The sequence below is a fragment of the Strongylocentrotus purpuratus genome, unplaced genomic scaffold (assembly GCF_000002235.5).
Source record: "Strongylocentrotus purpuratus isolate Spur 01 unplaced genomic scaffold, Spur_5.0 spur5_scaffold_8, whole genome shotgun sequence".
Taxonomy (NCBI): Eukaryota; Metazoa; Echinodermata; class Echinoidea; order Camarodonta; family Strongylocentrotidae; genus Strongylocentrotus; species Strongylocentrotus purpuratus.
Window position 1 is genome coordinate 10,238,382 of NW_022145614.1, and position 56,962 is coordinate 10,295,343.

The 56,962-nt window shown below is 37.4% G+C and overlaps 3 protein-coding genes and 2 long non-coding RNA genes across 6 annotated transcripts in view; 4 read left to right on the top strand and 1 right to left on the bottom strand.

Annotated features, from left to right (window-relative positions):
* Positions 1-1,715, top strand: part of LOC115920317 — a 1,948-nt gene extending 233 nt beyond the window's left edge. Inside the window, exons 2-3 of the long non-coding RNA XR_004062333.1 lie at positions 667-814; positions 1,520-1,715. This is a non-coding gene — a long non-coding RNA (uncharacterized LOC115920317). The remainder of the gene's footprint in view (positions 1-666; positions 815-1,519) is intronic.
* Positions 1,716-1,736: 21 nt separating this feature from the next.
* LOC105446302 lies at positions 1,737-3,453 on the top strand. Its single transcript, XR_004062334.1, has 3 exons — positions 1,737-1,821; positions 2,708-2,866; positions 3,295-3,453. It is a non-coding gene; the product is annotated as an uncharacterized LOC105446302 (long non-coding RNA).
* A 10,916-nt stretch (positions 3,454-14,369) lies between these two features.
* Positions 14,370-33,693, top strand: LOC592875 (tRNA (cytosine(34)-C(5))-methyltransferase). The gene is made up of 19 exons (XM_030975945.1): positions 14,370-14,549; positions 16,491-16,616; positions 17,219-17,313; positions 17,854-17,958; positions 18,322-18,427; positions 18,704-18,860; positions 19,971-20,166; positions 21,082-21,156; positions 21,768-21,898; positions 22,272-22,345; positions 23,284-23,423; positions 24,068-24,186; positions 24,697-24,895; positions 25,989-26,078; positions 27,100-27,235; positions 27,837-27,914; positions 28,590-28,728; positions 29,842-29,884; positions 30,622-33,693. The coding sequence occupies exons 1-19, from the start codon at positions 14,394-14,396 to the stop codon at positions 31,007-31,009; spliced, it is 2,553 nt and encodes an 850-aa protein (XP_030831805.1). The 5' UTR covers positions 14,370-14,393; the 3' UTR covers positions 31,010-33,693.
* A 2,951-nt stretch (positions 33,694-36,644) lies between these two features.
* On the bottom strand, positions 36,645-41,188 carry LOC575225 (ADP/ATP translocase 3). Its single transcript, XM_775642.5, has 3 exons — positions 41,024-41,188; positions 39,068-39,211; positions 36,645-38,300 (listed from the first exon to the last, which is right to left on the bottom strand). The coding sequence occupies exons 1-3, from the start codon at positions 41,141-41,143 to the stop codon at positions 37,656-37,658; spliced, it is 909 nt and encodes a 302-aa protein (XP_780735.1). The 5' UTR covers positions 41,144-41,188; the 3' UTR covers positions 36,645-37,655.
* A 2,755-nt stretch (positions 41,189-43,943) lies between these two features.
* On the top strand, positions 43,944-53,190 carry LOC752769 (pectin acetylesterase 5). 2 transcript variants are annotated; one of them, XM_030975965.1, is made up of 6 exons: positions 43,944-44,175; positions 48,287-48,778; positions 49,495-49,722; positions 50,221-50,364; positions 51,689-51,862; positions 52,366-53,190. In XM_030975965.1, exons 2-6 carry the CDS (start codon positions 48,304-48,306, stop codon positions 53,040-53,042), a joined length of 1,698 nt encoding a protein of 565 aa, XP_030831825.1. In that variant the 5' UTR covers positions 43,944-44,175; positions 48,287-48,303; the 3' UTR covers positions 53,043-53,190. The 2 variants fall into 2 exon arrangements, with proteins under 2 accessions (XP_030831825.1, XP_030831824.1); XM_030975964.1 differs by lacking the exon at positions 43,944-44,175 and adding an exon at positions 46,373-46,468.
* Positions 53,191-56,962: the final 3,772 nt, after the last annotated feature.

Sequence of the window (56,962 nt, forward strand, 5' to 3'; positions counted from 1 at the left end):
TGGAGTTGGGCCTAGCCGGGCCTACAGTAGGCTATATCTGAGTATGTCAGTATGACTGTCATGTTTAATTTCGTCTTGTTGTCAGCAATGCCATGACACATGCCTATTAGAATAGGCCTAGACCTACACTATTATTACAAATTCATGATAATGATAATAATACCAGGCTCTAGCCTAGTAAAGTAGTATAGGCCTGGCAATGATGTCCATCACTTGACTTGTTTCACTGACACTGGTACCTAAATAATAGAAATTAAAATGGCATCAGCAATGCCAATGTTCCCCAAAATGAATCACACTGACAGGCATGGACCAAAAGCTTCAGTCTCTCTATATCGCCGGTTGTTCACTGAGACTACGCCTGGCTCCACTAGACCTCCGATTATAGAATGTCAACAAATGTCAGTTTTAATATTATTTTTATTAAAGAAATGACCCATATCACTCAGACAGTTATTTCTGTCTATGACTAGATCTAGACTAGTATGAGTCGTGACAAGCAAAGCTTAGTTTTATTAAATTTAGATCTGGTTCTGATTGTCTTAATTAACTGGCTTAGTCTCCAGAGCAAGGATCACCCACAAAGACACACACAAGTAATAACATTTCTTTAATTTAAAAACATTGTTTAAACATTTGTTTAATTTTATCTTCACTCTAATAAAGATGGTAGAAATGCAGCTGATTCAGCATAATGAGCTGGTGTACCTGAAGGAGGAGCTGGAGCAATATATAGCAGCACAACCGGGCAGAGGCCTCTGAGTCTGAGATTGGAAAAACCCGCTGGATGATGAGCCTTTTGTTTTAGATTGAGGTAGGCTACTTTGAATTCAAATTCTGTATTGGGAAAGTTGCTGAAAACATGGCCAAACTACTTGATGAATATTGTAACATAGCTATAACAAAAAGGGCTTCTGTTGTAAAATCCAACCCTAGACTATAGTGTCGTTATTAAATGCAGAAATATTTCAATTCATGTTGACCGCCTAATTTCACTGTTCGTTTGCCCCGCTTCGCTGGTCTGCCTACGACCGTGCAAGCCCCCAATGCAATACACATGTGCATTTACATAAATTTATTCAATTTCTAAGCATTTTCTGTCATATTCGATACATTGATAGATTAGTTATGATATTTATTCTTTTACATGGTACTGTAGGTGATGGGAGCATTAATGTTCATAATTTGTGTGTGGGGGCATTTCCCAATACTGTTATTTGGCTTTAATACATGAGGAAATTATTCAGATTATGTGTTGGAAACAGGTTTGTGATTTCTTGTTTTGTGTAAAACTACTTACTACTTAAACTTATTTTTCAAAAGGTGAAGCCGTGAAGGAGATTAGAAAAGGCATAGACAATTTTGTCTTTTACGTTAATTGATTCACACCACATCTAGAAATCAGGATTTTTTTTTTGTAAAGTGACAGTGACAGTTGGGGATGCTGTAAAAATATAATAGCATAAACCAGCAAAAAAATGATTTATTTGAATGCTTGTTTTTTTAATTTTTTAAAAAGGTAATTCGATCTAAAGGATGCACCGTGAGGAGGTGGCATGCCGTGTCATATTCATCTGTTTGCCGAATGGAGAGTAGTGAGTGAGGGATGTTTCCGAAGCTGTTGTCAGAAGAAAGGGACAAGTCATGAAGTTTCCTACAAGTTACAAGGCAATAGTGACTACTATTCAGAAGCAGTTTTTCCAGTACTGCAGATTTCCAGGTTGCTGTTGATGGGAGACACATGTTTACATCAGGAGCCCTGGTGGGGCAAGAGCCAGGTACTACTTCAATAGGAAGAACAGGTACTCCATCGATGTTCAGGTGAAATAAATGAATACATCATGACTGGATCCAGCACGGCTTTCCCTTTAGACCTTTTTTTTTGTACCTTGCAAAATTTTCACATTAGATATATACACTCTCCAGTCTTGTGTGTTGTACATCCATGCTAATTCATTGGTGACCAATGCAAGATTTCTAGTGGCCAAATGGATATTAAAGTAATATTCGCGTACAGGTACTCATTTCACTGCCTTTGTACACAGTTAAGGATATCCAATGGATAGTTAAACTTAAAAATCCTAACACTCGTTAATATCTTTTTAACGAAAGGGAAATTTGAAAAATCAAAACTTGTTCCATCCTTCTATTGGCAATACGGATATGACCTCTAGATTTCTGATATTTTGTTGATGGCCATGGCAATTGGGCCACTGTTTTTGCCATTGATCAATGAAAGAAAAAACAACAAAGAGAAGCATGTAAATTGATCAATGGCAATTACCACTATATATTTTAACTATAGAAAAACAAACGGGTTCATTTCCAATAAAAAGATGCGAGAGTGGGTACCCCCAACCCCCCCCCCCCCCCCCACACACAAACAAAGCATTTGTTGTTTTAGGCTCGAAATGTTTTGTTAAAAGTGAGATTATTTTTGTTTACATTGTTACAAGATAAACAATGAAAACATGAGTTAAAAATGAAGAAATACTTCATCAGTCAATAAATATAGGGTAATTAGAATTTTCTTCCAATTTTTGTTGTATGAATAGATATTGAAAAGCAATTATCACATATTCAACTGCATTTGCATTAATTACCATAAATAACAAGTGAAATTTATACATTTCACGGCCTATCTGAAGTGTGAAATGAGTGAGTTTTCATAACTAATGAATGCCAACATGTTATTTCATATTGACAGGTTGTCTGTGATTATGCTGGGAAAATAACTAGTATCGTTGCAAGGTGGCCTGGACTGGTAGCAGCCACGATGCCAGGATCTTTTCTGAGTGTGCACTGAATTGACAGCTTGATGCTAGGGCATATGAATAACAGTTGATTCTTGGAGATAGACTATAGGGTAGGTACTGTAGATTATTTCTTTATATGAAAACATTTGTTTATTCTTTTTCTTAATCAATCTTGTTTCCTTTTTTGTATTTGGCCAACATGTGACATGTTAGGAATGTTCATTTGGTAATATAGTAACAACTCGCATTAAGTAATTAATTCAAACGAGCTCATGTGCTTTTAAATTCAGTTCACAAATCACAATTAATGTTTTTGATATCTGGATGCAACTTGATTAGTTTGTTGTCAAGTGGAACCTCATAGTTTTTGTATTAGTGACACAGGATTGAATAATTCCTGATTATGTGTACAATACATTGTATCCTTTCTATAGTATTACCCCCCCCCCCCCACCCCCCCTCCAAGAAAAAAAATGAACAAGTCGAAATTAAAAATATTGTTTATGATATTGTTTATTTTGTTCATTCAATTTTGCAGGTATCCATGCCTTCTCTGCCTCATCAGAAGCCATTTCTTCATTCAGAGGGTCGACCACAGATGTGCTTTAAAGGCCATCTGTACTAGTTCAGCCAAAGAGGATTAGACAACCCAGCAAGGTCACTGACGGGAGGCTATCTCATCAATTCAGTTCTCAATTAACATAAGAAAAAGAGGATCATGGGGGATTAACAGGCACAGATTGGGGAAGTTTTCTATATAGAGGGAGCAAGTAGCTAAAAGTAGTACAGTGGGGCTTTAACACTTCACACACAAAAAGGGAGATGTGTGATTGAGCGCATATTTATTAAATGCAAGGATGAGGACGTTCCATGCCTCATCAATACTAAGAGTATTTCAAAATACGGCCCCTCCTTGGTGTTCCCACAATACTTCGTAGTTATGCAGCATTACATCAAGAACCTGGGTGTTGAATATTTTTGATGTTATGTTTAGTTGATAAGTATTTGTTGTCACTCTGACGGTATTTGTAATTAAGTGTTCTCTATAGATTAAATGCACCCGATTTAACTATAATTAGCATTGTACTGCTGAGTTGAGGGTGGGTCAATATAAATTATTTGGTTGGCAGCTAGGGGAGAGTATTCGAACAAATATTATTTACTGTACTAAGCGAAGTCAGAATTAAAGAACTTTTATGTGCAAATTTGAATTTTCGTCACCCATTTTGTTGTATTTCTGATTTTCTTTCTGCTAATAGCGCTACAGTGAGACTTTTAATTGGCCTTCCAGAGCCTCTCTTAACCTCTAGTGGGCTATATTTCATATAAGCATGCTACAAAATTTACAAATGTGAACTGCATTGTTTGAACAAACGGTAGATTACTATTGTGTTGTATGCTCAATTATTTATGTAAAACATGAAAATACAAATACAATATTCTTGCTTTCATATATTTACAAAGATAACTGAAATAGATATGTGTCAGATTATCTCTCTCTCTCTTTCTCCCTTTTTTTTTGGGGGGGGGTGCAGATGTGTGTGTTTGCAGTTTGCATGGTTTTGCATTATGTGTTTCATTGCAAAAAAGAAGAAGAAGAGAGAGAGAGAGAAAGTTGAATAGAGAGAGAGAGGGGACAAAGAAAAAAATTAATAGAGAGAGAAAGGGAGGGAGAGAGAGAGAGAGAGAGAGGGGAGAAAGAAAAAGAATTAATAGAGAGAGAAAAGGAGAGAGAGAGAGAACAAAAATGGGTATAGAAAGAGAGGAGGGACGGGGACAGAGAAAGAGACAGGGAGGGAGAGAGAAAGGAAAGATGGCCATAGAGGAATTTTTAAAAATTAATATTATATGGAAACAAATCATTTACCAGTTGCAATTTTGATGTGAAAAAAATAGCCAGTTGGGGAAACAAACGGGGAACTAGTTAAAATAATAATTGATTGACCATTCTAACAAAATAACTATATAGATGTATAGTAATTAACAATTGCAATCAAATGAATTAATATATTAATCACAATAAAAACTTAACTCATATTAAATCATTATTATTATTATTATTAGGTGATTTTATTGATAAGAATGTGTAACCCCAAAACAATAAGACTCTTACAGTTAATTTAAAAGAGCCCTTGACAACCTTAGATGTATTTATCTAACGAAGGTTTTCAGGTGCCAATGTCAATTTGTTCTGGGTCAGATTGAGTGCTTCACCAGCACCACACAAATGTGAGTACGTGGGGCACTTTCTGCATCGGCGCGCCAGTTTGGTTCGATTAATTCATGAAAATACAATTCAAAAGTTTATTTCAGAGATGTTCTAACCATCATCTTTTCAAGATTGCTCATTAAGATGTCCGGATCGTACTAAGAATGCTTAGTTTAACAGTTTTTTTCAATTCTTAACATTTAAACCCTAGCCCATAAAAATTATGTTAGAAACCCTATGGCTGAGACTAGTTTTACAAACCTTGGTCGGAGGTTTGGGAATTACAGACCAAGGTTTATACAAACCTTCCTTTGTGGAATGGGTTTGAAAATAAACCAGGTTTGAGCTCAGACCGAGGTTTGTACAAACCTTGGTCTGATCAAACCGGGTCTGTCCTCAGACCTCCGTTGTGAATTCGGGCCATCATGTTCATCATGCCAATATCAGTGAAACCAAAAAGGACAATGACCAAATCCTGCTGTCGATAAAGCCAGGTGAAGCCACATCGGAAATGTCCTCAGGAAATGATGGCATGTAGCCTTGCTTTTTTTAATCCTTTCTAGGGACGTGGCGTATACAGATATTGTACACATAGGGGGTGGGTGGAGTGGGGGGGGGGGGGTAGCAGTATCTACTATCTACGTTGCCCAAGACAGTTCGTTCAAACAATTTTGATATATATCTGCAATAATAAATTAGTCCTTTTCTGATACTAAACTTTCTTCGGCCCCTGCAAACGGCGGGGGGGGGGGGGGGTGTGTACCCGATTCCGAATCTTTGATAGTAGCTACATTTTGGTACAAGTCACGAAGATTTCTAACCTATCGCATCGCTCTATTTTACTGTAGGCCTTATCAATATTGTTATCATAGCACATATGGGTGGAGATAGTAGTAACAGAAGTAGTGGTGATATCATTGTTATACCAGGGAGATGTGACTTTTTGTCACATCCCTCTGGTTATACAATCCTACTACACATCCTCTCAAACCGGCGCTATAGTTCTGTTTAGAACTATAAGCTCAAGAACGATTACCAACAGTCCTTTTCAGGACTACACACACACTCAAGAAAGAGAGATTACTGACAGTCCTTTTCAGGATTCCCAATCCTCTCCCTCTCTCACATGGTGCAACCGTAAGCCTACTGTATATTGTTATATATGTTTATAGTATATAGGCATACATGGGGACAAATTCCAGAACATTTTTATCCTATACGTTACAATGTGTTATCATAAATTATATTTATTTAACAACATTTCGCCAGGCTAAAGACCATTCAACAAAGGTTAATATGCCTGATGATTCTACGAAGTCGATAGCCCTGATCTAGCTTAGATCAGACAAAATACGACTGAGAATAATTATTGTAGCTTTTACGTTTGTTGACAGGGAAGCTGTCTTGACAAATACACTGTATATCATGTTTATGTCATTCAAATGTATACGGTATAGCATGTTTCTTATAATTAATGTTTTATACAATGATGGAAGTGAATAAAGTGAATTAAATTGAATTGAATTGTTTGTTTCACAAATTAATGTACTTGGTAACGGAGGCCTCTATCAACATAACGACCAAAGTACCTTGAACTTGCCAAGTGCAATAGAGATGCAGATACCCCTGCACCCCGCCCGCTCCCCCCCCCCCCCCCCCATCCTCACCTCTCCATCTATCATGAGTATGATGGCGATAATTAGGGAATGACTGGCTGCCAGCATCTCCTATTAATGAGGAAATTTAATCCTGGCAATGTGACTTAAAAGCGCAACAAGGTCATAACATTAAGTATGACCTTGTCCTTGAGACAATCGTGCGGCCGTCCTGTAAAAAGAAAGATCGTGACAGAAAAGTTTGATCTGTCGGCGGCGTTGATGCATCATAGGTTATATCATGGTTATATGCATGGGGCGGGGTAAAATGGGGCCCCTTGGATGTTCCCTGAGGTGCATGTGAAAAAGAAGAATTTATCATATCTCGGGGTTTCCTTCCTTCCTTCCTTCCTGATCTTTGCACTCTCAAAAAGCGAAAATGGACCCCACCGACAATCGCCGGTAAGCATAACTGAAACCACTGTTTTCAAGACTTGCTTGCATAAATTATATGCCAGGAGCGTCACTATTTATGGAGCCTTTGGAGGGAGACAGTGGGCGAGGGTGGATAAACTTTACCCATAATCAGCCAAAAAATATCCAACATCTTCTGAAATACCTATAGTTGGTCTGTCCCAATATAAATTATAGGTCCCCATGCTAAATGGGGAGAAGCATACAGAACCAAAGGTGTCACAACAACATTTTCTTTTGGAAAGCATGACGGGGCCGATGGGGGGGGGGGGGACGGGGCACCCGGCCGGTTGGATGAAATTTGCCAAAATGGTATAATCTGCTCGCTAATAGCATAGGCCTCGTACAAGGTCCATGCTTAGTTTGCCAACATAATTTTGCTATATCCTATGTATACATGTAAGTGTGTGTGTGGGAAAGGAGTATGATTCTAAATTGATTGGCTCGAGATGTCACCCTCTCAGGCTCAGTGTAGACCTAAGCTTATGCGTGTCGGGTATACCTTGACCAAGGAGGATATCTCTTTGCCTTGACCAAACAGAGTATTGTAGTAGGCCACAATTTTAAAACTGTAGATGGGTATGTTTCTGGGAAGGGGCTTTTTGAATTATATACCTTTACCATACACCGTTGCCCGTATATAATAAAAATCACTCGACACGTAATACCATACACTAAAATACATGTACATGCACCAGCATATTTATCTGATTATCATGACCTGCGCGACCTTTTCATCCAGTCACCATATCATTATTATAATAGTGAACTCGAGACAAAACAAAATGGTAGACAATTTTTTTTTCCATATTTTTTCCCTCCACAGGGATTTTATTGATTTTCATTTGAACATAAATAAAATTGGCTTTTCAAGATACAAGTATTGATGAACTGTTGAGTTAACACAAAATAACAAATCAATAATTCAATTCTGACACTCATTGAAAGAAAAACAAATACGGAAAAAATATCATTTTAAGTAAACAAATTCCTGAATTGAAACAATGGAAGACAAATCATGGCAATTTCAAGCCTTCTGCACGGTTGGATCTAGGATTGTGAGGGAACAGAATGTTCCCAGAATTCATTTTTGTCCTAGATTAAAATGTCTTTCTAGCCCTTACCATATTACTTAGCAGAAGGAAGTGGGTCAGGAGAGGGGTGACATTAGGCCGACTCCTTTTTTTGTTGTTGGGGGGGGGCACCTTTGTTTCGATGGATTAGTGGGCAGTCCAAAACAGAAAAGTAAGCGAAACAGAGTAATGGCATAAACCAGCCCAAGAATAAGAAAGTAATAAGTGCTTAAAACATAAAAACATTATCTATGCCAATCTCAAAATGGCAATTTAACAGTGGATTGTAGCGAATTAGGTTTGTCGTATACAAAAATATCATAATCTCTGGGTTTTGTCTTCTTTCTCCTAAGCGGTTTCTCTCTTCGGACACTATTCTAAAAACATTATGGATATATTATCATTGCAGGTCCTCTATAATGAAAAAGGCCTTCCTGAATTATACATTTTGAAGAAGAAAAAAATATTTTAGCCATGTTGTGTGTTGGTACTTATGGGAAAGTTGTCCGCCACTATACGCAACATTGATATTACCGATCCGGCCAATTTGAAATCCCCAAACCTATATGTATTAGCCTATTGCAATTTTCAAAAATTCATGACTTTCTTATCTTATCCGTTTCCTCAGAGTGTGCTCCTCTGATTTCGTTTCCTGTTTTGTATTAGATTGGTTCGCTATGCGGAGAATCGGATTCGGAAATGGTTAGTTCATAGAATGAAGGATATTTCAACATAATTTTACTTATCATCTATGAGAGGTGCCTTGGGCGGTAGGGAGTATCAGCTAATTTTTTTTATATTTTTTTTTTAAATCTCTCTCAAAAATGGCAAGCGTCCGTCTACTTTTTTTTTAACCTGTAACTCAAATGGCGGCCATTTTTGATTTGACCAATATTACCAGTATGACTGCCCCAAGGACATCTCAAATCAATGAAAGAACATTAGAATCAGATTCTCTGACCCCCAAAACCCCATAAATATATAAACTATTATCATACAAGCGCTTTTCCTTTTGGAACTACGCTTGACCTTTAAGTCAGATGGCGGCCATTTTGGATTTGCCCATTATGGCATACCCAGAGGGCGCCCTTCTTGGCGTCCGACAGAAATCGTAATAGTATTGTATAATCTACCTCTGGGCCAAATTTGGTGCTTTTAGAAGAATCTGCACCAAACAACCCCCTATTTAGCCCTAACAGCCCCCACCATAGTTACAATATTTGGAATCGAGCGCATGGATTACAATGATGAATGGAGAATGATTTTTTTTTGGTTATAAATACTCAATATCTCATCAAACTGTACTCAGTAGTCAATAACTCACAATATGGGTCCATGTTCACAAAAGTGGCACCTTCATAAGTATAAGACGGGGGGGGGGGGGGGTGTATTCATAATGGCGACCTGCATCTGTGGTATGGTATATCAAATGCAGTGCAAACTGACTATCACTGATTATGTAGGGATTTCAAAAACGTTTTTCTACACCTTAGACCTACACACCCATTCATCAAATATTCAAAGGGCTTATTTACATTTTGTATGGCAATTGACAAAATGCACATTAACACGGTGTCATTTTCTCTTAATTCCGTCCAAAACATATATGATATTTCACAGAGTCTGATTAAATGAATGTATATGGATTATTATACTCCTGTGATATTAGAATATGCTGGTCGGTTGGGATCATCATCGCGGTAGGAGGACTGTCTTATCTCTTGCAGATCTAATGCAAAGGTTTTCAGCTGGTATGTTTTTCTTCTTACACTGGTGTGCAAAGATGAAAATACAATGTACAATAAAACCACGCAATAAAGACGTTTTTGTGGAAAGCAATTAAGTGAAGATTAACGAGTCGGATTATACAAATGCGGTACTCTCTCTTCTCTCGCTCTTTCAAAACCCCGTGACTGTGCCAGATTCAAGGGCTATACATTTTGTTCACACTTCCCTTAGATCCTTATGGCAAATAGATTAAGGGTAAACTTAATAAGAGGCAAGGGTAAATAGTTTCTGTAAGCCAACAAAGGCGTTACTACAGCCATAGATCATGAATATTCATCTGAGTTGGCCCTGTTGCATAAAACTTTGCCATAATAACTTCCATGGATACCTTGATTTGATTGGCTTGCTGAGTGATGTTGCCATGGTAGTTAATATTGATGGCAAAGTCACCATCAGTGTTTTTTTTCCTCCTCTTAACGTTACACTGTTGTACATATGGATGAACACTTTCTAAATGTTCAGAAGTGGACATCTTTGGGGAGTTATATACGAATCTCATCGTTTTAGTTTGGAGATAATTATCCCCCTTAAAGACCGTCAACACTACCGGGCCAGAAGGGATTAGACCACACAGCGAGGTCACTGACAGGTGGCTATCTCATTAACTCAGCTCTCAACTAACATAAGAAAAAGAGGATCATGGGGGACCAACAGGCACCGATTGGGGAAGTTTTCTATATAGAGGGAGCAAGTAGCTACAAGTAGGACAGTGGGGCTTTAAATAATGGAATCCACTCTCAACAAAGTAAATTAACCACTGCGTGAGAGTGGAATGGACTTTATCATAATTTATAGTGAGTGGATTCGACTCCCATGCTAGTCCAGATTTTATCCGTTTAAAAAAAAAGATGTTTGTTGTATCCTTCAATCATCTTTGTCCTCCATGCACATAATTATCATATGTTTTTAAGAAAAAAATTATCATGACGTGACCGGACACATTGGCTTGAATATGTGCTGCGTGTGGGATGAAAAATAAAACTGTAACATACCCGTCGTCGAGGTTTAAAGATAAACTTGAGTTCTGGTACATATGGAAAAAAAGATTCTCACGGAATCCATCGAAACTTACACACAATGTTCTTGATTACAAATAGATGACACACACAATTTTGGTAGAAAATGTATATAGTGGCTGGAAAAAAAGAGCATAGAAAAATAAGGAAATCCGGGTAAGTAAGCCCGACACCATGTACTTTTATAACACAGGTCACTATTATGTGCAAATGGGAGTTGTGGTTTTTGTCCGGAAGGCGATGCCCAGTGAGGTTGTGTACGTTTGTTTTTTATTTCAGTGGTTCAAAAAACCAATCTACTGCAGGATACAATCTAGAATAAATCGTGGCAATTTCCCCTCGAAATACGATTCCTATACGAGAGCTCAAGATTAGCGTTGAGGGTTTGTTATTTTCGCAGTGGATTGAATTGAGCGGAAACAGTGGACTACTTCCCATGCAAGAAACTGATTTCGTATAAGATTTTTTTTACAGCTACTTCAAATCAAAGCCTGAATATGATTTACTGTATTTGTTCTTGTACACGCCAAACAAGGTCATGATCTTTCTCTGTGACAAAGTTTTATTGTTATAGCTACACCGAATATAGCCATGACATTGAGTCTATTTGCTTTTTTTAAATTTTATTTGCCCGTTGGACCACATCTAATAAGCGTTCATTTTTTCCCTTCCAAAGTAAAGAAACAAGGTCATTATTGAATTTATGGAGCGCATATAATTATTTTATAGCTCGCTATACAGGACCGGTCGAGGCATGCTCGTTGCATAATTATATCTCATGTTTTTTGAGAATTTGTGTTTGTTATCATGTCATCGGACTCATTGGTTCAAACATGGTTTGAGAATTGTAAAGAATATTAAACACATAATAGCGAACATGCGGTGCCCTTGTATCTTTTGAAATTATGTTGTATTGCATGACGTCCGTGCATTGTTATCTTGCCATCTGTTACTCCTTGTTGAATGCTTTTGAAAATTCTATTATCCATGCACGAATGATAGAAAGATATGATGCATGTGCAACGTGCAATGTAGGCCTACAGGGCTACAGTGTATATCTTCAACGAGTCCATGCAGAGTGGAACACATTGTTGATTCATGCTTTAATTTTAGATTGAGTTTGGTTAATTTGGTTTGGTTTGATTTAAGTTTCCATATACAAATATATGTACATACATAATGAACCTAAAGAAACTGTAATTTTAGCAAAATAAGACTGAAAAATGGCACTGTTCTTCCTAGAGGTTGAAATGAAAATGTGACAATGTTTAATCAATGTGAACAGTAGGCCCACATAGCTAGGATAGTGCTTAGTGGAGATACAGGGGTATACATTTCAAATCTTGAGTTGGTTTGAGGGGGTTTGAGGCCTCCTCACATGTAAAATGCTATTCCAGATTCTGTTTTATTATGTTTTTTCTGTACTCAATCTCTTTCTCCATTTACTACCTCATCTAGAACAAAATAATCGCATGTTTACTTCACATAGTGACTGTCTCAGTTTTAGCGTTGAGGGCTTATTTTCTCAGCGGATTGGGCGACAAGGAATCAGTCCAGGCAGTCAGGCCTCGGCTGCGTCTCACGAAACCGTCATAAGTACAAGTTTAGCGACATCCTATTGAAATGCGTGCATCGGGTGGTATTCCGGTAGCGCGTACTAAGTTAGCGCGTACTTAGTTAGTTCACACTTTTATGGAGTGCCTGTTGCAAACTAATTTACCCTGTACAGATTATTTTAATCCTTCAATGAAAAGTGTCCAAAAAAATAGTTTTGCAATGAAATGGGAAGAAAAAGATGATGTGTGGTATTCTCATAAGTTAAGCCGGGACTAAGTCCAGACTAAACAATAATTTTAGTTCACACTTCTATGGAATGCTAGGTTTCATCTTCCTCCTTCAATATTCATGACAAAGATAATCTACCAAAGACTTTGTTAAAATTCAGTTCATACTCATATTATCTTTTTCTTCCCATTTCATTGCAAAACTATTTTTTTGGACACTTTTCATTGAAGGATTAAAATAATCTGTACAGGGTAAATTAGTTTGCAACAGGCACTCCATAAAAGTGTGAACTAACTAAGTACGCGCTAACTTAGTACGCGCTACCGGAATACCACCCAATATGAGTATGAACTGAATTTTAACAAAGTCTTTGGTAGATTATCTTTGTCATGAATATTGAAGGAGGAAGATGAAACCTAGCATTCCATAGAAGTGTGAACTAAAATTATTGTTTAGTATGGACTTAGTCCCGGCTTAACTTATGAGAATACCACCCATCAAGTTTAACACATTTCAATGGGATGTCGCTCAACTTGTAATATGACGGTTTCGTGAGACGCAGCCCCGAGGTTACCATTATGAATAATATTTGAGCCTATTTTTGTTTCTTTCTTAAACCCACCGATACATAAATGGATAAACAAACAAAAAATCACATAACCCCCCCTGCCCCCCTGCCCCCCTGCCCCCTGCCCCCCCCCCCCCCCCCAAGGATCTCGGTCGCTTCACTCTCTCAATAAAATGTTGAGGGAGAGCGGGGCTATAGGCCGCCCTCGGGGTAAGTCCGCCCACTACGTGATTCTCAACCTTACGGTGATTGGATAAAACCGAGTCGCTGCTAATGACAAACTAGCCTTCTGCACGACATAGGCTACATGCTGCTTGAAAAACAAAATCACGCTAAAATTTCCATTTCAAGGCAACGTAATTAGCAAAACATGTTGCCATTACATTTCTTGTATTTTAATAACTACTTATTTTCTTCTCTTTTACATTTCTTTATCTCTCTTTTCTCCTTTTTCTTCCGTCGCTTTCTCTTTTCCCCCTTTCCCTTTTCAAAGGCCGCAAAAAGGGGGAGGGCAGCGGCAGACCGCCCCCCCCCCCCCCCACTGATACATTTATGAACGCAGCTCGGCCTCGTACGTGTGGGGTGAGATGGAAAAAAGATTTCCATCTCTCTCCTTTTCATTGTTAACTTTCTTTCTCATCTTATTTTTTCCCCTGACTGTCGCTGAGTTCCTCTTTGTTTGGCTGCCAGGGGGGGGGGGGGGGGAGGAGGAGGGGGCACGGCCGATTCGGCTCCACCTGGGTCCGCCACTGGTTATATTATTTTTTTAAATCCTTTTACAAAGTATGAAGTTCGCGCTTCTGCATAATATAAAGCCTGTTATAATTATGTTCGAAAATATCAACTTCAAATTGATTTTGTTTATCTGCGTTATCTGTATCATGAGCAAGAGGTAGTCTTATATCAGTCTCACTTTGATGTACAGCGACAAGTGCTGAACTTTTTTGGAATCGAATGCTTTACTCCATTCCTAAAATAAAAAAAATAATGTATGATCAAAGGACCTAAAATTTGGTATATGTTATCCTAATTTTGTGCAGTGATCAAAGAAAGAAAAAAAAATTGATAATCAAAAGATAAGACCAAAGACCTCTTATTAGCTATAAATATAACAACTCGTGTTAAGACTATGAGTGCCACCGCATGTGTTGTGCGTAAAATCAGTAGCTCTTTGATCCCCAAAGTTAGACATTTTAGTTCATTATATTCCATTACTTTGTCATCTGGTACCAAAGAGACGATGGGAAGGAAAAAGAGACGTATAAGGAATCAGCAGAAGAAGGAGGTAATGAAAATTGAACGATGTTTTATGTACACCTGATCCTCTTTGTAATTTATTCAATTATTGTAGTCCGAGATATTGGAATTCACGTTGGTCAGTTAGTATAGGGTCCAGCGCGCAGCGCCCACTCAACTCGGCTCAAGCTCATTGGACTTGGAGCATTAGCATACTTTTTGTGTGGGATAAAAAGTAAGGATACCCTGTATTGATTCTCAAAATGTACAAGTAGGGTGTCTGAACGATTTTTCAATTATCAATTTGGGATCGTTTTTCACCATTTTTGTTGGATATTGGAATAAAAAATGTAGGGCCTAAAATACTAATCAGAATTAGCCTTTAATAAGGGCTCCCTTGAAATGTTTTTATGATATTATTCAAGGGAGCCTTAACCGGCTCCCATACCACTGCACGGAGAGGTAGGTAAACAACATCTCAAATGTGTCCAAAATCACACTTTGTCGCACCCGACCAATATTGGACAGTGGCTTTGATGAATTTTATGTTAGTTGAAATCGTAACTACATCCTGAATTTAAAAATCGGAGGTAAAAATAAGGAAATAATAGCTATTTTCTTACCAGACCGTTACAGCTTAGCTCCCTTTTCACATGTAGCGTGTGAATTCACGATCTCTACACAATGGAAAACACGTGAAAAGGGAGCTAAGCTGTAACATGAACATCCAAATATATATCAAAATTTAAAAAATCACTATCCACCCAATTTTTCAAAATTTCCCAAAACTTTGTATTACCTTTAACCAGTAGGGGCGCTGGTCCAAGAATAAAGATCGTCCGCTTAAACGAGGATATCCTCGTACAGTCGTAAACGCGGACAAATTGCGTCCTAAAAAATAACGATCGTCTGCATTTTCGCGAACGTTTTTTTCAAGGTGCTTGGCAGGTGTAAGGTTTCCGATCCGCATGCTGGCAATGCCAAAAATGGATTCCGTTTAATAAAATACCCCCAGTTCACTGTCTTTTTTTACAGGTTGTCCATCTTCTAAAGGATTTATAGTTCATAACGTGAAAGTCTCTGTGCAAAGTATGTGTGAAATGCATCAAGGAGCATCATCGCAGAATCCTCTTTTTTGCATTGCCAATGCCGGATCAGATATAAGAATCATTCGCGAAAATATGGACGCTTTTATGTGCGTTTTTTGAAGGCGATCCTCGTTTATGCGGACGATCCTTATTTTTTAGGACGCTTCTATCTGCGTTTACGAAGATGATCCTCGTTTATGCGGACGATCCTTATTCTCGTACCAGCGCCCCTACTGTTAACTGGCCCTCATAGACCTGCACAAAGAGGCAGGCAAACAATATCTAAAATGCGTCTGAAATCACCCCTTCCCGATCAATATTGCAGTGACTCTTCTTTCTTCTCATAAAAAGCATTTTAAAATCGGTCAAATAATTAATAAGAAATGTCATGTGTTCCTGATGTCATGTAATTCTTATTCTATTTCTAATTAAAAGATACTAAATAAATAAAACTGCACATCTTATTTTTGCACATATATTGTATTTCGTATTTTGTTTAGTTTTGTAATGACGGCATGTCTTATTTTAAGCCATGTTCAATGATCTAAACCTAATAATTACCAGCTGTTATTTTAGGGACGTTGCACTTCAAACATTTTTTGTTTATGCACTGTTCCTACTATGTATTATATGTCGATGTAACCCATTGAATTTTATCATCTGAACAATTAGTTTACATGGCAAATAAATAAAACAAACAAACATTAAAAAAACTCAAACTTCAGCATGTACCTTGTATGATTTTCCATGAATCATCTTGCCCCGCCCCCCCCCCAAAAAAAAAGCCAGTTTGCAGCTCACTAATTTGAGGAAGCCTTGAGATTATTAAAGCAAAGATACAGAAAGCGAGAGTGAAGAACCAGATATTTTGCTTTTATTTCAATACCAATTCTAAATTTTAGGGAGGCGATGGTAAAGACGGTGCTAAAGACAATGGCAAATGGCGTTACTCTAACAACAGCGGTCAAGCAGGAGCTGGATACGCTAGCGTCGTCATGAATAACCCAGCCTTTGAAAAATATTACAAGGTGAGGTCAGGTTTTGAATAGAATAGATGACTGCAAATTTAATGTTTTTTAACAGAGAATCGAAAAATTTGATGCAGAAAAGTTAATTTTTATTTGTGTTGATAAAGTTCCCTAAACATTAAAAGTGATGTAACAAAGTGTTAATCCTAATTGAATGAAAAAGTGTCATATGACACAAAGATTTTTTTTTGTGAGAATAGAGACGCATTTATTGTGATATAGAATTTCTCTCATTAAATTTGTTTTCATTGTAATGTTTTGTATCTCTTTGATTTCTTTTGTCCTGCCCTTTCCACTCTCATGTTTTTTTTAAATCTCCCCTTTTCCCAACGCCATGATCTAACCCTCTCTCTTTCTTTCTCTCTTCTCTCTCTCTCTCTCTCTCTCTCTTTCTCTTTTTCTCTCTCTCTCTCTCTCTATTTCTCTTTCTCTTTCTCTTTATCTCTTTCTCTTTCTTTTTATCTCTCTTTTTCTTTTTCTTTCTTTCTCTCTCTCTCGCTCTCTCTCTCTCTCTCTCTCTCTCTCTTACTCACTCTCTTTCTCTTTCCGTCCCCTCATCCTAACCTTCCACCCCATCCCCTTTATCTCATTGTTTCTCACAGGAGCAAAATATAGTGCCTGAGGGGGAGTGGGACCAGTTCATGACTTGTCTAAAAGCACATCTACCTGCAACCTTCAGGATCACAGGATTTAGAGGGTAAGGGACTAAGGGTACTACCCCATCCATCCTTCCCCGTAATCCCTCTGACGCTCAATTCACATTAAGAGGTCCATGTGCATTGATTCTAGATGTAAAACATGAGTTTTAAAAATTACCTCTGTAAAGAGAGTTAGCAAGTATAAATGCACTAAAGGCTGTGCATAAGTGTGTATTTTGGTAGTCGTGTACTGTGTACACATCCAGACATATGGCCAGATACACGTGAACATAATCGCTATGTTTTTTGTTTTTTTAATGCACTGTCAGTTAACATAAAAGCAATTTGTAAGTAGAGTACTCAAAGCACCTTTTGACCTCTTTGGATTCCATATGCTCAGTTATAAGTTATTCTTTATTTTCTTTGTACACCAATATTTGTCAGCCAATAGAAAGCCAGGTGAAGAGTACTGAGATGGATCTTATAAATTCTAGTTGTGCACAAACAATTTTTTGAGGTGATTGGTACACTTTTAATGAGAGATGGCCACTAAAAATCATTTTTACTGTAAGCATTTTCCCTTTCACTCACTCTTGCAGTCAAGCAGCCCAGGTGCTGAGGTACCTTAAAGGAGAATGTTTCAATGAGCTGCTGAAGTCTGAAGCAGAAGACGCAAAGGAAACAAGACCATCGGCAATACCATGGTAGGTATGCATATTTAAATCTGTTAGTGGACACTTTTTATTGCTCCAAGTTGTCGTATACACCGTCAATAAGATATGATAAAATGAAAATCAAATTAAAGGAGGATTATTACTCTACCAACATCAATTTTTCTAATATTTGAATTCGCATTCAGGTTCATGAAGGCATTTGAAGAGCCATGCTTTTCTGGAAACATGTTTTCTCTGATGCTCTTCCACATTTGCATAAAAACAATGAAAATCCTCACAAATTCTTGTTCATCTCTCCCCAGAACTCAACCTTCTTTTTTACATGTTTTACCACTCTCTTTTATATGGAATCATTATAACCCTAGTTTCATTTGTCTCATTGTGTGTGTTTAGGTATCCTGATGACTTGGCCTGGCAGATCGGCCTAAGCAGGAAGAACATCCGTAAGATGCCAACCTTGGAGAAACTTCATCTATTCCTCATCTCTGAGACTGAGAGTGTGAGTACCAATATGATGAAATGTTGACTCTTTGATTAGCAGAAGACAGTCCTTTTCAAGACTCCTCAATCCTCCCCATCTCTCTCACATGGTGCGACCGTAAGCTTACATATCAATTTTTTTCTTCAGAGGTTGATTCTGTATTCTATATTTGTCGTCCTTATTTCATCAGTTAATGAGTTTTACAAAATTATCCTTAGCCCTTATCAATTTGAATATTGATGCACACATGCACTCTTCATGTAGTGATTTAAATTCTTTGTTGCCAATTCGCAGGGTAACATAAGTCGTCAGGAGAGCGTGAGCATGATTCCGCCTCTCTTACTCCAGGTCAAACCTCACCACAAGGTCCTGGACATGTGTGCCGCTCCGGGGTCTAAGACGGCTCAGCTCATTGAGATGCTTCATGCTGAACAGACCTTTGGATGGCCAGGTAATGCTTGTACGAAGTATGGTTAGCCATGGAGGACTATATTGAGAGGTCAGTGACACAAAGACGTAACTCCATTTTGAGAAAAAGTTGTATATGTGTCACTGAGCACTTGGGCCTTAAGTCTATGTTTCACTAGCCATTGACTTCAATGGGGTGTTGGTAGGAGTTAAGTCTTTGTGTTTCCTGGAAAGCCCACATGTTTTCTTCAAATACTCATTTTGGCGAAATATGGAGTAACGTCTTTGTGTCACTGAATCCTCGATATCTGAAAGGACGATTACACCCTACTGGTAGGTAGGGAAAGTTTCTAGATAAGGTCATAGACATGTGTGCTACTCCTGTGTTTAGGATGGCTCGGCTGAGTGAGATGGTCCATGCTGAACAATAAATGAGGATGGCCAGATGCTATTTAGTGCTCTAATATCTCAATTATTTCTGTTTGACCATTGTTAACAGTTGGGTGGTTAACATACCAAATACAGTGTACAAACAAAGTCTAATCATATAGGACAGAAGGCACAATGGCATGCTGTTGTGAAGAAAAACTGCTTAAATTTGACATTTTACAGCAATAATTTGCTATGTCATGAACTGGACAACAATTTTAAGACCTAGATAGAATCATTTAAGATGGATTTTTGTGTTTTGAAGTCTTTTCTTACCTTCAAACCTTGATTTTCTGAATGTTTTTTCTAACTTGTCCTGGAACAGTCAGCAGTCAGAGAAGATGGCATTATAATGATCACAATCATGATCACCAGGGGGGTGTTTCACGAAGACTGAGATCGCCTTTAAGTTGGACTTAACTATGGCACCCCGTTCATGCCACTGATTGCTCTCACCATTTACTGGCATTGGTCTCTCAAGGGACGTACAAATCATGGTCATAAATCTACAAAATTATCTAGTAATTATTGAAGGAAAAAATATTATCTAAACATCGTAATGGTGAAGGACACAGTGGCATGAACAGCCTGCCATAGTTAAGTCCAACTTAAAGTCGATCTTAGTCTTTGTGAAACATTCCCCTGGAGTAATAGCGCCATCTCCTGTGAATGATGACTGTTGCTAAATGCAAGATATTTGATTATGATCATTCTTTACCCCCAGAGGGCTTCGTGATTGGTAACGACGATGACAACAAACGCTGCTACATCATGGTACACCAGGCCAAGCGACTCAACAGTCCCTGCTGTATGGTCGTTAACCATGATGCATCAGTGTTTCCGCGGTTACAGGTTCCGGGACCAAACGGAGAGATGACCAACATTGAATATGATAGGATACTGTGTGACGTTCCCTGCGGGTAAGTGTTTCCATATCATTAGAGTCATTTCAATTAAATAATACCAAGGGTTTGTTATACAACAACAGAAATTGAAATTGCTGACTTGTGCATTATTGTGCAGAACTTATTGTAAAAGATTAGCTTTCGGATCAATGGGTTCTAATCCATTGTAAATGGGACCAATTTTCAAAACAAAACCTAAATTTTCAGAAATATGTAATCATCTCCCAAGGTCTATAGGAGATGTTCAAACGGTTCAGGATTACATTTTATGCTTGTGCATTGATTTGGCTACTCACAAGTCACTTTGTTCAGAATGCAATTTCAGTATTTTCTTTTCTTTTAAAGGAGTCGTATGTAAAGCTGATAAGCCATAACTCATTCTATCACATTTTGAACCAGAGCACCAGTGCTCTAAATTGAAATAGAGCATCCATCTCTCTTTCTTCTAAATTTGAAGTCATGACTGTAGTGCTACTATCATCGTTCAGTTACAGCTTATGTCCTGTATATTATGTTAGATTTGATGTAATAATAATAATAATAGAAAAGTTCTTACATATTGTATTATATCTTTGTAAAAGTTCTCAAAGAGCTTAGGAAAAAGTAAGAAAAAAAGTGAAACTAATAGAAAAGCTGCAGGAAAATGTCTTTGACTAATGAGTATAAATATGAATTAGATAAATATGTTTTAAGAGCACTTTTGAATTGTTGAATTATCTTAACTAGCCTCACATTATGGAGGATACCATTCCATAGCTTAGGGGCAGCATGCTAAAAACCCTGTTCACCATTTGACTTTGTTTTGATCACAGATATTTCTATAGTCTCTCAAAGTGCTCAGTAAGGAAGTAATGAAACAAATAGAAAAGGTGTATTGGAAGCCATTCTAATTATGCATTCTACTTTCATATTCTTGTATTTCCTTTGCAGGGGAGATGGTACAATGAGAAAGAACTGTGCCATTTGGAAGAAATGGACACCCCTTAGTGGTATCAACCTTCACCCGTAAGTAAACCATCCGCTGCCTGATGACACCATTAACACTCCCCTTATGAGGGAGCTTTCAACATATCTGCATTGTTAAACATTTCCCATCTATCAGGGAATATTAACTACAATTTATTTATCATTAAATTTCAAATGTCAGTCAGTGATATCTCTGGAATATCTTTATAGGTGGCATCGTTGAGTTAACCTTATCACAGATAAAAGGGCAACAACAATTTTTGAAGTGTTGAGATCATATTTCTGAACTCTTATATTTTGACCTCTCAATGTAAATTAACAGTACACAAACCTCTTGCACATGCAGCTATTTTATCATAGAGGGGACTTCCATCTGTAATAGCAAGTGCACTATAAAAAGATAACATGCTCATGGTGTACAGACAAATAAAGTGATGAAAACAATAAAAAAAATAATAAAAACGTTGCAACTGTAGTAAAGATATTTCCTTTAGGTTGATACATGGATATTTATGTATACTTTCTATTTCATAACTTTAAACCATGTGAAATATATTATATTATTGAATGTTGAATTGTATATCTGATTTCTTGTCTGTTGGAAATGAAAAATAAAACTGAAACTGAATGTCAATATATTCCTTTCCTAGGCTCCAGCGAAGGATCCTCCTAAGAGGGATAGAGCTCTTAGCTGTCGGCGGACGCCTGGTCTACTCGACGTGTTCATTCAATCCTGTTGAGAATGAAGCCGTCATTGCTAGTGTCCTCAAACAAAGTGAAGGTAAGTAAACCAAAAAAAGATGAGGGTTGAGAGCAAGGTTTGAAACCAGGGCCCCATTTCACAAAACTTGTCATCAGTAACAAATTACAGTTTTTGTTACAAGCTAGTGAAATCCTTGCTTCTGATTGGTTATCAGCGGATTTGTCACTGATTTTTGTCATTTGTCATTGAAAAAAGGCTGAAACGGGTCCCTGTCTGTCACATGTTGTCTGGAGAAAGCCATTTAGTACTTCATTAATTCCTCTGTCATCCTGTTGAGGATGCAGCAAGTGTGCAATTAGTTTACTTGCAAAACTTGGGCAATTTGAATATACTGTTGTCTTCCTGATTTTACCTCAAAAAGTTCACTGTTCACTTTATTCTGTACCTGCAGGAGCTGTGGAGTTAGTGGATGTATCAAATGAGCTTCCTGGACTGAAACGTCAGCCAGGAAGAACATCATGGAAGGTAATTTGATATATTATATTGTGCCTTCTCATGCTTATCTCCTTTCTAAAGCATGTTTCTCTTTCCTAATCTTCTTCTCAACCCCACATGCAGCTCATCATTTTGTATTATTTTCTGTACCCCTGAACTCTCACTTCTTTTTTTGGCATTGTCTACTCCTTGTATTATGAATGTGTTCTTCTATCTTTGTCATGTAAAGTATTGTCTTGTCTCGTTCTCGTCTCTGTTGGCATCCCCCTCTTTTCCCCCTATTTTGTAGCTCCTTTTGTAGTTACAGACTTGTTAATTATATTACTCATTATTCTGAAGTATCATTTGAGGTGTTCACACTTGTACAAGCATTGCTTTTAGTGGACCCTTCTGTTTCCAACATGTATTTCTACATTTGTTGTAAATGCTTATGATTGATTTGTAATGTTTTGTTGTAAACATGAATAATTAAAATTGAAATTGATTGAGCTCTTGTCAAGTACTTATTTATTTCATATTACACAATACCACGATACATTGGCCAAGTAAACATAGTTTTTATAGCTTTTCTTGTGCTTCTTATGATATTTTTTTCTGTTGATGGTTTCTGTCTGTCAAATGATGATAGTTTTAGACCAAAATCATCTATATTTGGGATGCAGATGTGATGACAAATTTTTTGCCATTCCTCTTCTATAGTTAACAGCAGCATAATGAACAGGATATGAATTGACTTGACCTGGGCATCATTTCACAAAACTGTAATAAGTATAAGTTCACCAACATCCCATCCCATTGGAACACATGATAATTGCAGTACTTGCATTTCAATGGGATATTGATGATCTTGTACAGATGACGGTATCGTGAAAAGCTCCCCAGATTTGTTTCTTTCCACTTGGGGGGTGTAAATTGTAAATGCATGATATGTTTGCTTCATTCTTTGCTGGTTATCGTTTGAAATATAGGTGATAGACGACAAGGGTGAGATCTTCACTTCAATGGAGGATGTTGAAGAGAGAGAACAGCCGGATAAGAGCAGGAGATATAAACCTTCTTTCTGGCCTCCATCTGAAGAGGACGCAAAGAATATCAATCTAACTAGGTGGTGAGTTAAAAAGTTGTCAAGCTTTTGAACAAGCAGGAAAAAAATATTTTGAGACATGATTTTTATTGATGGTATAGTTCCTGAAATCATTGTTCATTATGATACAAACTTTATTCCATTAAATCTGCATGTAACTAATTTAAATGCTTCATGAACCTGCTTTGAATTGTGTTCCTTGTATGTGTGGAGAAAGTGGAGGATACTGGACTGCCAGGGGTGTCAAGTGTGGCAGACAAAAGAACCTACTTACCATTGATTTATTGATATTTGTAAACCAACCATAGATATTCATAAATAACAATTGTGTTAATAATGTGGCACCAGTTTTGAGTTGTGAATATCAGTGAGAGGGACATGGGTGTCCTGCTACAGCACACTCATTCATTCAGACGATGCTCTGGGGGGAAATCCCGGTGTAGTGGTCCACCTGCACACCCCAATCAGTTATACCAAGAGGAGAGACCAGAAGGTTACAGTGAATCAGTTCGCTTTTCGCCTCTCGGGCACAGGTGACGCCAAATACCTAATGATAATAATGCTCAACAGTCTTAATTGGATAGTAAGCTTTGTGCATAGGTAAATCACATGATAAGTGATAAATTTTATTCTAAAACAAAATATTTTCCTTTTTATTGTTACTGCAGTGTTCGCATCCTTCCCCACGACCAAGATACCGGAGGCTTCTTTGTGGCTGTCCTCCAAAAGACGCGGCCGTTACCATGGATGAAACAAGGCAAGGACAGTAGCCAAGAAAGCGCACAAGGTACATAATAGGACATAATGGAGAATAGTTCAGAAACTCCACAAAATTTCTATTTTATTTTTTTCTGAGGAAGTTTATCACATCCTGTGTGAGCGATGATTTAAAAGGAATTTGATGTGTCTTAAATTTCAAAATGACAAATTAGGCTGTAACTTAAAAAAAAAAAAATTGACTGGCTGGAATGCTCTTGAAGGGAGTGGATAGTTCAAAACCAATGGCATGGGTGCTAATACTCTAAGCCCTTTAGTCGGTTACGTTGTAACCGGTAAAGTACTTTATAAGATATAGCTACAGTAAAACCTGTTTTAGCGACCACCAGTACAGAAAGTCCATTTATGTTTATACAGACTATACTTTTTGTATCCCTTGAAAATGGTTTCTCATTGAAACATGTCCTAAACAAACCTGCCCAAAACGACAAATTTTCTTGTCTCCCTTTAACAGTCTTTATATACAGGTTTCATTGCATTTTTATTATCATTATTATTATTTCTAATATTGTTATTGCAGAAGACACCACTTCTGACCAATCATCTGCAGTGGAGACCAGTGAAACCAACAAACCAGGTGCATCAACTCATGATACAAGCCAAGAGAGTACAACCAGCCAAGAGACTACAACCAGCCAAGAGACTACAACCAGCCAAGAGAGTACAACGACAGAAAACTCAGAACAAAAATCATCAGATGCAAATGGATCACAATCAGGGTATTTCTTTGCTTTTACCTACATGTATTGTACATCTCTGTTGACTAAAGGCGAATATAAGCATCTTGGGTAATAGAAACACACAAACCCAATATTTATTGAGTGCTTTTGAAAATGGGCATGGTGAAAACACATTGTATCAAATTTAAAGAGGGAGGAAGGATGCTTGGGAAGAAAAACAAAAGCTAGCATTTCAAAGGTGCAGATGATGTATGATGGAATCCATGTGAATATGAATAGAGATTTTTTTACAGTAATGTTTGTTTTGTTACATGGTCTGCATGGCTTGGGGAGGGGGGGGGGGGAGTATTTGCATTCAAATTTGGCAGTAAGCCTCTGTTAGCTATTGTTTTGATGAATAGTATACATTGACACAATACTAACTATGGTTTATACCATTTTAAGAAAAGAATGTCACTTAAATGTATATTGACCACAGTTGCAGTGGCATAGAATATTCTATTTTGCATGATAGAATGTTTTATTACAGTTAAACAATGTTCATTATTCACTATATCAAATTGGCAGCATAATTCCACCCCCTCCCCAACCAAGAAGACATTCGGAAGAGTATAGATTATGCACTATTAGGAAAAGTATTCATTGTCATTTACTTTGTATCAAATTGGTTACAAACACCCAGCCAAGAAGCCCCGGTTTTCAAGTTGGAAGAAATACTCGTTCTGTGCATGAATGAATATCTTTGAATAGTTCTAAAAGTGTTAATTACTCACTGTCATCTGCTTCGTTTTAAATTTGTAACAGACTGCCAGCCAAAAAACCAAGGTTATAAAGTTACAAGTACAAGGAAAACTCCTTGTATACATGATTGATATCTCTAAGTGGTTCCAACAATGTTTCTTAGCCATTGTCCTTTTCTTGTTTTTTTTCTATCAAATTGGCAAAAGACCCCAAGTCAAGAAGTTAAGACCAGCAAGTTGAAAGGAAGACCACTTGATTGATTGCATGTTAAGTATACATTGAGTTAAAATAGCCCAGGTACTTCAAAGGAAGAAATAAACTTTTGAAAAGTTCAATATAACGTCCTTTATTCAGTGTCATGCACTTTTTTTTTGTATCTTATTTGCAACAGACCTCCAGCCAAGAAGCCAAGGTTTTCGAACTTCAAGGAAGATCCCTTTGTGTACTTCAAGGAGAGTGAGGAGATCTGGCCTCCCATCAAGTAAGCTCATACCACTCTCCCTCTCTCTCATAGGGATTAACTATTCAATACCATCATATGGATTCGTTAATACCATAAGATGGCTTAGTTAATCATCATGTAAGCTCTTACCACTCTCTCTCTCCCTTATATAGGGATCAACTAATCAATTACATCATATGGATTAGTTAATACCATAAGATGGCTTATTTAATCAATACCAGACTATGGCTTCGTTAATCAATATCACGTTCAAACATAGGGGCAAGGTCAGACAAGGTGAAACTCACAACTTAAAGCCAATTGTTGTACCATTGATTTTACTGACCTGGGGGAACGATCAGTGAGATGAATAGCAGTCCTTGACAAAATGACAAGAACGTTACAAGAAAGAAAGAGATTATCTTAAAAGGCTGAATACCAACATGGCATACTAAATGGATCCTAATCCTAAATCCTTAATCCATGCTGGGTTATCTTGGTGCTCTCTTGGCCATGCTAAGCTCTATGATTGGGATTACAAGGTTCATGCTAATATCATTTGATAGATGTAAATGTAGCAATATATTTGTGATAAGCATGGTGCAACTCAAAACATTAGTAGCGAAGTAATGTTTTAGGAAGATGGGCCAAGGTGTTTAAGGATAGAAACCACATTTTACTTAGGACACTGTAAAAATATGACAAATTCTTGGAGTCAGAAAAATGTAGGAACCAAAGGAATTTTTTATTGAAAAAGTTCTCATACATAATCATAACATGTTCGTATAGACAAAGAATATATATGAAATATATTGTACTACCGTAGTTAACTCATCAACAAAAATTACTTAACAAAATATCTGCCATTTCTTATTATGGAGATCAAGACTGATTTTTTTTAAAGCGATTATATGTTTCATAGTTTCTAAATGCTTGAGAGCTCGTAGAAAAGAAGGAAATAGAGGAATAATGTTTTGCATTTCACTACTTAAAAGACAAGTGAACTAAGATTATACCAAACATAACTTCTATATTTCTTTTCCTCTTTCATTTTTCACAGGAAGTTCTACGATGTGGAAGACTCCTTCCCCATCACTCAACTCCTGACCCGATGCCACGTCGGCAAGAAACGTAACCTCTACCTTACCAACAAACTCATCAAGGGCATCTTGGAACACAATATAGATAGGCTCAAGGTACGATGACCCGGGACATGTTTCACAAAGCCTTTTTTCAATGACAAATGACAAAAGTCAGTGACAAATCTGCTGATAGCCAATCAGAAGCAAGGATTTCAGTAGCTTTTAGCAAAGACTGTCATTTGTTACTGATGACAAGTTTTGTAAAATGGGTCCCTAATGTTTGCTCCTGCGACAATTTATGCAGGGGAGTGTTTCACAGAGACTAAGATCGACTTAAGTTGGACTTGAACTATGGCAGGCCATTCTTGCTACCGATGGCTCTCACCATTATGATCTTTAGATACTATTGTTTCATTCAATAATGAATTATCAACAAATATAAATTCTGTAGATTTTATAGGGCATCATAATAATAATAATAATAGTTCATTCTTTTATAGCGCATTTCAGGACCGAAGGCCCTCTCAAAGCGCTTTACAATGTACAACGTACCCTGATTATTTGCCTATGCTTGAGTCTATTTACCTACGCTTGAGTTTATTGGACCAATCAATAGACTTAGTTTGTTCGTCACATTTACTATGTGTCATGTATTGTAATTTGTCCCCATAAATTTTCTTTAAAATATCTTTTTAACCTCATTATATTTTCTCAGGTCATCAACTCTGGGGTGCGTGTCTTGGCAAGGAGCGATGCCCGCGAGGTGGCCTGTGATTTTAGGCTTTCACAAGAGGTTTGTTTGGCATTCATTGCATGACATTCATCGTGAAAGGCTTGTGTAGTCCTAGAAAATTGGAGGAGTGATTTCCAAATGTTATGAAGCCTAGATGTCTCTCTTTCTTCTACAAACTTCTGAATGCAAGCGTACAGAATCCAGTTTTATCCTATTTTGCTCTGAGAGATTTCTGTTTTTTGTTGTTGAGGGTTAGCAGTAATGGATATAGCCATTGGACTGTTGCCCTTTTATAGCCAGCCATTCATATTGGGATGTGTTGAGTACTCAACCTAAGATTCTGGGGCCAGAGTCTTTGGAAAATGTGTAATATACCATATATAATATTGAAAGCCTGTGAAGGTAGGTGGTGTCCAAATATTTGATACAAAGCTTCCATCATTTATATCGGAGGTAATATTTCATGACAATTTTGTAACTTAATAAAGGAGGATACACAGTGTGCAAACTTTCATGTGCACGCATCCAGCTAGTCACTTCCAAATATCTTCATATCTACTATAGCAATTGGTCAATGAAATATTCAAGCATTTCTTATATGACTACTAGTTTGGCAATCGTAAAGCAATTTGTTCAGTAATTCTTGGAGTTCTGAAATAGGGTTACTAATCACCTTTTAAATGTAAATCAGTGCTGGAAGATGTGAGAATGTGACCATTTCTTACACCTTACCAGGGCATCAATGTACTGTACCCTTACCTGAGAATGAGGAAGCTTACCATTACAAGGGAGGATGTGATCACTCTCTTCTCCGAGGAAGCACCCTTCACCAAACACTTCTCAGAAGGCATCAGGGATATACTGGAGGAAACACGTAAGTCAACTATTATATTGATAATAATAATAATAATATTTTGTTCTTCTATTGCGCATTTCAGGACCAAAGGCCCTCTCAAAGCGCTTTACAGATATATGAGTACCCTGGTCATCAGATTCAGGCTTACCTGCACACAATGTATGCACATTCTCCACTCCCTAGGGAGCATTCCAGCTAGGCGTCATTTTACTAGCACACACTTGCTCATCTCATCACGTTAACTTTCGCATCCTACTGGGTACCCATTTAACACCTGGGTGGAGAGTGGCAAATGTAGATCAATGTCTTGCCAAAGGACATTATCTCTGTGTCCTTCACAAGATACTCAAATTCTACATTGTGCAATAATCCAAGTTCAATTTAGTGATGCTTGGTAGTCACGATGAGGATGCCTTCGTGTGTGCTTTTCGGGTCAAAATTAAGGTATGGGAAAAAGCTCCCTTAGTTGAAAACTTCCCAGAAGGAATCAGGGAAACCCTGAAGAAATACGCAATGTTGTTAGGTAGGACAAGCCATAATGTTTGGCCTACGATAAATCAATGTATGCAATCAACATTCTGACTATTGAAATACAATTATCCTTAACAGGTGAATCAAACTTTTTGTAACCAGGCACTTTAACAAAGATTTGTGCATTGACTTTGATTACATTACGAAAATGGCCTTTTTTTATTACTGCCCGTGATGTTGCAGACTTACTGCACCTCAGATCACATGACAGAGAGTTAAGATTGTTTAGATTTGAGAAACTTGTCATGGGGAGTGTTTCACAAAGGCTAAAATCGACTTTAAGTTGGACTTAAGTATGGCAGGCCATTCAAGCCACTGTTTGCTCTCACCATCATGATCTTTAGATAATATTTTTTCCTTCAATAATGAATTATCGAAAAATGTAAATTCTGTAGATTTGTACGTCCCTTGAGAGACCAGAGCCAGTAAATGGTGAGAGCAAGCAGTGGCATGAAAGGCCTGTCATAGTTAAGCCAAACTTAAAGTCGATCTTAGTCTTTGTGAAACACCCTCAGGTGTTGTTATGATTGTTGCATGTACTGTACTTGGCATGTAATATAAATTGTTTCATTTATTTTCCCTTTTCATTGTGTCATGCAGCCATGGGAGCAGTCATTCTCACCTACTACCCTAAAACAGAGAAGTAAGTACTTTTTTAGAATCATGTAAAAGTGGAAAGTTTGACCTAGTTTAATCATCAAATCATTTTATTAATTTGAATGATGAATAGCTTTTCTTAACAGACCAGTTCACAGTTAGCACATGTCCCAAATAGCCCTGAATATCCACAGATCTTCAAAACATGAAGAGGTCCCACTTTGCACTTTTTGAAATAATCACTCTTACAGAGATGGAAGTGCTACATAAATAGCCTTTGTTTCGCCTTTTCAAAAAAATACTTCCACCTGTGTATCATGGAGTGCACTGCTTGTGCAAAAAAGAATAATGATTATATAACTTTCATGAGTACATATCCAGTATTTTGTCTCTGTGTATTTCACAATTTGGTCTGCAATGACCTTTATCTGCTCATACTCGGACTGCAACTATGAACTGTCTTATACAGGATAGGGAGTTAATAGTATGACTCCATTGATGATGTCCAATCACAACAACAGGGCACACTTTCTTGTTGCAAAGGGTACCAGTCACTCAGAAATGCTTTGCTCTCTTTTTGAGGGTTTTCAATGTCACTATATTATAGTGAAGCATCATACACTCTCAATAGATATAAATACAATATATATCACTTGTGAGTAGACTTGTCAAGCTCATGTACACGCTCAAATTTAATGAGGCCATGTGTTTGTCCTGGTGCAAAAGGTGCAGAGAAGTTTATATTTAGTAGTTAACTTGATGATGGTTGTTTGTTATCTGCAGTGGAGCGGAACCGGAGTCGCCGTTCATCGTGGTAGCATGGAGAGGGAAGACGTCCCTGCGCTCTTACGTCGCTAAGAACGACCGGCAGCACATCCTCCGGATGGTGGGAGGACCGGTCGAGGCCTACAAGAAACCAGCGAGGACTTATACAGGAGAGAGCTCCTCTAACCCTTCTGAAAGCGCAGAAGGGAAGACGGAGGGTAGAGAGGGAGGTGACGGTGATGCGGTTGTAGAGGATGCAGTTGTTGTCGAGGAGGACGGGGCCGAGGGAGAAGATGAAGGGAAGGAAGGAGAGGATGGAGGGAAGGAGGAACAGGAGAAAGATGATGTGATGGTAGTGGGCGAGGATGGAAATAAAGAAGAAGAGGAGAAGAATGGAGACAAGTAGAGGAGCATGTTGTTAGACCATGCAGGTGTTGTCACAAAGGACGGGGATGCGGGAGAGGATGGAGGGAACGAGGAACAAGATGAAGATGACAAGATGGAAATAGGCGCGGATTGAAGAAAGAGGAAGAGTACAATGAGAAGAATGGAAATGAGTAGAAGAAAATGATCCTAATGATTACTGGGAGAGGATGGCAGAAAGCAAACCTTTATGCAGAGGGTAGCCTAGTCAGCAAAAAGGATACATTTGGAAATTAAGATGATATAATGAAAGGACTAATACAGAGAGACCAGTAAATGGGCATCTGAAACTGAAAAAGGGAAGACAAAGATGGTTTGGTGACATAGAAAGCACACAAAGGTCGAAAGATCCATTATGGTAAAAATTGGTGGAAAGAATACTGATTTATGTGAAGGAATACTGTGTATTAATGAATACTGATGTATGTGAAAGAAAGGAAATAATCTAGGTGCGGAGATCTCACTAGCACATTGTCCAAAATTGTAAACGAGTAGCCTCAAGTAAACAGATATTGTTTCATGATCAAAAGCACTTTTTAACCTTCTATAGTATACATTACATTACAGGAAACTGTTTGCCCTTTGTTGAATTTAGTGAATTATGGCTCTTAAAAGCCTTCTGATGATAGTGAAAGAATACTGATATATGTGAAGGAATATGAATAAATGTGCAAGAAGGTAATAAACATACCTAGAAATAGTATCTTGCTGTGGAAAGCGTACAGGTATGAGGAACAGACAAATACAAGATAAAATACAATATCAAGATAATGGATATTGTTTCCTAAACCAAAGCTCTAGTGTTAATAACCATGGATAGTGGTTTGAATTCACGGTTTATAAATGTGTTTTTCCTGGGGACCTAGTGACGAGTTATTCCATTAACATATTATTGAAGAATGAACTACAATACTTGGAATCCAGTCTGCATACATTACTTGTTGCTATGTCAGACATCCCTTCAAGTTGTTAAGAACAACAATTGTTTTTAAAAATTGTGTAAAATTTGAATATGTTAATTAATAACCTCTCTGTAGAGTACCAAAGGACTAACTGGCTGGAGCTGGGCAAATTCAATGTTTGGCGCTGATGTGATCATCACGCCATTGTTTAGCACAAATTGTTTGGAAGTTTGGAACCAGCAACCTTGACAACTTGGCTAATATGACTATTTATGGTCCAGATTAACTAAACATAGCTTTGCAGCACCCCAGGGGATAGTTTAGAAAAGCCAAAGTATTTTGTGCAGCTTCTCCTTCAAAGTATGCATTGACATGTTCTTTACCCTTGCCTGTATTCTTGTCAAGAGAATATGCACCTAGCCCTAGGTAGTTTTTTTATCTATGAAAAATCCCCCACGCTTGGTATTAGTACCAAGGGTGTTCCGCATAAACGCGGTCTCTGCATGTAGTATCTATTTTTTTTAAGAAGATTTAGACACATATTATACTAAGACGAGATCGTGTTTGTGCTACAGGATTGCATGACACGAGCTCCTGCAACAGTTGCTTCACCAACAATCTCCTACACTAAATGAATTCCTAACTAAGAGAGCCAAGATTGTGTAATAAAGAAAATATCACAAATATTGCTTGTAAATGAGCCTTTCTTGAATCTGAGTTGACAATACATTGTCATATTTTCTTTTAAAGTGCACAACATTATTTTGAACCAGTAAGCAATTGCATTAACAATGGGTAAGGTTTTTGACACATATTCATTGCTTCAGCCCAAATTTGGGTCAAGAGGATTTTCTCAATACTTTTTGTGGCAGCATGGTTAGGAATAAGTATATTAGTTACTCTTTAAAATGGAATATATTTCTTTGTCAAACAGGTTATAACTTTTAAATGGGAATCTTCCAAACCTGGGTATCCTTTTTTCTACATGCACTGCACATGACAAAAGTGAGCGTTAACTGTGAATATGTCACATTCCACTGACCAAATTGCCAATCTAAAACTTCGCATAGATATGGTGATCCCATTTTCCGAACATTCAAAACTTTCTCATTAAGCCTGGGTCACAAATGCCTTTATGAACTGTTACGAACGCCGTATAAACGATTTTCAGACAATGGAAAAACAGGGAGATTCGTACAAACCTTTGTGACCGTAGCATTATTTGCCTGATTGAATTCAAACATTTGCCATTCTGTTTCAAAGGTTGGAGTGTCCATTAAAGTGGCCACGCACTGTTCAGGCAGATATTCGAAGGTATCTTATTTATTATCTAATTTTCATGAGCAAAGGGCGTCAGATTTAGTGAAGTTGCACAGCTTTGTCTAGTAGCATTCAGGGCCCCGTTGAACAAAACTTACCATTGATGATAACTTTGCCACCAATGGCAACTGCCATGGAAACCTTGATTTTGATTGGCTGTTGAGCCCCGTTTTACCATTGTATTTGCCATTGATGGCAAAGTTACCATCAATGGTAAGTTTCATGCAACGAGCCCTGGTATTTTTTAATAAAATTTAATTTCTCGATACTGCTTTGTTTTTTAATAATTTTTATGAGACCATCTACTTTTTCTGTCTTTATCATGTTACATGTATTTTCTTCTTTTTTGAAAAACTACTAAGCCATCTGATGTAGTGATCACATAATCTGTATAATCAAAATGATGTTAATAAAAGTATGCTATTGATGAATTTTTAACATAAAATACCAGTACATCCAATATTGTTCATGAATCAACTTGTGTCAGTATTGTGATTTGGGAATTGATAGCATGTTGCATTGTGCCAACTACAAAAAAAGAGAGAGAAAAAAGTGTGTCCAGTGCTAAAAATAAAACAATCTGAATCATCACATACATGTCCATACACCTGTGGTTTCAAATATAAAGGAAGAGAGTTTTTACAAGTACCTATATAAATTAAGAAAGAAACAAAATTGTAATTTCATTATATTTCTTCAACCCCCCTCCCCAACCCCCCTCCCCACCCCCCCCCCCCCCTTCTTGTTGCCTACAATCTTGCCTACTTCTTGGCTCAATTAACTCTGCATAAGTCGAATCTGTTGGGACTGCAAACAAAACTTATGAACAATTATGACAAATTTTACTCAAAGTGCAAATAACAACAGATTTGCTAAGTTTGATACAAAAAATATATACATATTTGAAAATTTGAGTTGTGCGACTTCTGAGTTATGCAGAGTCAACTGTATTCCATGGTTTCAGTTCTCCCTTAAATCACATATTTACAGAATCCCCAATATTCGCCGTTATTGTTCCCGGGCTGTAAAGGGCCACGAGAACAAAGATAAATCGTACAATACACGATTCAACATGAATACGGAAACATTCCAATGAAGATAGTGACTATGTAGGACTAATCAGGGAGTTGAAACCAACAAGACTTTAGACTTTGTTCATGTACTTCATGTAGTTTGTGATGTAGATACAGGTTCAACTTAAAATTGTTACTTCTTTGGATGTGCATGACTTGATAAAGAGATATCCAGCTGCATTTTTGATCATTTTCGTAATACGAGAGGGTGCAATGGTGTTAAGTATGTCTGTATGTGTACATGTTTGTCATTGTGGGGTATGAATGTCAGTGGTTTCATGGGTATCAAAGTTAATTCATGTACTTACAAGATCTTTCCTGGAATAAATTCAAAGTCCATCCTGATACAAAGATATTTATAATATATGCATATCCCTCTCCCTGAGGACTGCTTCCTATAAAGTCAAGTCAAAATTAATTGAAGTCAAAATTTTTTTTTAAATGTCTAATTATTGTCATAGGAGCACTATGGGGGTGCTGCCCCAAGCCCCCTAGTGCTGTGGGGCACATAGCCTATTTGAAGGGGAAAAAATATGGTTATTTTGGTTATTCCTGGATATTTTGAGGGTTTTCAAGAAGAAGAAAATGTGCAATTTCTGCCCTGAGGAACTTTGGGGTACATACCCCATTTCTCTCTTGGCTAAGGATAATTTTTATCAAGATTTCTGCATCATTGAAAATGTAAACCAGACTACATTTTTGGTTGTTGGGGGGGGGGGGGGGGGGTGCTACTCTCAAGCTTCTTCTGGAGGAGTTAGTAGCCCTTCAGAACAATTTCTTATACCCCTGCCTGAGGAATGCTTCCTATCAATAAGTACAAATCTATACATGAATTTTAAAGAAAAGGTAAAGAAATGCTAAATTATCGCCATAGGGTCGCTTTGAGGGATGCTGTACCAGGCCCACTAAGGGGCTTTAGATCTACCTTCCCTACAAATTTTGGTTAGCATACAACCTTGGGTTTTCAAGAAGAAGAAAATGTGCAATTACTTTGTTCAAGGGAAATTGGGGGCCCTGCCCCTAGGCCCCCTAAAGCAATCGCAATAGCTCACTTGAGCATTTGGCTTCAAGTGAGCTAAATGAAGAAGACGAAAAAAAGGCAAGATAGGTAGAGAGAAAGATAAGAGATTAGTCAGATAAGAATTGACAGATAGAGGGGGTAGGAGAGAGCTATATACAGAAAGATTCAGACTACCGAGGCAAGAGAGAATGATGAAGGGAGGCAGGGAGCAAGGAAGAGAGTGAGGGGAGGGGGGGGGGGGGGCAAGCCACAGAGGGTGAAAGTGGGACAATGATGGAAAGATCAAGAGACATTACCAGAGAAAAGGAAAAGATCATGGGAAAGTGTTACAATCATAAAGAAATACAGCATAAACGACAAAGGGGGGAAGGAGCTGGAACCAAAGGTGAGGAAGAACGATGAAGAACGATGAATAGATACATGTAAAGGGGCAAGATAGAGATGGAACAGTGACCAAGAGATTGAAAAGGAAGCAAGAGCAGCAGGAGCTAGGTTAGGAGAGACAAAAAGAGGTGCAAGAAAAAAGGAAATGATCAAGTGTGGTCAAGAAATTCTAGGATTGGCTGAATAAGAGAAAATGGCTAGGTTCAGAAAGAGGAAGAGTTTGAGAGACTACCCCTATAATGAACAGGGGGTAATTTTCCTTAGTTGTCCTAGAGACTATTCTGGGGGTAATTGTCCTGATACCGAGTACCCTTAAGAGAGATATATAAAACCAAACACCCAATTTTTTACAGGCTGGATCCTTTCAATTTCACCTTCATGTTCAAGTGGTTTGTATGAGCAAATTGAAGGAAAACTCACATAGGGCATAGAGAGACAGAAAAGAATACAGAAGGGAGTAGAATTAACCGATAACAGACAGTTTAGAATAATCAATGAATAATTTAATATTGACTCATTATTTGCTCACTTGTAAGATAATTTGGTATTCATTTGCTCACTAAGTTGTAAGACAATTTTAATTTAATTTGGTATACAAGTTCAAATGTACATATAGTTTGTGGATTGCATAAATCTGTCGATACTCTCTCATTTTCCTATTTTTCTCAATTTAACAAGCACACAGGCACACACACTAATCATAAATGTTACAATGTATCACATACTTATTACAAGGCTACAGCAGCAACCTGGTACATGTAAATGTACATCCACTGCACAAAAGCCCTCAATTATGGATAGCATCCTAAAAACAAATGTCTTTCATAACAAGTGACGGAAAAAAAACAGTTTCATTGCCCCAATTGTGTTCAACTAAAATACTTGCACTAGAAATGACGAGACAGCATAGTTTCAAGGTTAATTTTATAGCTTTTTATTAGACTTTCCTTTTCCACACATAAATCCAAGTCCATAATATTCACAACACATTGTGCATATTCATCATTATACCACACAAAGAAATGAAAAGCACTAGGCAGTTCAAAATGTGTGAAATTGCTCCGCCATCATCGATACCAGTTTGTGATGCCTCAGAATGGTGATATTATCGGCCAGCCATTCAAGGTGTGATAATAGGTTAAGAATCGGATACAATTTTGTTTAAATCTGATGTGGATAAGGGTTACACATTCATTTCACAAAAGTAAAATACAAACAAACTTCAAATCATACTGTAATGAACCTATTACCACGATTAGGATTTTTTTTTCTTTTCTTCAATTTTATGGTTATCATTGCGCATTCATCTTGGAAGTGTAATGTATCACTACACTGTAAAAGCAAAATCACACAACCTGAATGGATTGGTCTATCCCTATAATTACTTTTCATTATTCTAATATGAATACTTCATATAAATATCTTTCCATAAATTTGCATATATGCAGTCTAACCATGATGTGTTTAATGTTTGGAGTTTGGTCGATACACTGAGAACCGATAGAAAATACCTATGCATTTTGGTGGAGCATTAACCTCATAGAGGTCTGACTTTTGAATAAGATCTTGAGGATTTTTTTATTGGTATCAATGGTGCTATGATATATCCTCGTTTCAAAAATGTCTTGAGAGAAGACATTTCTGAAACCAAAGCAACCAAAATAAGAAAATCCCATTTCATAGGAAAATCCTATTTCATCCTCACCCTCTCAAGCAGAATTACCCAAAACACTGTACTTGAAGCGCAGATGTGAAACAAGATTTCCAGAATTAAATTAAATGATTATGAAGAAAAGGTATTTCGCTTGCCAAGAGATGGAACATTGGGAGGTGGATGTTGCCATCCACAATGTTGTAAAAAGTGATTTGGGCAATTCTGCTCACATGATGTTAGCTACACCAGACTAAAACTTTTTGTTGGTGATGTTCTTAAAATACAAGGAGATTCTTGATTTCATCGTACATTACGAGTACGAGGGCACCGCCGGTACCACGTAGGACATTGGAGAGTGCACCCTTGAAGAAGGCTCCGCCACCTTCCTGCTTCATGATCTTGGTCCAGCAGTCGATGGTACCCTTGTACATGACATCGCCACCCTTTCGGCCAGACTGCATCATCATACGACGACGGACAGTGTCAAAGGGATAGGAGATGATTCCTGAGCAGGTAGTGACAGTCTGGGCCACCATCCAAGAGATCAGGATATTCCTGCTGAGGTTCTCTGGCAACATACCCTTGGCTGTGTCGTAGAAGCCAAAGTAGGCTGCACGGTAGATGATGATTCCCTGGACGGACACGGCGAATCCACGGTAAAGTCCAAGCATGCCGTCAGACCTGAAGATCTTGGTCAAGCAGTCACCGAGACCCTTGAACTCTCGCCCTCCGCCCTTACCGACATCGGCAGCCAGACGGGTACGGGCGAAATCGAGGGGATACACAAAGCAGAGTGATGTGGCTCCTGCAGCTCCTCCGGAAGCCAAGTTACCAGCAAAGTAGCGCAAGAACTGCTTATTCTTGTCAACATTATTCAAGAACAACCTCTTGTATTTGTCTTTGAAGGCAAAGTTCAGAGCCTGAAAAAAAAAACATACAGAGCAGAGCAATGATTAACGAAAGTTGAATAAAAAAAGATTACTTTAAATGGATAGTGCTTCTTTACAATTTTGATATATTTGGATGCTCCTATGGATGTATTATAAGCATTAGAAAATTTGGCCCCTAAAACACATCTGCTTGCGAGAAAAATTGAATACAAAAATTTCAAATAGCGGCTACGGCCGTGCAATAGTAGCTCCGACCATGAAAATCTCAGAATATGTAGTTGTGATATATAATTTCCAAACGGGATTAGCTTATCAGTCAATTTTAGTCAAGAAACACTGTTTCATAGTTTAATTAATATCTTGACCTTGAGAGGGAGCTATACAACGTAAAGAGTTTATTATTTACAATTTCATAACTTTAGACTTGATTGTTGGACTTAGGGGCCTTATTCTGCACATGCATTCAGTAGTCTACTGAACAAGGGATTATAAAGTTCTTTGAGAATGCATTTAAGCTGCAATATCTTGGTGTAAAAGAAATGTTTTAAGCTCATAGTTTGACTGCAGTGGAGCAGAATGGAACACATTACACCAAGACCAATGGTTTAGGTGTTTGATACACTTTCAAATACATGGACCAAGCATGTACATTTAAGGACCATTATTAACATAAGAAATGCATGAACTGAAAAATTATTCTTCTGAATCTATCATAACTGCAAGACCCAAGTCTTGTTGGACGTGTGGATGTTACATATAGTGTAGCTGCAGTTTAGTTATAGGCAGACAATCCTCACCTGTGTTGGGAAGTATCTGATGACGTTGGCCAAGTTTCCACGCCATAGTGAGAAGAAGCCCTGCTCTTTGGTTACACGGGTAAAGCAGTCAACAATTCCCTTGTACTGCATATCTTTTGTAATTTGTTTTGATGCATGTTGAACCTGGATCAAAAGAAAAGAAAGATTTTTTTTTTTAAATATAACAATATAATGGACCTTTCTGTGCTGATGAGGCCAACAGTTGAATCGAGATATTTAAATCAAATAATTTAAATGAAGTTTTTTAATTCTCTAACCTCTCCCCAACAAAAAATATGAAAACACAATTTTTTTTAAGGGATTTAAAAATAGTGATGAATATTTGTATAGGGTAAGTGTCTTTCGAAACCCGGATAAAATAAATGGCTTTTACATGTACATGTATGATAAATAACCCTAACTTGGTTCAAAAACCTTTATTTAATTAAGGGCTATTGTGAGACATGTAGAAGACATTTCTGTGTCAACTGTGTGCCGGAATATATGCAGTTGGAATTCAGAAACGAGTTTAACTTCACTGCAAACTCTTCCTGGTGAAATATTTTCACTATGGCAGTGAATGATGATCACTTTAGATACGAGTCATTTAGTTTTAACAGAATTGCAGCAGCTGCACTATCAATCTGAACTCTAAACTTTATGTTGGTTGGTGAAATGAGTCACAACCAACCAACCCTTTTCAATGTGATCATCATTAGCTTCCTTCCTTCTTTTCACAGCTTTGTGGTTTGAAAAAGTTTAGAAATTACTGGGTAATAGAGACAGAAATTAAAGAAGCGGATACCATATATTTCTTATTGCTCTCATTATAAAATGGCTGAAATTAGTCAGAATTAACCTTTTCAGAGAGAGGAAAACATTAATTACTGAAGCATGCTTAGCCCCCTATCCAATTCACTACTTAGGAGACTCTCCTAATGTCAGCAACTTTTAAGGATTTTAGGAAATCTCCATTTGCTGTGTTTGGCCTTTTGGACTACCAAAGTGTAATTTAAAAGCTTGCTAAGCACATTGATCATGGTTAATTCCCCTTTTCATTTGCTACAGATTACATTCACACTCTCCAATCTTATTTTTTGCGACCCCACATCCAACAATTGGTATTTTGGTTTTATTTTGTCTTTGCCAGGATAATTATCATAAATTTAAAGTCTTTAGTTTATATCCTCAATATGAAAAAGAATGGCCCATGTCAACCCTGCAGTAGCTGGGTCTCAATATCATGTTCTGCAAATCTTTATCTAACTTTAACAAATTCTTGTAAAAATGCAGGGTCAATTTGAACACAGCACCTTTTATTTTAAAGGTGAAGTTAGAATCAATTTTGTCAATGGAAAGTTTCATTTTCAAGATGTTCCCTTCAACTGTTATGTCCATATTTATCCACTTTCATCAACTTTTCGAAAATCGCAAATATCAAAGTGTAGACTCTAGACCTATAGGCTTAGACCCTCGAATCCAGTTTGTACCAAAAAAAATCAATATGGACGCCATGAGCAGTCCCCGCCGCCCTCAATTGATTCCCTTTTCAAGGACAAATTCACTGAAGAAGGGTTTTAACTTTAGTCAGCATCGGGATCACTGGACACATGCTATCATTCTTATTTATTTCTGAACATAAGGCTAGTAGAACTGTATGCTTTTCAACACATTTCCATTCAGAAAACTGTCAAATTACACAAGAACATGTTCATTCACCAATCGTGTAGCAACGCACGACACCGGTACCGGCTTTTTTGCAGGAAGTGCAAAAAGCCCACGTGAACGCAGTGAGTACACGCACTCAGCTCACCACGCATACACACATTACCATACGTACAAACCCTATGGAACACACACGCATGTACGCTACAGTGCTCACTCTCTACACCAAGACGAGGGAGTATGAAGACGAAAATTTACTTAAATCTTCGCAAAATTTTGACAAAATCTTACCTGTAGTAAGAGCTTGACTCTTTCGATAGGGGCTACGGCTGTTTTAGAAATTGCAGCGGCAATGCCACCGGCTGCAAGATCTATTACAAAAGATTTGACGACTTCCTGATCGATGCCCATGTTTCTTGCTGGTGAGAAAGAGAGAGAGGATGATGGGAGGAAAATGCCGGTAATGTACGTCACTAGTTCACCACCTCGTTGAGTGCATACCTCCGCATTTATAAAAAAAATAGTGCAGATGTTTATCTACATTTCTTTAAATCATAACATACAAATACCAGATGACAATAAATTTTTCGTCAAATCTTTGTTTTGTGTGTTATCTTTTAGATTTGTTAACCTCATGGATCCATTTTCGACAATATTACATTTTGGGGTCAAATATACATCCGCTGGTTAATAGTCGTGCCAAAGGTGAATTCCCAATTCCGCTCCCGTTAATCACGATCCGGCTTTACGAGAGTGCGTGCGTAAACCCGTGACCCGACCGACCGGACCGTGACTCACTTATCTTAATCCAGACTAGACTAGACGACCAAAAAGCTTTGATAATTTGACACAAATGACATGTAGGTCTACGTTCGCTTAGACTAGCAGTCAAAAATATTGTTTTAAAGGGGGGGGGGCGGGAGTAGGTAGGACGAAAACAAAAAAATAATATAAAATTAAAAATTAAATAATACAATTATATAAGGACGAATACAAAATAAAATAAGATAAAGAAATTTAAAAAAAAATACAAATAAGTAAATTAATAATTACAAAAAATGAAGAAAAGAAATGGGGGAACCTATTTTATAAATATTTTACAATTCACATGTGCCCCTTTTCCTTTCTAATAACTGCCCCTTTTCCTACTGATAAGTGCCCCATTAAAAAAGGAGCACCTTCCCCTTCTTATAAGTGCCCCTTCTCTGGTAAATGGTAAGTGTCCCCTTAACCTCCGATAAATGCCTTTTTAAAATCTGATCGGTGCCCATTTTATTTCGACTAATGCCCCTTTTTCCTTTATAATAAGTGCCCCTTTTCCTAATGATAAGTGCCCCATTAAAAAAGTGCCCCTTCCCCTTCTTATAAGCAGGCACGTAGCCACGGGGAGGGGGAGCACAGGGGGCACGTGTCTCCCAAAAATTCCCAAGATCGGTTGAACTTTTTTAGACCCCTCCCCAGGACGTCGATGCCCCCCCCCCCCAACATCAAACTCTGGCTACGGGCCTGCTCATAAGTGCCCCTTCTCTGGTAAATGACCCTTTTCAGGTACGAGAAGTTACTCCTTTTCACTTCAGATAAGTGCCCCCTTAACCTCCGATAAATGCCCCTTTAAATCTGATCGGTGCCCATTTTCTTCCAACTAATGCACATTTTCCTTTATTATAAGTGCCCCTTTTCCATTCACATAAGTGCCCCTTTTCATATCTGGTCATTGTCCTTTTTCAGGTGCGATAAGTGCCTCTTCTCACCTCTGATAATTTCCCTTTTATACGTGCCCTTTTTCCTTTCTAATAAGGGACCTATCCCCTTTTCATAAATGCCCCTTTTCACCTCCTATAAATCCCCTATCAATATATGATGGGGGCCCCTTTTCCGTCGACAAATGCCCATTTCCTTTTCTCATGACTGACTTTTTTCATCCCTGGTGAGTGCCTTTTTTGAGGGTGTAAGAAGTGCCCCATTTTCACCTCTGATAATTACTTTTTGTATATTGACGCATTCCCCTTTTCTTTTCTGATAAGTGTCCCCTTTTCCTCTAATCATTAAACGCGCCCCAAATTTTAAGCGACTAAGAGCAATTTCTCCCAAAGCTCGCTCGCTACGCTCGCACCCATCTATAGATGATATACTCATGTTACTTATCAAAGAGCCTTCTGTCTCGCTTACATTAATATGGAAGGGCTCCCTCTTAAGAATAACCACACACTTTATTATAGGCAGCGCGCAATAAAAGATGTTTTGCATATTACCAGCATAGATTCAGACCATCTTAAAGTCTTAAAACTCAAAACCAGTTCGAAGGGTGACCGGAAGCGAATATAAGCGGCAACACTGGTGTTAGGACCCCCCCCCCCCCCCCCCCATACCCTAGATAGAAAGAGCGAGAGAGGGGAGAGACAGAAAAGAATAGAGGGGGTGCCGGGGGAGAGAGAATATGCAGAACAGGAGATAAATAATGATAATGATAATCCACATTTTAGTGCATTTCTTGTCGAAAGTTCAAAGAAAAAGCCCCAGGCAAGGAGCGACCCAAAGACCTTTCGTACCAAAGTGGAGTCAAGAGCATTTACACAATATACCGCAGACAAGGGAATTTCAACGCAAACGCAAACAGATTGGCATACGAACCCCCCCCCCCCCCCATCTCCCCACCCCTCACTCATTTAAATTTCAATTCATATGATTTTCATTCCAAAACTTAATCAAAATAGGAACATATGAAAAAATGCTTAGATAAAAGTAATATGACATATGAAAAAAGTGCACTTATGAGAACGGAAAGGGGGCACTTATTACAAAGGAATTGGAGCAATAAGCAAAATGGGGAAAATGGCACGAATCCAAATGGATAAGGGGCCCATGTAAAAATAAAAGGGGCTCTTATTTCAAAGTTAATCTCTTACATTTGAATAAGGGCACTCATCGGAAGTAAAAGGGGGCACCTTTCCTATGTAAAAGGGGGCTTTTTAGGGGTACTTGAGAAAGTGGTGGCACTATGCCCCCCCCCCCCCCCCCCCTCGGCTCCATATATCTTTTCTCACTTCTTTCCCCTATCTTCTCCTCTCCCGTTTCTGCCTAGTACATTTTCCTTCCTCTCCGCCTATCTTTCCCTTTCGTCTATATTTCATTTATTCATTCTCCGTCTATTTCTCCGACACGTGTCACCTGGTTCGTTCACAACAGTACTGTGCGTTTAGAAGGAAATATCGGTTTGGGTCGAATGCATCGTTAATTTTATAGGCGCGTGGTATGAAAACACGGCACATCGCATCAGGTTTGTTCACGTGTTATATCAATGTGGCGTGGCGCCGTCATGGAAAACATCCTTCAACTTCATCTTCATCCATTTATAGTTTCAACAGATATCGTTTAAAACTGCAAACAAACATTTTGAATTTCATATGTCTCGTCTTTCCGCTGATGCCCACTATCAAATCAACGTGAGTATTCTATGCCTATAATCCATGTCAATGACAGATATTACAATTTTCTTGAAAATGACATTAATATTTTATTAATGAGAAGTTTATATGGATGCTTCAATAATTGGTTGTCGTCAGGCTTTGAGCATGTCCCTCTTGTCAATAGATTTATATTCGAGGAACGATTTCCATTCTGACGTCACAGCACCACACATGCTTGAGGTTTGTCTGATCTCGCAGCAACTGATGCATACAAAATGTCAGTTTGGAACTGTAAATTGTCTCGTCCCAGTGTGAACTTTGGCAGATAATTATTATTTTTCATTTGAATGAATCACAAAATAGTAGTCTTTATTATTGTGGCTATGATCTGGCTATTATTACAATGAGTGGCTGCTGAGGCTTATTGCAACAGACCTTGTATTGCATCGGCATTGATGCTAATTCTTTCCTGAAACATAACGACCAGGTATCGCCTTCACTCGTCCGATTTCAAATAAATGACTTTCTTTGTTCATCGTTATCAATTCGTATGAATAGTTTGCTGCTAGATCGGACAAAAATATATGGATGTTTTCAGGAGCAACATTCGTCTGCAAAAAAATTGTGTTAAAAATGATATAATCCCATGATGTACTAGCTGCTTAAAAATAACTTCATCTGGCTTTCCATAGTTGACATTTACTTTTCTCCAGACTAGCAAATAATATTCCGAACTGCAAACACTATTCTGATCTTTTGTCATCGACGTTCTCTGTGATTACCTTTAACATCCTATATAAACGATGTAAGCACCATGTAAATTCGATTGGGGAAAAAAAGTTTTTTGCCATGAGAGAAAAAAAAAGGGGGGGGGGATATCTGGGAACTGGGAAATAACAGAGAGAGGGACATAAGAACAACATATGACAAGGGAGAGGACCATGGATACAGACAGAGAGTGGGGGGGATGAAGAAAGAAAGTATGACGTCAATAAAGGGAAAGAAAGGCAGAAAGAGGAATAAGGGAAATAAAGATATTACCCCTCTGGGACCGATGAGTATTATAATTATCCAGAAAGTAATAATGGAGGGGGTGTAGAATCTTCCATGGACGGGGTTGGGCATAGACCGTCTTCTTCAACCTTTTCTACTGCTTTCTTTCTGGACCTCCAAATGGGTGAGAGGGGGGGGGGTGCCGAATCTCCACCCTTTACTTTACACCACTGTGATACCACGTTAATCAGTAGGAATAGAGACAAAGCAAATTCCTCTGAATGCTGTATACAAGTACGCCTAAACCATTCATTACAATCATTTTTTAGTATGAGCGAGCTTTCCCTTTAAACTTCAATCTGCCAGTGAAAATCTTTGATTTACCACTTCAACTTGCGCTCGATTAACCAGTCGAGTTCCTCTGTCGTTCTTTTCCCATTTCACGTACGCATGCTAAATTGACCATGGTAAATAAAGGGTTAACGTTAAAGCAAGTGTTTGTACATGTATTTATATGCGGGTAGGCATCTCGCATGTTGAAATTGTGATTTAAAAAAAATGATTCATGACGTCACAATGGTGCGATACCAATTTCAACAAAATAAGCTTTGTTGTATTTCCTTCAATATTTCAACGATAATGATGATGGCGATTCAAATGTCATTGACAAAAACTAAATCGAAACGAACTTTAATGCCAATGATGCTAAAACAAGAATATATTAAATAAACGGAAATTTCATTTAATGTGATAAAATCGGTACACTCATTTTGGCATAGGCCTATCCTGCATTTCTTTTATTTAAACTGCATTATTTTGGTCATATTCGTGCTGCAAAAATACAGCGGTATCGATTTGGTAACATATACTCCATGCAGTTGAACTGTATTATGATATGAAAATAAATGCAATTATTATGCAAATGAGACCCTTTTGTCTATACATACACCGGAATCGCAGACAGCCTTTAATTATCATAATATCGTCCACGTGTTATTCCCAGGCCTATTGTATACCTCTCGCCGTGTGTGTATAATAAGAAAGTGTGTTAATTTTCTCCTGGTGTGGATTTCAGTTTTTAATATATGCGCCACTTGTTCCATATGGCGTGCGGGATTGAGAGGAAAGCAAACGAATTATTATCGGTTTTCAAATCAGTTTTCTATAGGCACATTGGGACATTACAGCTCTTCCACGCTGGTATATTTATACACGTTTCCGAAGCTATGTGAGTTTGATTTTATATCCTTTTTTATACGTTTTTTGTTAATAAGATGAATTAGCTGCAATCTGAGAGCCGACATACACCTCTTACGTTTGAAGAAGAAAAGAAACGGTAAGTTCTAAATAACAATACGATAGCATGTTTTGTGTAAGATAATGTCATAATATTAGTAATCGTTACGTACAAAGATTAATCATGCCAATACAATAAGTGATACTGGATTCGATATTTGATCTATTTTTTTTGATAAATTTATATACCATTAGTATACATAATCAACTGCATATCAACATTTTTGCCGGGTCACATGTTTCGTATTGAACATTATAATTATAATCATGATAATATAAATCGCTATTCTATATTCTATGTTCTATGTCGTATAATTATAATACTATGTATGTTCATACATGTACATGACTTTTCCGTCGATGTGTAAAAACTTATAACCGACTGCAGTTTTGATGATTGTAAACGTTTCTAGATGAATATCTCGCCGAATAAGTCGAATTATAAGCATAATTTTCCCTAAAACGAAAATTGTCAAAATAACTATTTATTAAAATACAATATACCCAAAATCTGAAATATGTTGTGCATTGAAAATGCAGTATTATAGCAATCATTCTACTTCGAGTTGTTTGTAGTGGAAAATGTTTGAAATTATGTTCATTGTATAGTCTTTTGTGATGAGCTTCATTGTAACCGTTGCAGTCCTGCATTAAAGGGTTTGGACAATGACTACAATTCAGCCATTAAATCCATTAAAGGTTGGGTTATGTTATGAACTGTATAAGATGAAAATAGTGAGTAATGATAAATGTTCGTTTTGTAAAATAAAGCTGGAAGATATTGTACATTTCTTTTACAATTGTGAAATCAGTAAATCATTCTGGAATGAAACGGTAAAATGAATAAATGAAGGTTCTCGATTACAGATAGAGTTTAATTTAGAAAATGTAATTTTTGGTTTTGAAGACAAAATAAACGATGCTTTAAATTGCATAGTGACTTTGATTAAGCATCACTTATTTGTTCAAAAGCTAAATAACAAAATTCCAAATTTTAGTTCTTTGAAGAAGAAAATTATTCAATATTATGAAGACGAGAGATATATTCATTCAATATCTGGTATGTATAACAAATATTTTACTAAATGGCAGTCACTTCAACATTTGTTTGTATGAACAACAAGGAGATAAATGTGAAAGTGTTCTGTTTTGTTTGAGTTAAGGAAAAACATAACTTCATTGAATTGTAAAAATGTTTGTTTGACTCAATAAAATAGCCTATGGAGGGCTAAAACGTTGTAAAAAAATTAAAGCTGTTACGTGTAATTAGATAAAATTTAATTAATTGGGCGATTAATATTTGTGTTTGGCAATGATAGTCAACTCGGCATACACCCATTTAATTGGATAATTACTAGATTCCTTCTGTAATGTCTGAATCTGATAATGGATTGTTACTGTAATTCTTCCCTAATTAGATAATCATCTTCACTGGCATAATTAAATTCACTATTAAAGTGAATAGTATTCTCGTATGTGAATCCCTGTATGCACATTGCTCTATGTGCATCTAACTGTGTAGATTGAAATCATATGTACAGTTGTACATTTGAGAAGATTTGAGAAGGGAAAGCTTTCACACAAAATTTTATTTTAGAATTGTAAATACGTCGTACCAGAATAATATCACTAACGAATGTGTGGTGCTGTTTCTACTTTATATGTATTTTTTTTTGTTTTGTATTTTGTATTTTCTTTTCCTTCAATTTATCGAATCTTGTAAATATTTGGTTCTCATGATTTGTTTAAATAAATTATACAATAAAAGACAAAAATACTTAACCTAATCATGACAGCTTGTATTATAATCATGCACCGTTATTAAAGTGATATCATTGTAATTAAAACTTGTTCTTAGAGTTACTGACAAGCCCGATGTCATCGATGATGGATTACGAATATCACGACTACGAGGATGAATACACGCCCCTCGACGGCAGCGGTGATCGACGGCGGACCTTCAAGAAGAAGAAGACTTCACCCGGGCCGTCGAAGAGAACCTCCCGTCTTCCTCCGCCGTCAGAGACCACGTACCGCGGCAAGAACTACGGTCCGAACTCCTACCAGCAGCGAGGCTGCTGCGCCTGCCTCTGCCGCATCTTTTCGTGTTGGACCCTGGTCGTCGTTCTAGCCACGCTCTGGACTACGTGGTTGACCCTCTGGTTGGTGAGCACCTACTTGCTGGGTCCGACCATGCCCTCGTCCTCGCTGGGGTCTGGAGGAGGGGTAGGAGGAGGAGGGGGAGGGGCGGATGGGGTAGCTCAAGTGGTGAAGATTCCCTATGAGGTAGCGAGTAAGGCGGGAGCGTTCTGCCTTGATGGAAGTGCACCTGCATTTTACATGAGAAAAGGTAACTTTCTTTGCATTAAATAAGAGCCAATTTAAAAGGGCGTTAAAATTCCATACTGTAACAGAGCCCTTCTTTATTATCTCGTCAAAGTAAAATTATTCATACGACATTATATTTTCATTACGTCTTGACTGTTAACCGAGCAAATGTTTTGACTATTTCCAGCACAGACAATAACCATGTACTCGATACAAATTGTTGTCATTATACAATATTGAAAACGTAGTGGGATTAATTTGACCTAATATATAGGGTAAAACAAAAGCATGCGTGCCATGACATAGTGATCTTTATCAGTAATTAGACGCAGTTCTGACAGGGCCCTTTAATTGAACACTACTCTGTTACGAGTACATAATAATCAATAATAATAATCACTGCAGAATTAGACAAATATGATTTCATGTTGATTGAGTATGAACAAGTATTATGCTCTCAAAAAAATTATCGTCATGATTCAATATAATCCCAATATAAAAAATATATTAATGGTTGTAATCCTTTGAAAAAAAGCAATAGAGAAATCTTGAAGATGAAGGTACCTTGACGTAAAAGTTGAGACGTATCAATGTGTCTGTTGCATCATCATTATACTCTTATAATTATCTCCCATGCTATTTGGGATAATTATATTGTTGTTCAATATTTTGTTTTAATACAATTCATCATAATCAATATTGTTCTTATCTTGGTCATCTGCTGCTAAATTCTTGCAGGCGCTAACTCCGGCCTCCACTCGTGGATCCTCCATCTCCCCGACGGACAGTGGTGCTACAACGCCACCAACTGCTACCAGAGGAGCCTTACCCCCCTCGGGTCGTCTTCCAGTATACCAGCAGTAATCCCTACCCCCGGTTTACTGTCTTCCGATCCCGAGGTTAACCCTGATTTCCACAACTGGAATGTAGTCCAGTTCCATTACTGCGATGGCGCCTCTTTTTCAAGTAAGATTTTTTTTTTTTTTTTTTTTTTTTTGGGGGGGGGGTTGGGGTGGGATTCTATTTATAACCTTTTATTTAGATGGACTCTATGAGAAGAATAATCAAAAGCATCTTTTAAAGGGTTTATAACCATTTTACTCTAATTTTACATTTTCCGGACATTTTTCATGTTTGCTCTTTATCTCTTGCATAAGGCTTTTTATATTATATTACGCGTTGAACGCTCCCATAGAAACTAAAGAAAGAGTATTGGAGTGTATACTGTGTCTGTGAGGTTTTTGAAATCATCAAAAAGATGACTAAACGTCACGTGATAAGTACACAGAAATGTATATATTATGGGGCCACACAAAACATCATGAACATATGCGGCATGAAAGTATGGTCCAAACACTTAAGCTATTTCTTGTCACACAAAATCATCTTCCCCTTCTCAAAAACACAATATTCTCCTTAAAACACAATCTTCTCTTGAAACATATTTTGTTTGCGGTTACCAAGGTGATTCACCGATGGCCTTGAGTATCTCTGATGAGGGCGTGATCTACCAGAGAGGTTCTTTAGTCCTGGAGTCCATCATCAACTATCTTCTCAACACCACTGAGATGGGTGCTGCGGAGAGGATCATCTTATCTGGAACTGGATGTAAGTGATTAATCTTTTGTTTCTCTCCCTTTCGTTCTTACAGCGGGACTGCACTACGTGTAGCTACTAATTGCGCCCTCTATATAGCAAACAATGCCTAAGCGGTACCCGTTGGTCCCCCATGATCCCCTGTTTCTTATGTTAATTGAGAGCTGATTTGATGAGATAACCACCTGTCAGTGACCACGCAGGGAGTTCTAATCCCTCCTGGCCACACTAGAGCAGAAAGGCTTTAAAGAAAACTTAAAAATCAGTTCTTTCTTCACAGTCTATATAAATCATTAATACCCTAACCAAGTTTTGTAATTTGTAAGCATGCTATTTGTCCACATTTTATGTTTCTTAAGAATGTGACATAAAGCTTACGTTTAAAAAGTATTCGACAAAGGCCATAATTCAACCATGCAGTCCACCTTTTATTCTTGAGTTATACGAAAAAACAAAAAAATATCAAATTTAAAAGGGGCTTGAATAGTTTAGTTTTTATATTAAATGAACCTCTTCAGCATCTCCCGTCCTTAAATTTCAGTTTACAGGCGTACCCGGCGCAAGCTGAAGCTTATGGTGGAATGTAGGCATATTTCTTATGCTACTGTGCTCTTCAAAATTATTTATGTTGTTATAAATACACTATCCTATTTTTTAATTATTAATTGGAAGAATAGGAAGAAAACAAATGTTACATTTGAATTTGAAATTGAATTTATTAACAACAACACATCACAATAATGACAGTACATATGAACAATCATACAATGCAAAGAATAATAATAATATATATAATAACATAAGAGTAATGTTAATTGAACAGTAATGGTTTTAAAACGATATTTAGACATAGCTCTGCATACTATTAAATGTACAAAAGATACAAACATAAATATGTGTATTACTATATTTAGGTGAAGTTGTTAACGGGAACCAGAAGTTAGCACAAGTGCTAGTCGAGCCTAGTTCCATTCTTTGGCAAGATTTTTTAAAAATAATTTGTTTATACATATTAATTACAAAACTTGTTTGTTTTGTATTTACATATATACAACAAAATAAATCAGTATCATGTAACTTTTTTACATTTCTAAAATGAAAAAAAGAAGGTTTAAGTGCTAAAGCATTATAATATTAATGAATATTAATTCCATTTACTCCCGATTCGTCAACCTTTAATATTTTGTTGTCACTTTAATATTGCCATAGCATCAATGTCGTGTCTGTCACATATTTAGCTGCTTCCAGTTACCTTTTGATAATTCGATGTGGGCTGATTTATATCATTAACATTCATCATTACTCATGCTCCCTTCAACCATTCTTACCCCCTCAGCTGGAGGGCTTGGTGTTTTCTACCAGGCGGATCACGTGAAGACCCTCCTACCACCTACTTCTACCTACCACGCCCTTGCGGACTCCGCCTTCTATATCGATACTTATAACCGGTCCGCATATATGCATATTAGGATACAGTTCCAGAGGCTCTTCAATCTACATCACATGCTAGGTTGGTTTTATTTTTTACCAGTTCTGAGGAAAATCTGTAGAACTCCGAAATAAAATTGTGAACTTGATGTAAAATACCATAAAAACCCTATTTCATTCGGCACGCATGGCAGAAAGTGCAAGGAACAGGAAGATGTTTTGACAGTTTTATTTCGACAGTCAGGGTAATGCTAAAGAGTTCGTAATAATATTCGTAGTTCCTTCATGGACTTGGAGATGGAAAGATAAAAGGGAGATGAAGAGGGAGAGAGTGCAATGAGAGAGAGAGAGAGGGGGGGGGGGAGAAGTAAGTCCATAGCCTTGTGTGAGGGTGTGTGGTATAACATCAATCATACATTTCAGGTATTTTATTTCCGACTAAAAGACAGTATTGTTTTTGTATTCTTAACCATTCATGTATGCTGTGAGAAATCTACCAGGATAATGATAATCGAATATTTTTTAGGTTTATATTGGCAAGGATATTGGTAACTTTTTTTTCTAAACTATTTTGTAACTTTTCAGAGAGTCTGGATTCGGACTGCGTCCAGACACAGGTGTTGGCCGATCCCGGCAGTGCGTGGACATGCATGTTTCCTGAATACGCCACCAAGTACATCCAGACACCCCTCTTCATCACCAACTCTAAGTACGATCCCTGGTCCATCTGGAATATCCTCAGCATGCGATGCCATCCTCAGGATTGCCCGGAACTCAAGCCGTTGATGGAGCGATTCGGCGCCGACGTCTCCTCGAAGATCCAGGCAGCGAGGATGGCCGACGTAGACGGTGTCTTTGTGACGTCATGCTACACGAGCGATCTCATTGGTCATGGTTGGGATCACGTGGCCCTTGAAGGGACTGACGTCGTGGTCCGAGATGCCTTTGCGGCGTGGTACCTGAGGCTCACCAGTGAGGATCATGGAGAGCAGAAGAGATCGGCAGGGCGTGAGCGCGCCGTTGGCGCGACGGCGGCTTTGACGACAGCGGCCGCCGCTCCTGACAGTGCTCTGGACGTCACAGTAGCGGCATCGCCAGCGTCACCGAGCGAGTACTGGTTCATTGATTGTGCCAGTAGCATGATGTGCAATACGGAGTGTGATTGGAGTAGGGATCTCTTTAAGATGGTGGCAGACAAGCTTCAAGCCATGGATGATTTCGTTATCCCGGTGGGTCCTAATGCGGCACCATCACAAAAGTAAATGTCTTCCCATCGTCCATAACGTTCCTGAAATATCAAGTGAAATATGACTTAGGATTAGGCTGAATTTGGAAGGAATTTTCACTGTTTCATTTCATTGTTAGTCAATAGTCAATAATTTGAGTTATGCCCCCCCCCCCCCCCATACACACACACACACACATACCTGCAGTGGTGCAGTAGCATAGTTGTGGTGGAGGGGGGGGGGCACATGTGTCTTATCCATCGCAATCGAATAGCTAAACAAAAATATTTAGCAATGACACCAGTCATTACCCCCCCCCCCTCCCAAAGTGCTGACCTACTCTAAACCACTGTTTCTGACATTTACCAAGAAATTATCTCAGAATTAAAAATATTATAGTATTATGAACCAAAACAATATGATTTATTGCGCTGCAATATTAAAGATTACAGTATGAATGCAAGTGCCAAATGTTAACGAGTTCGCTACTCATAACGAGGATGTAGATTTAAGATGAATGATGATGGAAAAAAATCACCGAACTATAATACCCTAGGATTCCTGGGGCTTCCATGAACTGAACAAATACCTTATAATACATTTGCCTTTGTTATAGTGTCTTCACTGTTTTCATTAATGTTAAGCCATAATGATGAAGCAGTATAAACAACAATTTTAGATGTTTGCATATTGTGTAAATAGTAATACCAACATGAGTGCAATTTTATAAATATTATTACGCTTCATGCAATTGAATGTTTAGTTTATAGCTATGTGCATTTGATTTTTATTTTGTGTCACAGGATGTCTAGTGGAAGAAACTCTTCCAATAAAAAGTATATAAAAGATTTAATCTACAAGAGGTTTTTTTTTAAATAATGATTTGACAATCAACAAGCGGCTGCAGAAATGGTAATAGAACAAAAATTAGATTACAAAATAATGACTGTTTTGTTAAAAAGTAGACCTACACTTAGATAATATTGCAAAAGCCTTTATACATAATATAGTCATGTATTCACAACAAAAACTAAAACAATTCAAAGCGATACTTTTGAAGGTTTTTTATTTCTGATCTTTTTTTAAAGTGAAATAGTGCATTGTGTGATGGGATATGTGTATTTGTATTTTTTTTTTGTATTTCTTACCTAAATAGTCACCTTTCTGAAGTGTATATAATGATTTTCATTTTTCAATGATATGATTGTACAAATTGGAATGAGGTTTTAAGTTAGAAAGGTTTGTAAATATGTTGTGTAACAAAAGGTAATGGGTAATTCATGGCAGTGTAAATTTAATATTTAACCTTTAAATTGTGTCTTTTTATTCATGAAATAAAGTTTAGTTTGGGAGGATGTGGATGAGATATTTCACATTATTTTCCGTTTTTTACCCATGATGATTGAGCAAGGGACTTGAACATCTATTATTTCTTCTTTTCAAATACCAAGTAACTGAAGTTGTGAATAGCATGTTCAGAACGGTTGGATTAAGATGTTATCAAATCATAGTAGTATTTGTTTGTCAGACGATCCATGGTGTTTACTAAAGCAAAGTGTCTTCCGTGAAATAAGCTCTTGAAAGTGTAAGTTCTTCCAGAAATCGATGGATATAAAAAGAATTATCCTACACAGATATATTTGTCGTGGCTACCGTGAGATTTAGCTATTCGTTCAAAGAAGAATTTATTGAAGATGCCGCATCTTGTATAAAGATATATAGTAGTAAACGTCTGTCAATCTTTTACGGTCATGCCTTTTCTCTGTCTATTTTCAATAGTGCTTTTGCTGGTTAGTCTTTTAATGAGTGATTTTAGATTCATGGTATATAATATAGAAGACAAAATTGAGTGTGTTCTCTGTTTTGATATACAAATTGATACGTATACAGTGAGGATCACAGCACGCATACAAGGGAGAAATTGAGATTGCTTATAACAATATGTAGAGAGAAAAAAAAAACTTGACTGGGCTTATAAGCATTTATCTGCAATCTCTTCCAACCGTCTTCCGCTTCTTGCATGCCTTAACTTAAATTGACCAAATAATCAAGTTTTTCCTTGTATTCGTCGTGAATTTTGAACGAGCCTTCATTTGAAACCCATATCGAGATGTTGTTCATAAAATGATATATAGAATGTTTATGTTCATAAGCGTTGCAAAAATCTTAGAAAGGTTATATCAAGACAAATTTTAGTCTTATTCGTTCGGATTCATAGTTTAATATTTCTTTATAATTACACTGTAGTTTCAACTCTCTGTTTTACTTTTGTCTGCTTCTCATAACATGGATTATATTATATCGTACATTTTGTAAAGATAAAACATTGTTGATTCATACACACAAATGTTTTTTTAATAATTGAATCCATGCATCGCAATTTCAAGTGTCTTTAACATTTTAAAGTGTAGATATTTTCATACCATAAAACATTGCTTAACTGCGAAATAAGTGAAATATAAATTTACTACTGCATGTTGTCGGAACATAAAAGTTGGCTTAATATGTTTCAGTGAGTACAGAATATGAAGTGAGTTGCTTTTATTTGTTGGGCATCGTGTTTCTTCGGGTATAACTGAGTTAGCCCAAATCTTTCTGCCATGACCGGTACTTTTGATGCTATAGTGCCCTCTCTCGTTTAGATTATAATTTATAGTTACAGAAAAGCAACCGTTTGTATCGGCGGTTGTACAAAGTGATTATAAAATGTTGTTTAAAGGTCCAAACCTAATTTTGATTAGTAAACAGAAATTAGATACAATTTACTCTTGGGAAAACATCCCAGTTATTATAATAAACTCCCAGATCCGGCAGAAACCAAAATAGTTTTTTTTATTTCAACTTTTTAAGATGATGCTATATCAATAGAGAGAGTTTCGATGTAACACATTTATTTTTATTTTGTCTTTTATTTTACCTTCACTATGATTAATACCGATAGGCTAAATTTAACGATTTAAAAAAATATATCAATAAATATATTATTGAATACACGGTTGCCCATAAAGTTGGAGTAATTTTTCCATACCTCTTTCCATGAAATGATTGTGACAATATGAAAAATTATTCGTGATAAATAAATCATTTTGTCACAATAATTAATTTTCATGAAAAGAGGTAAGGATTTTCCCCAACTTTACGGGCAAAAGGTGAACATTATGCGGTATCTGGTATTACAGTACAATGAATATTCCTTTTCTTTACGAACTGCGATGACTTACTTTGAATTGTGTCAATAGAAATAAAACAATAAAATTATTGGTAATGGTATTGTTCTATCATGCTTTCTATGTATCCTGTTCGATTGATGGGGAAAATGAACAATGATGTTTGTTGCATCTCATATGACATTTTTGTTATTCTTCTTTTATTTTACCTTCGAACAATATGGTAAAAATAGTATAACACGGCATGTTTCATTGAAGTAAAATAGAATGTAGTACGCCGGACGTTTTTATTTACAAAGGGTATCCTTATGATATTAATACTACTCAAAGACACTTAATTATCATTACCCCAACACTTGGGTCGAGAGGGACAAGGTGTGTAAGACACCTTGCACAATAATGTAAGCACCTAGTAAGGATTGAACCCAGTACCTTTCAATATGAGAGTCAAGAGTCATCACCGACATACGATAGTGCTGTTGTGAATTTAATGTAATTAACAACTAGCATTGATTTCATAGTAACATTTTTATAGAGAATAAGAGGGTTTCATACTAAAACAGAAGATTTTATATGAACCAGTCTCGGTGTCCGTTTTGTGTTTAATTTTTTAAATTGATTCCCTAAACAAATTTATAATTTTCTTTCTGATAACAGAATGAAATAAACCTTTGGAATTGGGCAGTTCTGAAAGACGAAGGAACCTAGACCTCAGTAATTTTTACACATTAAAAATACAGCAAGAAACGAACGTTACACAATTAATATTTATCTACATGTCAATTCTTT

Excerpts from the sequence above, each read along its gene's own strand:
- LOC752769 (XM_030975965.1), top strand. The coding sequence starts at position 48,304 with ATGTCATCGATGATGGATTACGAATATCACGACTACGAGGATGAATAC. Across the intron at positions 49,723-50,220 it reads CGATGGCGCCTCTTTTTCAA|GTGATTCACCGATGGCCTTG; the intron begins GTAAGATTTTTT and ends GCGGTTACCAAG. Across the intron at positions 50,365-51,688 it reads CATCTTATCTGGAACTGGAT|CTGGAGGGCTTGGTGTTTTC; the intron begins GTAAGTGATTAA and ends TTACCCCCTCAG.
- LOC575225 (XM_775642.5), bottom strand. The coding sequence starts at position 41,143 with ATGGGCATCGATCAGGAAGTCGTCAAATCTTTTGTAATAGATCTTGCA. Across the intron at positions 39,212-41,023 it reads GAGTCAAGCTCTTACTACAG|GTTCAACATGCATCAAAACA; the intron begins GTAAGATTTTGT and ends CTTTTGATCCAG. Across the intron at positions 38,301-39,067 it reads TCAGATACTTCCCAACACAG|GCTCTGAACTTTGCCTTCAA; the intron begins GTGAGGATTGTC and ends TTTTTTTTTCAG.
- LOC592875 (XM_030975945.1), top strand. The coding sequence starts at position 14,394 with ATGAGTGCCACCGCATGTGTTGTGCGTAAAATCAGTAGCTCTTTGATC. Across the intron at positions 26,079-27,099 it reads GAGATCTGGCCTCCCATCAA|GAAGTTCTACGATGTGGAAG; the intron begins GTAAGCTCATAC and ends CATTTTTCACAG. Across the intron at positions 28,729-29,841 it reads GGATATACTGGAGGAAACAC|CCATGGGAGCAGTCATTCTC; the intron begins GTAAGTCAACTA and ends TGTGTCATGCAG.